The sequence below is a fragment of the Scomber japonicus genome, chromosome 17 (assembly GCF_027409825.1).
Source record: "Scomber japonicus isolate fScoJap1 chromosome 17, fScoJap1.pri, whole genome shotgun sequence".
Lineage (NCBI taxonomy): Eukaryota > Metazoa > Chordata > Actinopteri > Scombriformes > Scombridae > Scomber > Scomber japonicus.
The window spans coordinates 9,366,918-9,427,865 of NC_070594.1; the positions used below are offsets into that span (position 1 = coordinate 9,366,918).

The 60,948-nt window shown below is 37.7% G+C and overlaps 6 protein-coding genes and 1 non-coding gene across 7 annotated transcripts; 2 read left to right on the forward strand and 5 right to left on the reverse strand.

Moving 5' to 3' along the window:
- The first annotated feature begins 5,311 nt into the window (after window positions 1-5,311).
- Window positions 5,312-15,891, forward strand: adgrf3b (adhesion G protein-coupled receptor F3b). Its single transcript, XM_053336653.1, has 15 exons — window positions 5,312-5,365; window positions 6,004-6,028; window positions 6,436-6,594; window positions 6,788-6,940; window positions 7,965-8,020; window positions 8,170-8,234; window positions 8,729-8,838; window positions 9,578-9,808; window positions 11,394-11,636; window positions 12,140-12,339; window positions 12,502-12,696; window positions 13,600-14,898; window positions 15,383-15,424; window positions 15,708-15,737; window positions 15,823-15,891. The coding sequence occupies exons 1-15, from the start codon at window positions 5,312-5,314 to the stop codon at window positions 15,889-15,891; spliced, it is 2,931 nt and encodes a 976-aa protein (XP_053192628.1).
- A 1,906-nt stretch (window positions 15,892-17,797) lies between these two features.
- Window positions 17,798-25,018, reverse strand: mep1a.2 (meprin A, alpha (PABA peptide hydrolase), tandem duplicate 2). Its single transcript, XM_053336654.1, has 14 exons — window positions 24,956-25,018; window positions 24,838-24,862; window positions 24,682-24,735; window positions 24,548-24,585; window positions 24,387-24,462; window positions 24,172-24,289; window positions 23,857-24,032; window positions 22,341-22,562; window positions 21,984-22,130; window positions 21,075-21,290; window positions 20,517-20,963; window positions 20,089-20,262; window positions 19,197-19,386; window positions 17,798-17,948 (listed from the first exon to the last, which is right to left on the reverse strand). Exons 1-14 carry the CDS (start codon window positions 25,016-25,018, stop codon window positions 17,798-17,800), a joined length of 2,097 nt encoding a protein of 698 aa, XP_053192629.1.
- A 2,326-nt stretch (window positions 25,019-27,344) lies between these two features.
- Window positions 27,345-32,838, reverse strand: LOC128377529 (meprin A subunit alpha-like). The gene is made up of 14 exons (XM_053337482.1): window positions 32,779-32,838; window positions 32,669-32,693; window positions 32,532-32,576; window positions 32,351-32,394; window positions 32,036-32,111; window positions 31,450-31,567; window positions 30,831-31,006; window positions 30,433-30,654; window positions 30,108-30,254; window positions 29,775-29,990; window positions 28,480-28,944; window positions 27,713-27,886; window positions 27,538-27,622; window positions 27,345-27,441 (listed from the first exon to the last, which is right to left on the reverse strand). The coding sequence occupies exons 1-13, from the start codon at window positions 32,836-32,838 to the stop codon at window positions 27,573-27,575; spliced, it is 1,818 nt and encodes a 605-aa protein (XP_053193457.1). The 3' UTR covers window positions 27,345-27,441; window positions 27,538-27,572.
- Window positions 32,839-35,179: 2,341 nt separating this feature from the next.
- On the reverse strand, window positions 35,180-41,285 carry LOC128377530 (meprin A subunit alpha-like). The gene is made up of 13 exons (XM_053337483.1): window positions 41,226-41,285; window positions 41,115-41,139; window positions 40,479-40,523; window positions 40,298-40,341; window positions 39,945-40,020; window positions 39,372-39,489; window positions 38,738-38,913; window positions 38,340-38,561; window positions 38,008-38,154; window positions 37,675-37,890; window positions 36,386-36,850; window positions 35,354-35,527; window positions 35,180-35,263 (listed from the first exon to the last, which is right to left on the reverse strand). The coding sequence occupies exons 1-13, from the start codon at window positions 41,283-41,285 to the stop codon at window positions 35,214-35,216; spliced, it is 1,818 nt and encodes a 605-aa protein (XP_053193458.1). The 3' UTR covers window positions 35,180-35,213.
- Window positions 41,286-45,180: 3,895 nt separating this feature from the next.
- Window positions 45,181-45,262, forward strand: trnas-gcu (transfer RNA serine (anticodon GCU)). Its single transcript has one exon. It is a non-coding gene; the product is annotated as a tRNA-Ser (tRNA).
- Window positions 45,263-46,162: 900 nt separating this feature from the next.
- Window positions 46,163-47,853, reverse strand: LOC128377536 (protein FAM177B). The gene is made up of 5 exons (XM_053337488.1): window positions 47,570-47,853; window positions 47,180-47,344; window positions 47,017-47,080; window positions 46,819-46,913; window positions 46,163-46,639 (listed from the first exon to the last, which is right to left on the reverse strand). The coding sequence occupies exons 1-5, from the start codon at window positions 47,588-47,590 to the stop codon at window positions 46,439-46,441; spliced, it is 546 nt and encodes a 181-aa protein (XP_053193463.1). The 5' UTR covers window positions 47,591-47,853; the 3' UTR covers window positions 46,163-46,438.
- Window positions 47,854-50,420: 2,567 nt separating this feature from the next.
- Window positions 50,421-60,088, reverse strand: brox (BRO1 domain and CAAX motif containing). The gene is made up of 13 exons (XM_053337487.1): window positions 60,011-60,088; window positions 58,849-58,982; window positions 57,431-57,537; window positions 57,035-57,131; window positions 56,503-56,598; window positions 56,318-56,390; window positions 55,845-55,950; window positions 54,766-54,855; window positions 54,012-54,097; window positions 53,737-53,818; window positions 52,902-53,052; window positions 51,694-51,853; window positions 50,421-51,523 (listed from the first exon to the last, which is right to left on the reverse strand). The coding sequence occupies exons 2-13, from the start codon at window positions 58,947-58,949 to the stop codon at window positions 51,440-51,442; spliced, it is 1,233 nt and encodes a 410-aa protein (XP_053193462.1). The 5' UTR covers window positions 58,950-58,982; window positions 60,011-60,088; the 3' UTR covers window positions 50,421-51,439.
- Between the last annotated feature and the right edge of the window lie 860 nt (window positions 60,089-60,948).

The window sequence follows — 60,948 nt, forward strand, 5'->3', positions numbered from 1 at the left end:
GACTATGAAGACAATTATATTATTATAGACAATTAGGAGATCATTTTAATCAAAGACTATATGGATGTAAGATCACTTACTGCTTTTGCCTCATCGCTGTGTGTCTTGTGGAATGTGTTTTGTTATGTTAAGGAGGCTCATTGCTCTTCTTCTAACTTGACCTATGTCCAAATAAGGTAGAAGGAGTGGGTACCCTATTGCAAGGTGTCAAGAAGATATTTACATTTGGGATACTCTTGTTTTGGGGTTGCATGTTCAGTGTAGGATGTGCATATGTTCTGCTCTGTGGTTATCTTCTATTGGGTAGAATCATACAGGCTGATATAATAGTTTAGGCAAACTCTTTGCTCGTTGAGATGAGCTGATGTCATTCTGTATGTATGCTGTCTCCTTATTGTACAATAATAATTGTTTAATCTTTAACCCAGCAGTGTTTGTGTATTATTTCATATTTGTGGTAAGTGTTTTCAGACAATTTCCATGACAGTCTCGGTTTTTTTTTTTTTGGTTAATAATAATCGGGCATCAGCATTCTGGATCAGTTGTACCTTGTTTCAGAAAGAGCTCAGTTCTTAATTCTGAAGTATTTAATGTCTTTTGTGATTTCTACAGGGGTTTCTACAGCCTCCACAAAGCCAGTCATATCATAGTCACTCCTTCCAAGCTACCATAGGCTACAATAAATAAAGGAGGATAAAATATGAATAAAATAAATAAAGGAGAATGATGGCCAAGCTGTCATCTCTAATGAACGACTCCCACCCCATGAGGGACACTTTGACTGCACTGAAGAGCTCCTTTAGTGACAGACTCCTCCACCCAAAGTGTGTGAAGCAGCAATATTGCAGGTCCTTCCTCCCTGTAGCTGTCAGACTGTACAACCATAGCTCTTTACTGCCCACTTTATTTCTGCAATAATGTAAATTTCCCCATCATGGGATACCTTGAGAGATGCCATATGATAGAGTGAGTTACAGTGCTCCAGTTTGGATGATATTAATGCATTTATTACTCTGTCTAGGTCGGAGGGTGAGAGGAAATGCCTGATTTTTGGAGATGGTTCTGAGTTGGAAGAAGCTGGACTTAACAATGAAATGTATCTGTTTTATTGAAGTTTAGATCGCTGTCAAACATAACTCCCATATTTTAAGCATACGGTCTGATGTATAACAGTGGAATGATGTGGGGGATCAAACAGTATGATGTCTGTGTTTTCCTCATATAACTGAAGGAAGTTATGAGCCAGCCAGTCTTTGATATCATAGAGACAGTGTTGTAGTCGGGTCACATTGGCCTGGTGAATTAAGGAGGAGGTGGATTTGAGAATCATCTGCATAGCATTGAAAAGAGATGTTGTGACTTCCTCTGCCTGATCGTAACCTAATATGTGGCATGACTTGAGTAGATACAGATTTAAATGACCAAAGAAGTCATAGTTTTAACTTTAAAAATACTTTTACCTGCATTGCTTCAAAGATAACAGTCTATATACTTTTATTCATGTAGTTTAATCCTTTTTCTGCTGTCTAATTTCTGATTTATATGTCCCATTATCTATTACTCCCATTATCTGTTGAATCTTGTCCAGATTTGTCTATGTTCCTGGAGATAGGCGATGTGCTTAGTGATTACCTTCAGCGTTAGGTTGTATGAGGCCAGTTCAGCAAAAAAGTGAACTGGTTTCACGAGACAGACGGCTGTTCTGTGACCTCCTGAAGAACACTTGATTTGGTAGACAAATATCCATGGAAAGCTGAAAGGCTCGGTACGTATGTTGACTAATCCGACTGGCATGGAGCTGTGCCATAAATGCAAATTGTGTTTCATTGCGAAGACAGGACATCAGTGTGTCCTGAAACACCCACCCACACCCCCACCCCGCACCAACACAACCCTCACCACCCTTAATCCACACACGTACACACCCTGTTTAGCCTAGCCCAGTCTTTCTGACGGATGTGCTCACTTACTTGGACACTAATTCTGATGTGCACATCATAGACATGGAGAGCAAACGGATTTCTGTTTGCTAATTGCATCTTGGTCGACGGGTTAATTGTCTGCTTTCTCTGCAGTGCTGTGCGTGAAGCTAAGGTGAGAGCCTTTTATGTGTTTTTTTCTTGTTATTGGAAGAAATAGGATCTGAACAGGTGTTTTACTATAGACAGATTTATCCTCAATATTAAGGTATTAGTGTGAGTAGCACCTTTAAAAACATAGGGCTGATTATCTGATATCCTCTCTGATCATTATTACTATTATCTAATGTTAAAATGTACTATTCATGTTGTATTTAATGTAGTATTCAGTGCAATTGAGAACAGTGCAGTCAGTGTTTTGCTAAGGGGAACTATAGAACAGAGAGCTGATACACTGTTTTAGGGTTATGAATGATGGACTATACAGAGATTTGAAATTTACATGCTTGAGTGATGTTGAAAGCGAATGGGTGATTTACTCTTGCTTTAATTGGGAACATTTTCAAACTAAGGAGTGCATCAGGTTGTACAGGGGTGTGTGAAAAGTGAATAATAAATGGAAAAAGATTCACTGTATCTAATCCCAAATATGAATGATTTGCTTCATAATTAAACACCAGCAATACACTGATTCTGAGCCCAAAGGTTTACTTTTTGAGAGCAGCTTGCCTACTAGTTGTATTATTTGGTTGGTTTGTTGAAATGAGAAGTGTTAAATTAACTAACTGAGATCATTTTGCAAGTAACGACCATGGCTTCAAAAGCAGTCTGGCAATCTCAACATTGCTTATAAGAACATTATAAGCTAAAGAAGTTTGGTTCAAGGGTGTCTGCGTGAGTGTGGTTATTGTATGTAGATGTCAGCATGTGTATATTTGTGACTCATATGGCTCAATTCTGCACATTTTTGTAACATGCATGTATTTCAAGTGCTGGTAGTTTAAGAGTTTGGCTGCACCTTTGGTCCAGTATTATAAAAACACAGTGTAACAATGCCTGAAAAGTCCTGTACCTCAACAAGAAAACTAGTCGGTATACATTGTGTCATCTCAACAAGCCACTGACCACTCTGTGAATATGCTGCCCACAGATAAGAGTAGGAGTGAACACTGCACTGTTATGAGAAGCAGTGAAAACCACCAACTTGGTCCAAATGCAAAGTGATGCAAAAATGTTGGCCAAGCTAAAAGATGAGCTTCCTATTCTTTGGAAGGAAAACAGGTGGATGCTTGTATTTTGAAGTGTATTTTGAAATCGTTTGGACAAACAATATTATAATAGTAAGTGTATATGCACCACTGTCTAGGTAGCAAAAGGAACATTTCAAAGCCTGCTCAGATTAATATATTTTTTAATAAATATGTTGTTTGTAGTGATGAGCCGACAGATAATCATCACCACACCCTTCAGTTCTTCTCATACCTATGGAGCATTTCTCTTCCACGTCATTATTATTTTGGCTTTATGAGCTGCAGCGTTTCTGTTCTGGTTTTTTAAAACTCTCATTGCTCTCATGGACACCACCCTTTTTTTTTTTTTTTACAAAAAAATTCTGATGAGCTCATTAAATGCTACAACAGACAAAGTTACCGGCTAACAAATGAACATAGTGACCATTTAGCAACTAAAAAGTCTGATATCTGCCAGAAGGAGAGAGAATATTAACCCTCATTTTCACATTTGAGAGCTGTAAAAATACCCTATACACATTTCGTTTAACCAGACTTGTCCTAATATGACCCACAGTATACAAAAATTGAGACAAAATGCATAATCTTTTAAATTTTTGTGCAACTGATACACATTTTTATATATGCAAATGTACTCATTTGACCTGTGTTTATAAAATAAAATAAAAATCGGTTATATAATGTATAATCAAATTTTATTAATGGATAGCCCCTTGAGCCCCCATATACAATGTTCTATTGGACCATAAAATAGTGATTATGAATGTCTTTTTTCCCTATAAGATTAGGAGGACTTTATGAATGTGAATTGGTGTAGAGACTAAGTATGAGTCAGAATATGAACAGTATGAGAGGGTTAGGCAAATAATATGGTTATAAATACAATTCCAACTAAATGATGATAACATCAGTGTAGTGTTTGCAGATTGTTGCAGTGCCCCCTAGTGGCTTAGTGAGGTGAATCAATATAAGCAGGTCTAAATTCCTGCCATCTTTTTTCAGTTAGCCAGATAATTCATAATTAAGTAGTGGTGTGGGAGCTTGGGTGAAACTGACTGAATGATAACAAGAGATTCTGTTAGAACCATGAGGAGAAATGTTTTGTGGTGTTATTGGATCATTGTGCTAGTTTACTACCATTAAACCAACAAGCTAAAAGTCTATAGTTCTGGTAGAAGTCCCCAGAGGTTGCAGTGCTCACTAAACCCAACAATATGAAAAGGGTGAATGGAGCAAACAACGTACTGATTAAATAATAGATACTGATTAAAACATACTTATGAATATTACTTTCCATTTCTGTCAAGTCAGTCCCACGAGATGCCACTAAAATCTACACACTGCACCTTTAAATAAGTTCAAAAGTCTTTTAGGGTGTGCCGATTTAAGCTGATGCATCTTTCCAAAATAGAGCAAACTTTGAGAGTGAAGTCATCTGCATATTGGAGAACATGGACTGCAAGTACATTTACTTTATATGCATTTGTGAGTGAGCATGTTTTGCATATGAGTCAGTGACAAATAAGGGTCGGCAAGATGAGCAATTCAAAAATATCTTTAAAATTTGTCTTAAAAGCAGCATCATGTTTGTTAAAATGTACTGACTGAATGCTTTTTAAGATGTCAAATGGTGTAACCACAAAAGAATGATAAATATTAAATATTTTATCCATCTACAGTGTATTTAACTGTAGGTGGTTACTTATACAAATAATTACGTCATTTTTATTTTTAATGAAATGGTTCCTGATTGACATGATTCCCCAGTTTAAATGTATTTTGTTGACTTGTATTCCATTACCTTTATTTAATATAAAAACGTTATAATGTAAGATCATTTAAGATCATTTCAAACTAGTTCATGTGGTGTTTTATTGAGAATTTAGTGTTTTTAAGTTAAGTGTAAATGTAATTATTTTTTAAGTTTTTATGGTTACACCACTTAAACATTTTTGCCATAATCCTCTAATAGATTCTCTCAAAATGGATTAAAAGCAGAAATGTTATGCTTGGTTGACATTTTAAATTTGACTAAACCAACTGGACACAAAAGACCCATTTATCCTCTTATTTGTCAGTTGATGCTACTGTTGGTTAATCTGATTTTTTCTTTTCTTTTCTGATATTTCTTCTAGAAATACGATGGGTTCCCGGGTGTTTATGTGCCTGATTGGAATTGTGTACATCTACTATCAGGTAATGATGCTTCAGAGTAATCAGTTACATTTTGCTGGCCAGGGCTATAGCTAGGATTTTTTAAATCCCACACACCCAAAAATATTTTTATTGTTGATGTTTGAGCTTCACTGTACAGAATGACGAACAGTACCAGTAAGAAGATTGGACAAAAGGGAAGTAGGGTGTGTCCAAACTTCAAATTTAAGTTTAGTCTGATGTGGAAACTTGAAGCCTTCAGTGTAGAAGACATCTTGTCTTCAGCTGTTAAACTTTGGAAATTAACACGATTTGCATATTCATAGATTCAGGATTTTTAAATTATTTTTGCATGTGTGGAAACATAACATCACACACAAATGATTCATCTCTTAAAATATGCCTGAATTTATGCCTTTACACTCCTATAGTTCTAATTTAATGCTCTCTTCTTTTTCTTTTTCTCTCTCACTATCACTGTGTCGCTAAAATTATTATTATTTTTTAAATTATAGTTCACACACAATCTTAAGAACCAAAGTCAGCTTTTGTATGTATCTCACATGTTTTATTCAAAAGTGCTTTAGAGCAAGAGTGTTCTATTTTAATTTGACAAGAGATTGAAGTACACCTATGAGAGAAATATTAACTTTGTTGTCTGCTTGTTCTTGCTTTTGCAGGTCTTTGCAAATACTGCTAATGAAGGTAGGGTGCTTCCATAAAATACTTAAGGAAATTTCCACCGATCATCAGCTAAACCAGGATTATAATGGATTATACTGTACCATGCACTGAAATTTAGATGTGGTGCTTAACAAAAGAAAAAGACAAAAAGAAAAAGAAAAAAACTTCCATTTTATAGTTTACCAGAGTATCTATGCATGTGTATGTCATTTCCTTATTTCCTACTTAACATAAGCAATTTTAAACGTATTGTGGTACATCTGTTTATTTGCATGTATTTTACATCTGTGAACTGAATGTACAGTTCCATACAATAATCTGATCTCTCTAAAGTGATACACTGTAATAACATGTACTGTAGGTTTAGTGTCTATGTTAAAGTGAAAAATGACAAGTGTGTGTCACAGATGTCCAATGTGCATTTTCAGAAACGTCGGGCGATGTCTACTTTGGTGAGCTGATGGTGGAGAGTAATGTCACACTGAATGCTCATGATATCGAGTCAGCTTTGAAAGACCTTCCCCTCACAGTGGATGTCGAAGGGAAATCCCACAATGTGGCCGTCTTACTCAGTGAAGTGATTTCAGGTATATTTCCAGAGCGATGTTTTCTTTCTAGGTTTATTATTTATTTATTCATTTATATATATAACAGGTCTTTAATACAATGAGAAGGAGGGGGGTGGGGGGGGGGGGGTGGAAGTAGGGAACCTGCACAACACACTACATCTTTCGAATTTTGAAAAGGCAGAAATCAGAGCACCTGTGTTTCTCTTTATAGAGTGCGTGATCGTTGGAGACAAATCCACATGCAACTGCTCTGAGAATTACTTTTGGAGCAATGAAGTGTGCACCAGTGAAAACTGTTGTAATGGAACTTTTTGCACGGCTAATGTGTCACACATCACACCACTCTGCGTTGCCAGATACAAAGGTAACGGTCCTGATGCAGTGTTTGATTTTCCTTTGCTTTTGTAGAATTTGTACTGCTATGTTCTTGTTTATCATCATTTATTGCATTTTGTAAATAAGTATGATATAATGGAATAAGGATTGTCGTAACCTGGTAGTTATGTTACAAGTGTTGTTGGATTTTTGTATTTTTTAAAATTCTTGTGTTGTGGACAATAGCCCAGCAAATATTACAATGTAGTTCAAGTTCAAGAAATCTTTATTGCAGCAAAACAATAGAAATAACAATAATAATTTCAGTTACAATTTGAAAATAAACAATCCACAAAGTACAATACAGAATAACAATAAATAGTAAAAAAAAAAAAAGTTGACCACAGTGCAATCCACCTTAAAATGGCTTAAAAGGCTAAAAATCATCCATTGTTTAAAAGGCCAATGGCCACTGGAACCCAGGACTTTTTAAATCTACCTGTCCTACATCTGAGCATACAAAATCTGCGTCCAGATGGGAGCAGTTTAAATCCCGATGCCAGGGGATGACTGGGGTCAGACAAGATTTCTTCTGCTTTCCTCAGGGACTTAGCTTTGTGCAAAAATGAAATGTCTGTCAGTGGAGTACCAGCGACTTTACTACACACATTGACCACTGACTGATTATCACCCCAAGATGAACCAACATTACCTGGCTGTGACCTGGTTTTCTACCCGTCATTATCAATGGGCCCCTTTTTTAGCCATTCTGTAGTATGCAGTACAATTTCACGGTTTCCTACATTCTTTGTGGAGATGATGTAATTTTAAGAAACCTGCTCACAATTAATTAAAGGCAGATTTAAACATTTCTGTATAAAAAAAAAGAAAGAAAATAAATCAAACATGAATGTAAGGGTTTTAAAGTCAGATCCTGGTGCAACATAGTAAGGAAAAGGAGGAGTTGCATATTTGTATTCATATTTAAAAAATGTGCATACTTCAGTTATATAGCAATTTTACTTGATTTGCATGATGTCATATAATATATAATATTCTTTCAATCAACACAGTTCAAATCAATGGATCAGTTATAATGAGCGGCTGGGATAAAACCAAAGAAGCAAAGGTACATCTCACTCTCATCTCAAATGTATATATATATTCCTGATAATGTGTATCACTGAGTTTTTGTGATTAAGCCCTGTTTATATTGATATTTCTGCTATTAATACATACAGTCAAATGTAAAAGAGTTAATGCTCTTTATTTTTAAAGCTTACAAGTGAACTCCAAAAACTGAATGCCTTTGACGGTGTGAACATTTCCGAGAACGCTGAAGGGTATTGTACTTTGCAAACTTATTGTTTTATTACTTTGTGTAATAAAGTGTAATTTATTTTTAGCATATACAGATACTTCTATATATTTGTCTGTTTCTTTCAAAACATATTTGCTGTTGCACATTAGTAGTATATACATGTAATTCTTAGGCTCACTGGGTAATCAATAACTGGCATGCACCAACATTTGACAGACAGATAAGGGACTGGGGTGAAACCAGTGCTTGCAAATAATGTTTTTGCTATGATAAAAATACATTTATTAGACATTATTGAAACAACAGAATTTAAATAATTTAATCATGTCAATTTGAATATTGTTTTTGAAGGTGTAGCAGCAGTCAGCATGTCAAGTGCTTTATTAATTGAATGTATCATTATTATTATTATTATTATTATTATTATTATTGTTGTTTTGGTTGCATGTCATCTTTTATTACATTAATCTCACACACAGACACTTTCTATATCTTTAACATCTGTCATTGTTGTAGTGCTAAATTTGAGGCAGCTGTCAACGTCAAAGTTCTGACTTCTGAACTTCAAAAAATAGTGACTACTCTGGAAAAAGAATGGAACGCTGTAATTTGGGTTGACACTGTAGGTCAGTAAAAATGCATTACTATTCTTTTTACATCCATTTAGATCAGGCATGTCAAACATAAGGCCCTTGGCCCAAAACCGGCCCGCCAAGGGGTCCAATCCGGCCTACTGGATTACAAATGTTCTGCTCTTTCAAACGTTAAGAACATTGATATATTGGACATTGTGCAAAATGTTGTCAATCAGCAGCTTCTGCAAAGGCTAATTTACTCATAATCATAAAAATACATTTGTCTTAACACATCTCAGGCTGTTTGTAAATAGATGGTTTATTATAGTAAAGTTGGTATTTATAGGTTATTACTTTTACTTTTACTTTTTATTAGTTTTACTGGTCCGGCCCACTTGAGATCAAATTGACTTGTTCATGGCACTTGAACCAAAATGAGTTTGACACCCCTGATTTAGATCATGATGACTTTTTACTCTGTTATTATTTCTTAGCTGTTGTAATGCATGCTCTTTATAGACTACTACTGCTGCTTTTTGTTTTATACTTTGACTATATTATTTGTTTTCCTTTTGAATATTGAAAGTTTGGAGGAATAGTGGAATAGTTTGGGTGACAAGTGCATGTGGTGCATAATCTGAAGCTAACTTGTTTTCAGTAGAGCTATGCTTATATCAAAAAAAACTTGGTTGACTGTGAACTGCAGTGAACAGCATCTTCACTACATCATCCATAAGTGGTAGCAAGTAATAGGAACGAACAATAGACTGATGATTTATTTTTCACACAGGAATGGTCACCATGGAGTCCCCAGACAGTAAAGTTTGCTATATGACAAGGCAACAGCTGATATGCTTTTTAGAGGAGAAGACAGATAGCGCTGGCTGGAACTTGACCAGGCAGGACGAGCGCTTTGAGATCAACAGTGGCACTGTGGCGACAGTGAGTCAATCCTGTGCCACAGATGAATACAAGTCATGTGTGAACCTTACGATCGAGGAAGTTACAGGCTTGTGGGAAGGTAAGTACAGAGATTTTACATTGACATTCTTTCTACTGTTTTTGTGAAGACACATCATCCATATTTATACGTAGTCAATGATGTCCATAAAATGTCAGTTTGACTTTAGATGTGAGCGTGTCTATGTTCCCTCAGCCCTATGTTCCCACAGCCCTATTTTCCCTCAGCTTTATGTTCCCTCAGCCCTATGTTCCTACAGCCCTATGTTCCCTCAGCCCTATGTTCCCACAGCCCTATGTTCCTACAGCCCTATGTTACCACAGCCCTATGTTCCTACAGCCCTCAGCCCTATGTTCCTACAGCCCTATGTTCCCTCAGCCCTAAGTACCTACTGCCCTATGTTCCTACAGCCCTATGTTCCCACAGCCCTATGTTCCTACAGCCCTATGTACCTACAGCCCTATGTTCCTACAGCCCTATGTTACCACAGCCCTATGTTCCTACAGCCCTCAGCCCTATGTTCCTACAGCCCTAAGTACCTACAGCCCTATGTTCCCTCAGCCCTATGTTCCCACAGCCCTATGTTCCTATAGCCCTATGTTCCTACAGACCTATGTTCCTACAGACCTATGTTACCACAGCCCTATGTTCCTACAGCCCTCAGCCCTATGTTCCTACAGCCCTAAGTACCTACAGCCCTATGTTCCCACAGCCCTATGTTCCTACAGCCCTAAGTACATACAGCCCTATGTTCCCACAGCCCTATGTTCCTACAGCCCTATCTACCTACAGCCCTATGTTCCTACAGCCCTATGTTACCACAGCCCTATGTTCCCACAGCCCTATGTTCCCACAGCCCTATGTTCCTACAGCCCTCAGCCCTATGTTCCCTCGGCCCTATGTTCCCTCAGCCCTATGTTCCTATAGCCCTATGTTCCTATAGCCCTATGTTCCTACAGGCCTATGTTCCTACAGCCCTATGTTCCCACAGCCCTATGTTCCCACAGCCCTATGTTCCCACAGCCCTATTTTCCCTCAGCTTTATGTTCCCTCAGCCCTATATGTTCCCTCAGCCCTATATGTTCCCTCAGCCCTATTTTCCCACAGTCCTATAATCCCACAGCCCTACATTCCCTCAGCCTTATGTTTCCTCAGCCCTATGTTCCCACAGCATGTTTCCCCCAGTTAAATAATAAGATAAAGAATCTTTCAAGCATTTTCATAGATGAAAAACAACATGTTATGTGCATTAGGGAATGGCAATACCTGTGCTGTGGGAATGTAGGCCTGAGGAAACATAGGGCCTAATTTTGATGGGAGGAAGTTTTCGTAACATAGGGCTGTGAGAACATAGGGCTGACCCCCTTTAGATGCTACTTTGATTGATAACAAGTGCAAAGGGGTAATTCTTGGGTGCACAGAGTGTGGGCTTCTTAAATCACACCAGCTTGTAACACTTAATTTGTACAATGAAGACTGAATAGGCTTTTAAAGCCCATGATGCTTGCATCAATCAAACCCTATTTCAGTTTTAATTCTATTGTATCTCATTGCTCATCTGAGTCATATATGAGAGAGAGAGAAAATCCTATTGGGTCCAGATTTATTATTACCAGTGTGAATTTACCTACATGTTCCCCCGCAGGTACATACGAGTGTGGATTCACTAAAGGGTCAGTCAGGCACACAGCCAAGACACAGCTGTATGTGGCACTCCTTCCTGACGAGATCAACGTGGAGTTAAAACCTCTTGTAGTGGACTGTTCAAAAGAGGACGGCTCTCAAACCGTTGCTTTGTCTGTCGCTGTCAGCATCAGACAAAGCAACGAGACATATACTTTTTGGTGGAGCTACTTGAGTAAAGGGAAAGAAGAAGTAGAGGAAACACGTAAGACAAACATTCACCTTCTCTAAAATCTATGTCCTCCTTCCTTCCTTCTTTTTGCCAACTGCACCACAAAAACACAAATTGAAATTCACATTCCTGCAAAATGCATGTAAAATCCACATCCTATAATAATAACATTTAAACTAATATCTGTCTTTCTTTATAGCTGATGGGAAGGGGAACCTGTTCTACAATTTCCAAGTTCCTATCAGTTGCAAGGAAACCTCAGACACACTATACCTGGAGGTCACTTTTAGTAACTCATTGTCTCAAAAAAAAAATGCACGAGTGGATATTTCAATAATCTATAGTAAGTGACTGTAAATAATTAAAAATTCCACGTTTAGTAATACAGCTTCTAATTATTATAACATGCTTGGATTTCAAATGAGTCTATGGTGATTTCCCAGAGTCTCATTAATTCAAAATGTTGCTTTGTTTATATTTACATTTGCATTTTCTTGTCTTTCATAAACTAATTATTCCCTGCATTTTTCTCCAAGAGGGTACCTCAGTTTGCAAGGAAGAGGTCCTACATGGAGTGACTTGGCCAAATACTCCATTTGGGCACACAGTGTATAATCGAACATGTGAATTGGGCAAGGTTGGCTATAATTCCCGCACTTGTGATGGCCCATTATGGCAGGAGGTGTTCTACTACTGTATCAATGAAGAGTTGAACAAAATTTCAGATGCAGCATCTGTGAGTGTGGCATTGCAACTCATAGCATTGTATGACTTTAGGATTAAAAAGTTGAATCACACTTTTTCTGAAAATACATTTTTTGTGTGGGGGATGTACATTTGTGTTCTTCAGGACACCCTTACAAAGAAATACTGACTTTTGTTTGTTTTAACTTTCTAGAAATTCCAGATGGGAATAGGGGCTAGTCAAAAAGTGGCCATGGGTATATTTGAAGGACTTAAGAACCAATCTACATCTACATATGATTCTGATAATCCAGGTAGCAATATGGCTGAAATTGCTGCCTCCGTCAGCATTTTAGGTGTGATGGCTGATTCATCAAAACTTATTGACATAGACGACCGTGTCTTACCTGTAAGCCCTTGTCATTTTCTATTACATTTACTGTAATACATGTTCAGTTATGAGCCTGGAGGTTTAATTCTTGACTTTAGACAAGCAGTGTGGGAAAAAAGATATTAACATAAGGTCTAACTTTTTTGTTTTTTCCAAATCTTTTTCCCACATCTCATGACTTTCCTCTACAGACAGAATTGCTCAGTTGTTATGAAGATGGCTTAGATATTATCACATGAGAATAGAAAGTGAATAGAACAATACAGGCTCAGAGAGGAAAATTAATAATAATAATAATAATAATAAGGAGAAGAAGAAGAAGGAGAAGAAGAAGAAGAAGAAGAAGAAATAAGAATAATAATAATAGTACAGAGCTTAGAGCTAGTATTAACAACACTCTTGCACTGCTTTACAGAATCAAAGTCAATTAAAACAATAAAACCAAACGGTATGAATGAAAACACAATCAATAAAAGCAATACAGAGTAGAAGAAAAGAAAACACCAAAACAATCAAACATTAAAAGCGTGATCTGAATGAACACCAGGAACAAACGTCAGTGATGGAAATTCCACACTTAGATCGTATGACAACTAAACCATCTCCATGACAACTGAGCACTTTGAAATATGTGGAGATTTGGTTGAAAGCTTCAGTAAGGAGTTCAACATGGTTTTTGTCTAAATGTACAGGTTTGCTTTCACTGGTTATGTTTCAAAAGTGCACTCATAAATGAATACTGGTGCAGTTTTTTTTATAAAGCTCTAACCCTAAAATTGTACTTCACTGCCACATCTTGTTTTATCTTTAATTAATTAATTGCATCAGTAAGCTTCAGTCTCATTTAGCTTATTTTTACCTGAAATCTAACCACTGGAGGTCAGTTCCTACTGATATTTTTTCATCATTCTTCTATTTCAGGATTTTGTCAATGCCTCAAGCAACATGTTGAACAAGTCCTGGGAAGGAGTCAACAGCACTGTTCTTCAGAACTTGTCATCAAATTACCTTGTGTCTATGGAAAATCTGGTAAAGAATGTCAAGATTAACCAGAGCAACAGTCCAGAACATTTGAACAGTCCAAATGTAGAACTTAAATTCTGCTATAATGCCTGTCCAGAGCCCGTGTTTAATATTGGCGTGAATCTGACAAATGTCACCGGACGAATAAGAACTGTTGCTTTGAAAGGTCTAACGGACAAATTAAAAAACCCAAAAAACAAAAATGTTACCAGCCTTTTATTATCACTCACAAAAGAAGACAACAATGATACGGATTTACAAATTGGTCTAAACTTCCCCACTGGAGAGGGAATTGAACCTTCGTGCGTCTTCTGGAACACCACAACGAATGAGTGGTCGGATGAAGGGTGCACTGTCAAAAGTACTGATAAAAACTATACATTCTGCGAGTGTAACCACTTGACTGCATTCTCTATCCTCATGGCCAAGGAAGCCCCAGAAGACCCCGTCCTAAGTATGATTACAAATGTGGGCCTTGGTGTGTCCATCTGCTCCTTGCTGATTTTCCTCATCATTGAATCTCTGGTTTGGTCAGCTGTGGTCAAGACAAATCTTTCACATTTCCGACACACGGCCATGGTTAACATTGCTGTTTTCCTGTTGCTCGCTAACTGCAGTTTCTTGGCCACCAACTTTTTAAAGACTCTAGGTGACTCCTGGTGTCTTGTTATAACGGCATGCAAACACCTATTCTACTTGGCCATGTTCTGCTGGATGCTGTGTTTGAGTGTCATGCTCGTCCACCAGCTCATCTTTGTCTTCAGCCCATTGAGGAAGCGAGTCTTCATGTTCCTGTCCAGCATTGTAGGCTATGTTTGCCCACTCGTTATTGTGGGAGCCAGCTATGTGTATTACAAATACACCGGGGATCGCTACCATGATGAGAACTGTTGGCTAGTTTTTAACGGACTGTTGGATGGATCCTTGCATGCTTTCATCCTCCCTGTGGGAACTGTTATTTTGACAAACCTCTTTTCCATGGTGGTTGTCATTCTTACGCTGTTGAAGAGCTCGGTTCCTGATAACAGCAAGACAGATGACAAGGAGACAGCTAAAAGTATCCTTAAAGTGGTGATCTTTCTGACCCCTGTCTTTGGAGTAACATGGGTCATTGGCTTCTGCCTGCAGCTATTAGATTCAAAGAGTCCCCTGCATAAGATTGCTAGCTACACTTTCACCATCGTCAATTCCTTCCAGGTAATTTGAAAGCAACCCACACACCAAATAGAATTGACATTAGGGATGCACCAAGACAACTTTTTCTTTACCAATACTACTTCATTTTACTTACTTTTTTACCAAATTTAAAATCTGTAAACCTCACTGCCTGGATTTCTTTTGAAATATTTTTATGTATGGGAAAATGTGGCAGTGCGATAATGAATGTAATTTATATAACAAATTGCTCAATGAAACTTTATTTAATGTGAATTGGTCATGGTATGGTCAATAGCCAAAGGGCTAATTAAGGTAAGTATTGGCTCAGTGCCTATCTGATTGGTGCATTCCTGTTGGATATTGTACTGTCCACATCACTAATGGCTCGTCATCTAACACTTAAAGTAAAGGAAAGATCATGGTCTAATAGATAAGATGAAAAATGTATTGTCTGTATTGTATATTTTTTAACAAAAGCATTTGTTTAAACAGTTTGAAATCTGTTACCTTTGCTGTTTTGCAGGGCCTTTTCATTTTGGTAATGGGATGTATTGTAGAGAAGAAGGTAGGTTTGTCATTTTGTCAATGAGCAGATATTCAGTCTCACACTGTGGTGGCCAATACAGTGTTTTATTTGCCTTTCAATAAGTAGAATTATTATTTTGGTGAATTTTTGTACCTGAAATTGTATAAAAATGAAAAAATCCAGCAGAACCACAACACTGCACCAAGGCATGTGATGTCCGGTGGACTGTACTAAAGCCCCAAATTGTTGCCCAGTAATTATGTTGTTTAGTATTTTCCATCTGACTTATATATAAATGTAACATTCATGTTCTTATTAACAGGTTCGAGACGAAGTGTTAAAGCTCTTAACGGTAAATTTACAAATTATTTCTATATAGAATTAAATGATGAAATGAAGAAAACATATATTCTAACTCTGTTTGCTTCTATCCTCAGGAAAAATCTAAAGGACATATGCAGAGTATAAAGAAGTCCACTTCAACAACATTGACAAAAGACAAATGAAAACTGAGGTCAGTCTTATATTAGGTTATTAATAGTTTCCTGTTTACTTGTGTCCATGCATTTTCTATTGTTCAAGGTACATGCATTAAAGAAAGCAGAGTAACAATCTCAACACTCAAATCTTAGAAGATGACTGCTTCTAATCTGTAACGGGTGTCATTTTTATTCATCAGGTTGTTTTATATAAAGAATATCTCATGCCTAAATCTGTTTTGTTATCCTATTTTACATAGTTGGACTGTTAAAGGTGATACTAGAAACAATGTTCACACTTAAACATTAGTCTGCAGTGGTGTTAGCATCTCTGTGAGGCTACACAGCTGTGCTTTGCTAAATGCTAACGTCACCATCTAGGTAACATTTCCAAGTTAGCACTAAACACCAAGTACAGCTGAGGCTGATGGGAAGTATTTGGTCATAAACCAAAGTATTAGACAAATTTTGACCTGATGGTTGTGCTATAGTAAAAGTCAGAGGATCACTAAATGTATAGTTAAGGGATCACATGTTATCACAATTAATCAGTATGGTAAATATCTGCACTACATTTAATGGCAGTTCTTCCAATAGACATTTCATTGAAAACAACATACAGAAACAACCCAATTTAAGTTGGCTGAAGGACTAGAAAAAGCTCTATATAAGTACAGTCCATTTTCCATTTACCATAATGTTGGCACTAGATAAAAAGGCAGAGGACATTCAGAGTTATTAGGAACCATCATCTAAGACCCATGAATATCTATACTAGATTTTTAGATGTTTCACTTAATATGTAAAAACTTTCACGTGATAATGATGCAAGATGGTCACCAAAGTCTTTGTATTCACACTCTGGGGCCCACCAAAGTGGCTAAAAATCCATAGGTATATTTCAGTAGTTATCCACTGTGTTAACCCTTAAAAACCTATAAATATTTTTAGCATAATTTCATGATGAATGAATGATGGCACGTGTATTTTGAAAGATTAGAATCAGCAACATTCATGATTCAAATGTTCCCTTATTTTGTGTGAGAAATTTTTACACTTCCAACCGTAAAATAGTGAGTTAAAACTTGTATTGTTTGTTGTTTGTATTTGAATCCAGTCTGTCTATCATCTCTCCATTTCAGACAATGAAAATGGACCAAATATGAAGGAAACAACAACTCACACGTGCGATATATTGCTCCATTGACAGCCATATTTTAGAGTTTGCTTTGTATCACTCTGTAGTTCCTGGGTAATTCAAATAATGTAGAAAACTAGGTTATTCTTAACTGAAAGCTGTAAATAAAACACAGCACTGATGGTTTGATAACATTTATTGATTTGATTGAAAACCATTGTTAGTAGTATTGGCACTGACTGTGAAAACAGGGTTGAAAATCAATACTGAACTGTCACTGTATAGCTTTAAGGAACAGCTTTAACATATACCAGCTTATTTGGATTCTGGATTGTATTTGCTGATTGTATATAGAACAAAATAAGGTTGTTTTTTTTAATGTCTGGCTTGGTTTGATCTTTTCATTTTAATATAAAGTTTGTAAATTTGCACTGTTTGACATAAACCATAACCTGTACTATACTATGTGTGTATACTATGCTATATGTATCTCAAAATATGTAATCCAATTAAAAAAACAAGGAAAGTAATTAACTTTATTTCAATGCAAACATATATTTCATGAGAATGTATTGAGCAGACTACATATGATCACCTTTATCTTACAAATAAATTAAACTTAAGACACAAACGTAAGATGCTATCCTGCAGATTGACGCTAGTTCAGTCATTTCCCTCATTTAGGTTTTGATCCTAGTTTTCCTTCATTTGAAAAGTGACCCCTGTATTACTAACTTATATTTTGGGGTTGGAGGGGTAGATTTGAGAAGTCACGTTAGTCCTGTGGGAGGTGATTCACTGATTTCTCCTGATGATAGTGAAGATGGCCAGTGTCAGAACAACGGTACCTGCCGCACCGCCAATCAAAGCTCCCAGTATGCCTTGGTCTATTTTCATATTCTCACACGTCTTACCGGTGTAGTAGGTGCTCTGGCTTGATGCACACCTGAAAACCAGAGAAAGAAATATTAATTGCTCTGAATTTAAAAGCAATTGCATATACTCCCTCATGTATTTTCTGAGTCCTGTGTCACCTGAAGATAAACTTAAGCAAAAAGGGCCACTGTTTTTTTAAGATAGTAAAACCTACTCTATTGTAGTAACAGAGAAGAAGATGATGAAAGAATTGCTTCTCTGTTGTGGATTTTCTAAAACCAGAGAGCAAGACTAGAGCTTTGTCCGAAATTGAAATATTATGCACTACATACTCAATATGTGTACTATTGTGTGAATAAACATAAACAGAGACAGGTAACCATGGTAACCAGTGTCTTAACTAATTTTAAAAAATATATTACGCCAAGCAAAGTGAAACCTTCCTTAACCTTCGTGTCGTCCTCCCGGGTCAAATTGACCCTGTCTGTTTTGACTGTTCCTTCCTTCCTTCCTTCCTTCTGTCTGTTCTTCCTCCCTCCCTCCTTCTCTCTTTCCTCCATTCCTTCTTTCCTTCCTCCATCCCCCTTTCTTCCTTCCTTCCTTTCCTCCCCCCTACCTTCCTCCCTTCCTTCTTTCCTCTGTCCTTCTTTCCTCCCTTCCTGCCTTCCTCTTTTCCTTCCTTCTTTCCTCCTTCCCTCCTACCGTCCTTCTTTCCTCCATCCATTCTTCCTTCTTTCCTTCATCCTTCCTTCCTTCCTTTCCATCCTTAGTCATTTTTTCTGAACAGTGACTTCAACCAACTTCTGACTGAATCTGAGTGAGTTTATAACAATTGTGAGTAAGACGGAAACTTCTGAAGACATTTCAGTTGAGGCAGTGTTACAGAGTGAAATGCAATTAAAAATGTAATAATAAATATAAAATATAATATAAATATAATATTTTTTGTTTTCCTTTTGATCTTATTCCTTATTGTTATGTACTTATCTATTTCTATGTGCATTGTTTTTGGAAAATTGTTGATAAAATAAATCACTATTACGACCACTAATGTTTGTAGCAGTCATACAATGCAGTTAAGTTAAACTCCGCCCCTGGGAAAGTGTATAACCTTAATTGTCAAACTATTTCTTTAAACACATATAAGCACAAACTGGATATAAGTGCTTACTCTAAATGCAAATTCATATATTTTGGAAAAGACAGTTCGCTGAAACATCCCCAATTCTCAAAAAAGGAAATTCCCACATTTCAAAATATAAAAACACATTTGTTAATGCAAATACACATCTACTGTTCATCCACCACAAATAAATACCTGCATGATGGTTCCCCTTCACTCTCAACACATACGCCTCCATTCAAACAAGGGTTGGGATAACAGGGGTTAGCAGCACGCGGTTCTCTGTGTTTTATTTCCTCCTCCATGATTGGCTTCTCATCTGTGATGTCGTTACTTGGGGCGGCCGGTTTGACAGGCACCTCTGTCTTGATCAGGTGGGTCAAATCTAACGAAATTAAATCAATGGGTGAATAAAAATATCAGCTAATGCTACATGGAAAGAAACATATATGTAAGAGACAGTTCAGATAAGATTTGTGAGATGAATTATATGAAATTAATTGGTTGTTTGCAGAATTTATAAACAGTAAAATAATTGTCAAAAAGTTTAGCCTAAAAACGTCATTCCAGCTGTTTTTCTTTTCTTTTTTTTTAGCAGATTATATATCTTCCTGGAAACCAAGGAAAAGGTGTCTTCCAATTTCTGTCTTTTGTGATTTTCTACCTATGTAGGACTTAAAAAATATCTTATGAATTCATACTTTTTAATATATATTTTTATTTTTAATTTCAAAAAGACAACATTTAGAAGATAAACTAATAATCAGATTATGGCTGTGTAGTGATATTAATCCAAGAATACATTTAATTTGATTAAGAAATGTGATCATTCTGGATTGTTTCACTAGCTTGTTTTTTCCATTTTCTACTGAAACTGAACGCATTGCCAAATCTCAGAAAACTTTGTTGTCAATTTATAAAGAAAATTAATGAATTGGGCTCCAGTTTGTATGGTTATAGAGTAATTTTGACACCCAGGAAGCTCGGGTAGCTTAAAAATGTACTTCCAGCTGTTTTTTTGTAGATTATATATATCAACCAAATAATGTGATATAGTGCTCGCCACATAAGAGCTGATATTTCTCACCATTGAAGTCAGCAGTAATGATAAGGTCATCGTTCTTTAGGAAGCTCCTCCTGTGCAGATGCTTGTGAGAAATGAATGTGCCCCAGCCATAGTCTGGACTGCGGAAGCAGTTGCAGCTGGGATCCCACAAAGCTCCTGAAGCTGCTGTTGGTTTGTTCCAGCGGGCGTGAGAATCTGAGGGGCAATTGCGTTAAAAACAACACGTTATACATTTTTCATCATTCAGTGCAGCAGATACAATTGAAGCCTTGAAGGAGCTGTGATAGTGACAGTGATAGAAGTTGTGATATTGATACTTAATTCCATATATTTGTGGTGAAAACAGGATGTCAGGGTAGGGGATAAAGTAAAGATGGATTGTTTCAAATGAACAAGTGCATGGTTACACACCACTAGCTGTAGTTTAGGTGGCAGCAGCCGTGACCTACCTGTGGTGAAGCTTCTTGTAGAAGACATCCTCAGTTTCACATCGGGGTCTTGGTCCATGGCAACAATGGTAGTCTGCCTATTTTTGGCAGGCCACTCCATCACTGCATCATTTTCCCCACTGCAGAGGTGCATGGTCATACCAACATAGTCTGGGTAGTCATTGCTTCTCCCATTTGGGTAAATACTGATACCAAATGCGTAGCCGTCTGAGTTGTAGAAGCACTTGCTTCTAACCGGAGTGCCAATAGAGGTTTTGTCAAGGAGGCTACTAAAGTTGGAGATTTGCCAAACAGCACTGGGGCAAACAGTCTCGGTAAGAGCAATGTCATCGATTAAGATGGCGCCCGAGGAGCTGGATTGTCCCTTGATGCCTTGGAAGAAATAGCGGAACTTCTTTGTCTCCTTAAGTGACACATGGGCAATTTTCCAGGCATCATCTCCATCACCTGAGAGACAAAAAGCAAGTAATGACTATTGTTAAATTATTTATAGATTAAACTAAATGTATAGCACTCAAGTGTACACTCAATTGTTGCATGATTGACAAAATAATATACCTGTGAAGCTGTGGATCTTCTTGACACTGGTAATATTTCCTGTCCCATCATCAGCCCTGGTCCATATCACAAGCCTGTCCCCAGCTGCTCCAGTCATTTTGTAGAAAAACTGTAAGCATTGTTCGCCTCTCTTGGGGTAGAGGATACGTGACTCCAGCATGGCGCTGTTTCCAACATTGCCGGAAGAAGTGTCAAACTTCATGAAGTAGCCAGAATCTAAAAAGACAAGTGGTGACCGTACATATTTTGTTAATAGGTCTATTTTAGGTCTATAAAGGATATTTTGACATGTCAAACCAGAAAAAGCAAAAAAGTGTGATAAAAATTCAATTTGTTTCAGTGTAATATATTTTGCATGCTGACTCACTGTCATGGCTTACAGGGACACTAAAATTACCAAATGGCACATATGTTCTTACACAAGTCTAAATAAGGTTTTAGATATATATCTAATAAAAAAAAGTCATATCAGTCTGTCATGTATACAGTATGATTTCAACTTCATTTATATAGCACCTTTCAAAACAAAGTTACAGAGTGCTTTACAGTAAAAACAGATAATGCAAGTAAAATATCCAAAGTAAAAAAATAAAAGTGAGTCTTAAGAAGAAATTTAAAAAGATAACACTGAGAAATTATTTGTCAAATGAGGCTGAGACATATTCTTAATTCATAATTCTTGTTCCATTACATTGGTCACTGAGATAAATGAAAATAGGTCTTTTCTTTGCAAATTGTCATGAAATAAAAACCACTAAAATAAAAATACCAATAACCTTCATATGGAGCTAGACTGATACCCCTTAAAATAAAAATGCATTAGATTACAAGATATTTTCTTATAGGATTTAGCTGAGATCTATGTTTGATATACCATTGCATATGGTATTAAAAAAATGTTTTCTGTACCTCTGCAACGCCCTTCCAGGGTGTGATCTGTATCGACTGGACTGCTCAGTGTCTGGACCCAGTCTGCAGTGTCGTCCTCATTCTGGATCATTCCACAGATGTTGATCAGCTCAAAGGAGCATTGGTCCAGAAGAGTGTGAGTGTTGGCTGTGACAGAGGAGTTATCAACAGTGACCCGACAAAGTTTAAAAGCTTGAGTGTGTCCGAAATCACTGAAAAGCCCAATCTGAGTGTATGTGAGTCCCATCATCACACTGGGCTCCAACCTAATATAAATCATGCTTGTAGCTACGCCCCCAAAACTCAGATTTGAGGTGAGCACAGAGAAACAGAGTAGATGTTAGAAGAGACACTCACCACAGTCGTACATGCGGTTCAGTCTGGTGATGTCGACCTCGCTGAAGTCGAACCGCTGGCCAATGACCTCATTAAAATACGGTATGGAGGTGGTGATTGTGGGGATGCTTTCATTCTTGTTGAAGGACAGTGGTCTGTAGTGCATGATGGACTCATAATCGTACGCCGTGTTCAGATCAGTGATGAAGTTGTCCTCATACTTATTGAAATTGTGCTCCTTCCCTGTGAGGATAGATTAACATTGTCACTGATATGTGGATTTTCAAGTGAGAGTATATCTTTCAAACAGTACTACCACACAACCTTTGCTTTTACATGTAAATTTTGTATTGTCAGTTAATTAATTAATTAATATCTTTTTGGATGCATGATTAAAAGACACAGTCTGATACATTGCAAATAAAACCAAGGCTTTAACTAGCATGAGTGACATAGAGGTCTAAAGGTGATGAAGAAGTATTTACACTCTACATTTTCATGTTAGACGTTTTAAGATCTACCCCAGTGCGTGAACTCGTGAACATGGTGAATTTGCTATTCTCATTCTTCTATTCCTTCAGCGATCAGGTTGCTAAATACTGACTGTAGTCATTTTAAATAGGTGTCTTCAAAATTAAAATCTTAAACCACGGCCTTATTTTTTAATCTACTTATTTTTAACTAAAATGGTCGTTTGTATTGTGTTTCTACTTTCTTTTTAAAAGGCTGGTGTGGTCATTCATCGAAGTATGTGCAATGCATAATATTTTCATTTATTTATTTATGCTACGAATGTCTTACTTGCCTGTTTTACTTGCCTGACCCTTATGTGAGTCAGTATGCGTTGTCCTTATCTGTTGTCTCTGGCACAGCCCAATGTGTGTTTTTGTTGTGTGTTTTTCTGTTTTGTGTAAGGTCTGGTAGATTGTGGAAGTGAATTGCCCTCTGTGATAAATAAAGTGATCTGATTCTGAATACCTGATAACTTTTTCATCAGTGTTCACCAGCTAAGTTTTAACATCAGCATGTGAGCGCCACTGTGCCTAAATACAACTAAACTGAGATTTGAAGAAACTTGACCGTTTGACTAAATAAACACACAAATAAATCTCATTTATTTATGATGACTGAATCTGCTGATGATATCAACTGTGGATGCACTGTATAGATAAGGGTGAAAGCGCCACAACAGCAAATTGAGTGAACCTTGTAGTGAGATAATCTTTGTCAAATTGTTTCCAAAGTAAAGAATGAACTTTAAGTCTCAATCATAAGACATCATGTTCCTTAATCCTTAAAATACTCAGAAAACAAGGTAAAGGACTGAACACCTACCATGAAATTGTCAACTTTATTTAAGAGTTCAATCAATAAATAAAAAAATAAATCTGTAATTATTTCAAATACTCATAAAGGTTACAGGGTTTGGTTGTCAGCTGTCAAAATTCAGGGAATTTAGACTCATGTTGACGTCAGTGTTTCTAAAATTTCAGCTACAGCTCTGAATAAAAACATAATTGACATAATTGTGACCCACCTGCTTCAATCTGGTCCCACCAGATCTTGACATAGTCATCTCTATCAGAACGAGACTGTTCGTGGTAAAAGCCCAGAGCGTGCAGGAGCTCATGCTCCACAACGGCTTTGGTGTCACACCCGGCTCCGATGGACAAATTCTGGCCTACTCTATCATCTCCAACATATGACCAGCATCTAGATTAATTCAATGGAAAAATCAAAACACATCAGCATTTCCTAATCCTTGGTTTATAATGTCTCAAGTTAAAGGATATAACAGCATGACCCATAAAGTTGCGCAACAGTTAAGATGATTTCTGAGACTACAACTCACCCAGAAAACTTAGCGAAGGAGATGTAGCTGGCCTCTCCCTCATAGGGCTTGAAGTCCACACAGGATCTCAGACGGTACTCCTCAAAAGCCTGGAGGATCACACCTTTTGCATTCAGATCTAAAATAATAGAAATTCATTTTAAAATCAGCGCATGTTTTACATACTCATCAAATGTATTCATTGCTAGAAAGTACTTCCATTGTGCACGGCGTACCTAATGAATCTGTTAGGATGTATGCTATAGGAAACTTCCATCTTCTTGTTTCATTGAGGATTGCATTTCTGCTGGGCTACAAGACACATTGAAAGCATTGAGAGTGTGCTTTTATGTCTTTTAAAATACACAAACACTACACAGATTCTTAGTATACTTACATTACCGGCGATGTCTCCCTCAAACAGGTAGTCTAAATCTAAAATGTTAAAATTTCATGTTTAGTATATATATGAATATAACAGTCAACAAAGCTTATGATCACAGTACACAAGACTTGGCTTAACAAATGTACCTTTATTGATCTCAAGTATGTCCTCTCTCAGTTCCCCTTCATCCGCATCATCACCTGGAAGATATATTTATGGTTAAAGCCACAAAAAAGCAACATAATGAATTTAAGAGCTTGTATTATATGTGCATGTGATCAATAAAGTTAACAGGAACCAACCGGTACGTGTCGGCACAGCTTGCACCTATTAGCACACAAATAGAGAGTTCAGTTCACACACCCTCCACTGCAACATTATTTCAATTCACTTTAAAATACCTTAAAAAACACTCTTTACCTTCAAAATCAGTAAAACTCCAATCAGTGCAGCAATCTTCATCAAACCGTCTCTGGAGCCCATCGTGTTATCCAGACTGAAATGTGTTATTGATGTCAGTGTAAGCATGCCCATAAAGGCAGCAGCTGAAGGGGAACTTTGATCGCTGTTATAATGTTTAATGTGTAACAAGCATTTCACACGTGTCTTCACTGTTACTCTTAAGGCATTTGGTCAGGTGTACAGGCCAGTCATAAACTGTTGACCCTGGAGGATTTAACAACAGCTGATCTCAAATCTAATAAAACAGGCAATTATATATTGATTATAAGTTTGACTTCTGATCTCCCTGTTGCTGAGGATACCTTTTTTTTTTTTTTACTAAGTCATGTAAGGTACCTCTTCACAATGCAATCTAGCAGGCAGGACAACAAGACAAGGATCTGCTGATTAGTGTCGAAACTGTATCCTCTTTCTGTTAAATATATGTATTAGGACATACATACAAAAACAAAAATACTCTAACAATAATGTGTAATTACCACTTTAAAATCTTTAAAATGATATGCACGCCGTTTTCTTAATTTAAAACCCCAAAAGTTCAAAAGTAGAACTACCGGACTACTTCACTGTTATGTCCATTCTCAACGTTTCTCAACCTGAAGGATTCAAGTTTCTACATTACATTTGCACAAGTTGTGGAGATGGCATAAGTCCCACCCTTAAAAATCATATTGTCAACTAGCACAGAGAAACCTTCTGCACAGTGAAGCTGAGACAACCATAGGGACTCATTTTCAGTGGAGGTTGGACTTTAAGTGCTAGTTAAGCATAAACAACCAGCCTGTAAAAGGTAATCCAATCCTCCTGTAATTATGTTAGATTTATTGATACTGGCTTGAGTGGCTTCCAAGTGTGCTCTACACTGCTTAGCAAGAGATTTGAGCTGTAAACATAGAGCAGACCACAGGACGGGACAATTAATACGCTGCTGATAGACACCTTTAATACCTGATAAGGATCCAAATTATGTTGTCCTTATCTTATAATTACTGCGCTGTGAAAGCATTATATCAAATGCCAACGCAGCTGATTTAGTTAGTGATTTACCATTACACTTCCCTAAAGTTGAGGGACTCACAAGACACAGATTTTAAAGGCAATCGTCAAAATAGAAGCAGCAGAGGCTAAAATACCCTGACTTTAAGTCCTTAGTGTGGGTCAATCAATCAATCAATCAATCAATCAATCAAACTTTATTTATATAGCACCTTATATACAGGCTAGTGTAGTTCAAAGTCCTTCACAGTTGATTGACAAGCTGATAATAAGACAGAACAAGTGAAAACCTCTTGCATGATTCTTGTATGATTGACAGCTAAGTCAAGATTTTTATATTTTACTACTCTGAATTGATTTTTAGATTCTTCATTTTTATTTGTGTTGATGCAGAACTGTGCTGCACATTTATCTTCAAAGATGGTGAATCTACACTTTGGATTTAATAAGTTAATAATTTGCTTTACACAACAAAGCATTTAATTAACACACACTTCTGAAGAAACAGGGTGGAGGTTTCTGGCACGACTTCACCTATACTTACAAGGTGCATGGAGAAGGAAAGAAACAGTCTGAAGAAAGTATGTAAGTAAGTAAGTTTAGATTTTAGGCTGTAATTTTCTGGTTCATGGACCAAATACAGTGTCACCCATGTTATTTCCTTCCTTGCCTGTCTGGGACAATGATTGGCGTGAAGTCACATGACCCTGTACCCAACTCATCTTGGTAGATTACCCATTAGCTGATGCATATCTGGATGCACATTATTGGTTATTTTTTGCATGTATATATATTTACACTCTTTTTAACCTTAACCCTAAATACCCAATATAAATTCCGCTTATGTGTTATGTGTTTTATGATGACTCTGATAAAGGCCACAACCCGAAACACGTTGGTCTGTTAATAAAGTTCTCCTTTACTACAAGTTTACTTTAAGTCCACTTTACAAAACTTCTCACCAACTCTAATTGGGATAAGGGCGCTGCTGCAGAGTGTTTTCCCAATTTTACAATAAAAAAAACATTTAGACTTTCATTTCATTATTCTCATGAAGGTAAAAGCTCACATACTTTTCAAGGCTTTTCTCTGCTTTATTTTGTTGGGTCAAACCATAATCTTCATCAAGACCGGTTATCATAATTGCCAATTATGTTTCATATACTGCAATGATCACATTTTCATCACAAAACAAAAGACACATACCACAGGCTTATGCTTGAGCTTTAATTAAGAAATTTCAATGAAAAACAAGCGGAAAATTTGCTTCAAAACCTTGTCATGTATACATTTTGACTTTTACATATAGATTATATGACGTAGGTAACTTTACATGTATTGTTTTTTTTTTATATTGCAAGCATTAATTCTGATATTGTGTCAGAGCATTAATCTTCCACCCTATCTTCATTTTCACAGGTTGTTCATCCAAGCTGCATATGTTGCGTCTGATAAAAGAAAAAACACAAAGTAATTTCACATGATCATGATCACACACAAACTTATCTTCAAAGGTCAATCTGAATAAAATTATAAAGTCTTACCTCCAGTTCAACATGATATAAAAGCCGGTGTGTCCTTAAGCATGTGGCACAATGGGAACCTCCGTTTTGATCAGTGACGATATGTCTGTGGACCAAGAAATTATTTCTTATTACTGGGTAGATGTATTAGGATTATTTGGCCTTCACACACAATCTTTGAACACAGATCACTAACCCTCAAAATCGACAAAAATGATGAGGTCATCATTCTTGAGGTAATTACGACGATTGAGGTCAAAATGCTTCACAAAGTTCCTCCAGCCCCATGTTGGCCCTTTGTAGCAATTACAGCTAGCGTCCCACTGACCCACCTTGGCGGGATTGTCCCAATGGAACCGTCCATTGGTATCTAAAATGCACACAAAAAGACAGAACCACCATGTGAGGATATAGTAGACAAGAAACAAAAACCAATCAGGTACCTCCTAATGTTGAAATTCTGCATGTGAAATGTTGCGATGACTGGTTGGTTCAGTATAAAATATCTGAAAAAGCTACTGGATAGATTGCCAAAAAAGTTCGTAGAGACATTCACGCTCACTAGAGGATGAAGGTTTGGTGGCCCTCTGACTTTTCCTTCAGCTCCATGATCTGGTCTAAATTTCAATGTGTCCAACACTTTGGGATATGATGACCAAATACCTGAATAACTACTTTCCCACCAGCCTCAGCTAATGCTGTGTGTTTGTACCATATATCGATGTCATAGATGGCATCTATCACTTAAACATGGTGTAGGCATGAAATATACTTTCTATTGAAATACATTTGAAAGTCGTGCTGAATATCATTGAATGAGAAAGTGAGAAAATGTGTGTCCATGTAAATTAATCTATAGATTAAAGTTTGTTAATATTTCACAAACTTCCATTAAACCCTGCTGCTCCCAAACATCTTTTCTGGTCTTAATCATTTTGGAGATAATGGATAAAAAGAACATACCCTTCATCTCATTAGTAGTGAGGCTGCGTGCGGTGGACATCCTCAGTTTAATGTCTGGGTCTTGGTCCATCACCACCATGGTGGCCTGTCGGTTTAACGCTGGCCACTGCATCACGGCATCATTGTCCCCACTGGCCAGGAAGAAGTACAGCCCAGTGTAGCGCCCTGTGTAGTCACTGTATTCTGTGATAGGTATGACACGGACGCCATAAGCATAGCCCTCTGGACTGTAGAAAATAGGGCTGTCGATACCAGCTCCTTGGGTAGTTGTTTCCATAATCTTGGAGAAGTTCTGGATCCTCCACACTGCATTGGGGCAGCGCGTCTCTGTCAGGCTGATGTCATCAATGTAGATGCCACCGGTGGATGCAGTGGGGTCACCGCGAACAGCTTGGAAGGAATAACGGAATTTCACCCCTACCTCCATGGGGACGTGGGCGATCTTCCATGTGTGGTCATCATCCCCTGGGAGCAAAACGGGGAAGACAAGCAGACAAACTTTAATATCAGCAGTGAGCTTTTGCTAATCCCTTTAGCCTTCATGATAATCATCTTAAAGGAACATTGTGGGAAACATAATTATTTCCTTTCCTGCAGAGAGTTAAATGACAAGATTGATACCACTGCCATGTCTGTACACTAAATATAAATAAACATTCAGCAGTAGATTAGCTTAGTTTAGCATGAAGCAGGGGGAAACAGCTAGCCAGGCTCTGTTCAAAGATGGATAGATACGTTGCAGGGGAATCACTTGCCAAGCCAAGAAATTGTTACAGTACAACAAACAAGATGCATGTTAATAAATACAATTCAGAAGTGTGGGTAGGCATATTATTAACTCTGAGCAGAGCCAAAAGCAAAAACTGTTCCCCCTGCTTCTAGTCCTTATGCTAAGCTAAACGAATATCTGGCTGGATCAAGTATAGCATTTAGCATATAAACATATAAGTGACACTGACTTTCTCATCTTACTATCATGATGAAAGCAAATGCAAGTTTTTTTCCCCAAAAAATGTGGACTATTTACTTACTATACTACTAATACTAATATCACAGTTGCAAATTTCAACTTAACTGTTCCAACCTTTATCCACTGACAGTGTGTGAATTTTATGCTTTATGATGTCTGTAGTTTACTTGATTTAAATATCATTTTCAAACATGCAAGCGATACAGCAGCAAAACAAATGTTCAAATAAACATTTGCCTGGATGCAAAGGTGGGTGTTTAGGCATTAAGTAAATTTCCAGGTTGGAAATATGTGTCTGCCATAGAGACGTCAACTTGATAATTACCATAAAAGGTATGCATTTTCTTCATTTTACGAACATTGCCTGTGCCATCATCCATCTTGACCCAGATCACCAGCCTGTCCTTGGTGCTTCCAGTCATCTTGTAGAAGAACTGCAGACACTGAAGGTTCCTCTTGGGGTAGAGGGTTCGGGATTCCAGCAGAGCTGCCTGCTCAGCCGTCCCATTCCTGGTGTTGAAGTGCATGAAGTAACCAGCATCTAGAAAATCAGACAACATAAGACAATCAACTTCCTTTTTGCTCCTTTCCTTCAAGCTGCTTAAACTGAGAGTAAACAGTAATTGGCATTTCAAAAGAGACATTATTCCACTCTGACCTCTGCATCTTCCCAGGAGTGTGTGATCCTCTGAACCCACACTGCTCTCGGTATGAACCCAGTCGGCATCATCGGAGGAGGCCTGAATCATCCCACAGATGCTGGCATACTCAAAGGCACACTGGTCAAGCAGGGTGAGAGGACCAGCTGGGGGTAGAGAGAGGTAAGGAGTTGGAGAGCAGGAGGATATAATCATTAGACTTTTGTACCCACTTAGCCCTTCTTCACAAAGATCATTTTTATCAAACATTATTGCATCCCGTTCATTGTTAAACATTTCAAAAGTCTACAGAGGAAATTCACTGTCACACGATTTAGTACGTACAGCAGTTGTACATGCGGTTGAGCCTGAAGGTGTCCATCTTGCTGAAGTCGAGGTACTGGCCAATTATGTTATAGAACTCCGGGATTTTGGTTCTGATGGTGGGCCTGCTTGGATCCTTATTGAAGGAGAATGGCCTGTAATGCATGACGGACTCATAGTCGTACGCTGTGTTTTGGTCTGTGATGAAGTCATCGTTGTATTTGTTGAAGTTATGCTCCATTCCTGTGGGAGATAACAGTTTTTTTAGTCCATTCTGCCACAAAATGGCAGGAACAGGTACTCCACATTATCATTTCTGGGTCCAAATGGTGTATTGAATGAGACAATATTACATTTCATAGCGTTACTCACAATAAAGAAAGAGATAAAATGATGGACCATGACGTTCTCACACATACCTGGTGTAACCTCATCCAGCATGATGTCGACATAGTCATCCCTGTCTGTGCGGGACTGTTCGTGGTAAAAGCCCAAAGCGTGGAGTAGCTCGTGTTCAATCACTGCCTTGTGGTCACAGCCGTTCCCCAAAGACAGAATCTGACCGTCCTGCTGGTCACCGACGCTCGAGAAACACCTATGACAAACCCAGCAAAAACAGTCGATATAAACAAAGTATTTTTGTTACAGTATATGCTTCCTTCCTGGTAAATGTATCCCCAAACACAGGCTTCCTGTTATGAATTCTTTAAAGTTTTTAAACCCAAGGTAAAATAACCCTGATGACAAAAATAATTAGATTTCCTGGTATACAGCAAATACAAGAGTTAGACAGTTAGTTAATTAAAGATATAGCTTTAAGCAATGTTTTAAATTATATTAATACCAATAATTGATTAGATTTTTGCTCTGGGGGGGGGGGCACTAATTACATTATGCCACTTGAGATAGTACTCAGAAAGCATTAAGTTCATGCACAATAATGAGCACTGCATCTTTTGTGGTGTTGTGAATGCAGCGCTACAACATCTCTATACTCCAGCAGCTTTGTCAATATAATGTACAAACACAGAGTCATACCCTCCTCTCTTCTCAAACTTGATGTAGGTCTTCTCTCCTTCATAAGGCTTGAAGTCGATGCAAGACTTCAGCCGATACATTTCAAAGGCCTGGTGGACGCAGCCCTTGGCATTCAGATCTGAGTAGGGAAAGAAAAAGTCATAACATCATAAAATGTTCCCCTCCAAAACTGTTGTAATCTGATAAGTGAATGCATCAGTTAAAAGTTGAAAATGTACATGAGATGTCTGTGCTGTAACTCTGGATTGGCCCCAGTTTGTATGTATGTATGTATTATTGTTCTATTTGAGGCACCGAACTAAGCATCTGGGTTTTTCCAAAAAAATATCCAAGTGTCTTTGTGGGTTCTCAAAAAGATCCTCATTATAGTTTTAACTGTTAGTAAACCACTTTCTACTTTTGAAGTCATTATTTTTCAGAAAATCGTATGCTTTACTCTGTCACTATAATGGTAATGGTACTAATACATGAGGGCCACAAACTGGGCCTAACTCTTGGGCCAGACTTGTGTATTTACAGTAAATACACAGTGTCCAGAGTATAATAAATATTGTACGTGTTCATTATATTTTCATAAGAAACTTACCCAAATCATCACCCAGAATGTAGGGGATTGGAAATTTCCATCTGTATGTTTTGTCAACCAGGGCATTTCGTCCTTTCTGTATCACAAAGGACGTATTTAAAACGTACTCAAATTGTGACCATAAAGATAATCAAGGATAATAAAGACACTGATATAAATCTAATACATGGTCTATCAGAAACCCCTCTTATCTGTAATTGTTACTCAACATCAAAAGGAAATTCACTGCAAAACAATCAAGGAACAAATAGCAATCATTAATCATCAAACTGGAGGATTAAGTAACAGCATTTGCCCTGCAAAATTTCCACTTACGGGAATTAAAATGTCCCCCTCAAACAGGTCGTCCTGGTCTAAACCTGCAGACAACAGCAAATTAAATGTCAGCAATAACTAAAATTCAACATTTATCGTATTATTTCAGCGAATACAGCATCAATCTATTTAGTTTTATATTCTATTAATTTCTGAACAACACTAAAATGTTTTTTCTCACCTCGGTTCAGGATGGGGTTCTCATCTTCACCATTTTTATACACCTCTGTAACACAAATACAAACATGGCTTAAACACGGTTCGTTCACAACTCTAAGAACTTTGATTTACTTTAAAGAAAAATATGTTTTGACATACCATGCACCTCACGGGTCACAGGTATCTGCATAAAATGAAACCAGTGTAAGTCATCACACAGTAATTACTATATCACACCATGCTTTTTGTTATAAATAATAAATACTTACAGCATGTGAAGTGGCCAGAGCCACCAATCCAAACAACAACAGCAAGCTCTGCATAATCATGTTGAAAGACACACAGAAGACTCTGCTGCTTTGTTTTAAATGTGTACGTCGGACCTTTATACCTTTGATAGAGTTTATGTTGGCTGTAAAAAATAACAGCAGGACTTTGACTCAACAGTGTTACTGATTGGTGAACTGATTTATGAAGTTACATGTGCATTGGGGTATAGTGACATGCAGGGTTTTTTAAAATGTATTAACCACTTTCTTATCTGGCTATTATTTGATTTTGTAATACCATCTGATAACTCTCCTAAATCTATTAAACTTTCTACTAGCTCATTAATAATTTGATGAAATGCAACTGTTAAAATTAATAAATCATTTAAAACAAAAAGCGGGCTAGTGAAATGCTGGTCACACTAACTTAACACCAAAAGGCTGAAAGTTTGTTTCAGATATTTAAATTGTGTGTCAAATCCTGAAAAAGACATTTGAAATTGAAAAGACACAAGATCAAAGTGAGGTTGTTTCTAGGTCGACTTTGCAAATTCACAGCATGCACGCTTAGGTTTTCGTCAGGTGTCTCAATCTCTCCAACATTGCAGAAAAAATGCAGCTGATTTGAAAGTTATTGTTTAACTATAAAAGTCACTACTGGTGAACGTACACTGTATTTAAAGATATATGTAGTCTACGGTTCTCACCTGTCTTTTGTTGTGAGTCAAATAAAGGACAAGTAATGGAGTGTGTTTTTTCAGTAATCTCATTCAACCACAAGATGGCCACAAATTACACCATTTCTATGAACCTTTGTTATTCACTGAATAGCCACTGTGAGGATTTTAACACTTAAAGGTTGAATATGACAGCAGCTGACCAACTTGACACATGGGAATGCACTGGGGCCAATGTTGCATTGCCAGGTGGTGCCATCAGACGCATCCCTGGTAGGCTTGGGGGCTTTCCACGAAGGCAAGGACTTCCCAACTATCACCCAACTATCTCTCCAGCTACTATGTGCTCTGAAACGTGTTCCAATCAAGGTTAACCGGAGTGGCCACACAGTTGTGGTATAGCCACAGGTTGCCAATCAGTGTGTGGCCACCACAGGTGATATGTTTTAAAGAGTTATCCACAACAGCTGCCCCAGTGGGCTCAGTCTCCATACATATGGAATATGCAGAATGAAGAGATAGTCTCTCCACTCAGAGAACCTAGTTTACCATGTAACCATCCATTATGTTTAAAGACCCGACGAAGCTGCTCCAGACCCAAGAATGCAGTCCATTAACTATCTGATTTTGTAACATGTAAGCAGAACTAAATTGATCTTTAAGTCCCCATTAATATGCACGAGGAAAAGTTATTGTATGATTAGCAGCTAAGTATGTTTTGATGAGTATGTTTATAGATACAAATTTTCCATTTTGAACTGTGATGATAGAACAAAAAATGCAGAACTGTGCTGCAAGTTGCTCTTCAATGAAGGCAAGTCTACACTTAACTAATTAATAATTAGCTTTACACAAAAAGGCATTTAACTAACATACACCTGTAGAAATAGAGTGGAGGTTTCTAGAACAACATTACCTTCTTCCAAGGTGCATGGAGAAGGAAAAAAATCTGAAGAAAGTAAGTAAGTTTAGATTTTAGGCTGTATTCTTCTGGTTCATGGACCAAATATGGTGTCACCTAGTAGGGATTTTAGACCCTTTTTAGGGGTGCTCAAGTGCCCCTAAATTTGATCTCAGCCCTTAAGTTATTATTATTATTATTGTATACATGTACCCAACCCATTTTGGTGGATTAGCCATTGGCTGATGCATATCTGATTGCACATCATTATTTTTTGTTTTTATTTTATAAACGCTACTTGTAATGATAGCCCTGATAAAGGCCACAAAACACATTAGTCTGTTTATAAAGTTATCCTTTACTACAAGTATAGAAGCTGGATTCTTTTACACACTTTTCTCTTTTTTATTTTGTTGGGTCAAACTGTAATCTTCATCAAGACCGATCATGTTTCAGAAACTGCAATGGTCACATTTTCATCACAAAACAAAAGACACATACCACAGGCTTATGCTTGAGCTTTAATTAAGAAATTTCAATGAAAAACAAGCGAAAATTTGCTTCAAAACCTTGTCATGTATACATTTTGACTTTTACATATAGATTATATGACGTATGTAACTTTACATTTATTGTATGCATTAATTCTGATATTGTGTCAGAGCATTAATCTTCCATCCTATCTTCATTTTAACAGGTTGTCCATCCAAGCTGCATATGTTGTGTCTGATAAAAGAAAAAACACAAAGTAATTTCACATGATCATGATCACACACAAACTTATCTTCAAAGATCAATCAGAATAAAATTATAAAGTCTTACCTCCAGTTCAACATGATATAAAAGCTGGTGTGTCCTTAAGCATGTGGCACAATGGGAACCTCCGTTTTGATCAGTGACGATATGTCTGTGGACCAAGAAATTATTTCTTATTACTGGGTAGATGTATTAGGATTATTTGGCCTTCACACACAATCTTTGAACACAGATCACTAACCCTCAAAGTCGACGAAAATGATGAGGTCATCATTCTTGAGGTAATTACGACGCTTGAGGTCAAAATGCTTCACAAAGCTGCTCCAGCCCCATGTTGGCCCTTTGTAGCAGTTGCAGCTAGCGTCCCACTGACCCACCTTGGCGGGATTGTCCCAAAAGAACCGTCCATTGCCATCTAAAATGCACACAAAAAGACAGAACCACCATGTGAGGATACAGTAGAAAAGAAACAAAAAACAATCAGTTACCTCCTAATGTTGAAATTCTGCATGTGAAGTGTTGCGATGACTGGTTGGTTCAGTATAAAATACGTCAGAAAGCTACTGGATGAATTGCCATAAAAGTTTGTAGAGACATTCATGCTCACTAGAGGATGAAGTTTTGGTGGCCCTCTGACTTTTCCTTCAGCTCCATGATATGGTCTAAATTTCAATGTGTCCAACACTATGGGGTATGACGACCAAACACCTGAATAACTACTTTCCCATCAGCCTCAGCTAATGCTGTGTGTTTGTACCATATATCGACGTCATAGATGGCATCTGTCACTTAAACATGGTGTAGGCATGAAATATACTTTCTACTGAAATACATTTGAAAGTCGTGCTGAATATCATTGCAAAATGAGAAAATGTGTGTCCATGTAAATTAATCTATAGATTAAAGTTTGTGAAATATTAACAAACTAACAAACACATAAAATGTGATGGAAAGATTTGCTTCCCTTTCTAATTTGCACATTCCCTACATTTGTTTTCCTCTTCACTACCTTTAATAATGCCTTAAATTTTGCTATTAAAGTTACTGGTTTGTTCATAAATAAAAAACTTTGAGATCCGTAAATTTAGAGCCCTGTGCTATTTGTTTCTATAATCTGGAAAACGCCTTTTACACCATTTATAAATGTCAATAAATAAAGTTTCACCATCTAATTAAACATGGTTGCAGCCTATAAAAGTTCTGTGTATATTGTCATTTTAGTGCTCTACTCTGGTCTTAATAATTTTGGGGATAAGAGATAAAAAGAACATACCCTTCATCTCATTAGTAGTGAGGCTGCGTGCGGTGGACATCCTCAGTTTAATGTCTGGGTCTTGGTCCATCACCACCATGGTGGCCTGTCGGTTTAACGCTGGCCACTGCAGCACGGCATCATTGTCCCCACTTGCCAGGAAGAAGTACAGCCCAGTGTAGCCCCCTGTGTAGTCACTGTATGATGTGACAGGTACGACACTGACGCCATAACCATAGCCTTCTGGACTGTAAAAAATAGGGCTGTCGATACCAGCTCCTTGGGTAGTTGTTTCCATAATCTTGGAGAAGTTCTGGATCCTCCACACTGCATTGGGGCAGCGCGTTTCTGTCAGGCTGATGTCATCAATGTAGATGCCACCGGTGGATGCAGTGGGGTCACCGCGAACAGCTTGGAAGGAATAGCGGAATTTCACCCCTACCTCCATAGGGACGTGGGCGATCTTCCATGTGTGGTCATCATCCCCTGGGAACAAAAAGGGGAAGACAAGCAGACAAACTTTAATATCAGCAGTGAGCTTTTGCTTATCCGTTTAGCCTTCATGATAATCATCTTAAAGGAACATTGTGGGAAACACAATTATTTCCTTTCCTGCAGAGAGTTAAATGACAAGATTGATACCACTGTCATGTCTGTACACTAAATATAAATATACTTTCAGCAGTAGATTAGCTTAGTTTAGCATGAAGCAGGGGGGAACAGCTAGCCAGGCTCTGTTCAAAGATGGATAGATATGTTGCAGGAAAATCACTTGCCAAGCCAAGAAATTGTTACAGTACAACAAACAAGATGCATGTTAATAAATACAATTTAGAAGTGTGGGTAGGCATGTTATTAACTCTGAGCAGAGCCAAAGGCAAAAACTGTTCCCCCTGCTTCTAGTCCTTATGCTAAGCTAAACGAATCTCTGGCTGGATCGAGCATAGCATTTAGCATATAAACATATAAGTGACACTGACTTTCTCATCTTACTATCATGATGAAAGCAAATACAAGTTTTTTTTCCCCAAAAATGTGGAACATTTACTTATACTACTAATATTAATATCACAGTTGCAAACTTCAACTTAACTGTTCCAACCTTTATCCACTGACTGTGTGTGAATTTTATGCTTATGGTCTGTAGTTTACTTGATTTGAATATCATTTTTAAACATGCAAGCGATACAGCAGCAAAACAAATGTTCAAATAAACATTTGCCTGGATGCAAAGCTGGGTGTTTAGGCATTAAGTACATTTCCAGGTTGGAAATATGTGTCTGCCATAGAGACGTCAACTTGATAATTACCATAAAAGGTATGCATTTTCTTCATTTTACGAACATTGCCTGTGCCATCATCCATCTTGACCCAGATCACCAGCCTGTCCTTGGTGCTTCCAGTCATCTTGTAGAAGAACTGCAGACACTGAAGCTTCCTCTTGGGGTAGAGGGTTCGGGATTCCAGCAGAGCTGCCTCCTCAGCCCTCCCAGTCCTGGTGTTGAAGTGCATGAAGTAACCAGCATCTAGAAAATCAGACAACATAAGACAATCAACTTCCTTTTTGCTCCTTTCCTTCAAGCTGCTTAAACTGAGAGTAAAGAGTAATTGGCATTTCAAAAGAGACATTATTCCACTCTGACCTCTGCACCTTCCCAGGAGCGTGTGATCCTCTGAACCCACACTGCTCTCGGTATGAACCCAGTCGGCATCATCAGAGGAGGCCTGAATCATCCCACAGATGCTGGCATACTCAAAGGCACACTGGTCAAGCAGGGTGAGAGGACCAGCTGGGGGTAAAGAGAGGTAAGGAGTTAAAGAGCAGGAGGACATAATTATTGCTTAGCAGACTTTTGTACCCACTTAGCCCTTCTTCACAAAGATCATTTTTATCAAACATTATTGCATCCCGTTCATTGTTAAACATTTCAAAAGTCTACAGAGGAAATTCACTTTCACACGATTTAGTACGTACAACAGTTGTACATGCGGTTGAGCCTGAAGGTGTCCATCTTGCTGAAGTCGAGGTACTGGCCAATGATGTTATAGAACTCCGGGATTTTGGTTCTGATGGTGGGCCTGTTTGGATCCTTATTGAAGGAGAATGGCCTGTAATGCATGATGGACTCATAGTCGTACGCTGTGTTTTGGTCTGTGATGTAGTCATCGTTGTATTTGTTGAAGTTATGCTCCATTCCTGTGGGAGATAACAGTTTTTTTAGTCCCTTCTGCCACAAAATGGCAGGAACAGGTACTCCACTTTATCATTTCTGGGTCCAAATGGTGTATTGAATGAGACAATATTACATTTCATAGCGTTACTCACAATAAAGAAAGAGATAAAATGATGGACCATGACGTTCCCACACATACCTGGCATAACCTCATCCAGCAAGATGTCGACATAGTCATCCCTGTCTGTGCGGGACTGTTCGTGGTAAAAGCCCAAAGCGTGGAGTAGCTCGTGTTCAATCACTGCCTTGTGGTCACAGCCGTCCCCCAAAGACAGAATCTGACCGTCCTGCTGGTCACCGACGCTCGAGAAACACCTATGACAAACCCAGCAGAAACAGTCGATAAAAACAAAGTATTTTTGTTATATGCTTCCTTCCTGGTAAATGTATTGTAAACCTTTAATTTCCCAAATCTGCAACACAGGCTTTCTGTTATGAATTCTTCAAAGTTTTTAAACCCAAGGTAAAATAAACCTGATGACAAAAAGAGTTTGATTTCTTGGTATACAGCAAATACAAGAGTTAGAGAGTTAGTTAATTCCAATTAAAGATATAGCTTTAAGCAACGTTTTAAATTATATTTATACCTATAATTGATTCGATTTTTGCTCTGGAGGGGCACTAATTACATTATGCCACTTGACATAGTACTCATTAAGTTCATGCACAATAATGACCACTGCATCTTTTGTGGTGTTGTGAATGCAGCGCTACAACATCTCATCTATACTGCAGCAGCTTTGTCAATATAATGTACAAACACAGAGCCGTACCCTCCTCTCTTCACAAACTTGATGTAGGTCTTCTCTCCTTCATAAGGCTTGAAGTCGATGCAAGACTTCAGCCGATACATTTCAAAAGCCTGGTGGACGCAGCCCTTGGCATTCAGATCTGAGGAGGGGAAGAAAAAGTCATAACATCATAACATGAGTGAATGCATCAGTTAAAAGGTGAAAATGTACGTGAGATGTCTTTGCTGTAACTCTGGATTGGCCCCAGTTTGTGCTTATCATGTATTATTGTTCTATTTGAGGCACCGAACTAAGCAACTATTTTCCAAAAAATATCATATATAAGACATAAGTATATATACATATATAAGTGTCTTTGTGGGTTCTCAAAAAAATCCTCATTATAAAGATCACTGTTAGTAAACCACTTTCTACTTTTGAAGTCATTATTTTTCAGAAAATCGTATGCTTTACTCTGTCACTATAATGGTAATAAATGAGGGCCACAAACTGGGCCTAACTCTTGGGCCAGACTTGTGTATTTACAGTTAATACACAGTGTCCAGAATATAATGAATATTGCACGTGTTTATTATATTTTTATAAGAAACTTACCCAAATCATCACCCAGAATGTAGGGGATTGGAAATTTCCATCTGTATGTTTTGTCAACCAGGGCATTTCGTCCTTTCTGTATCACAAAGGACGTATTTAAAACGTACTCAAACTGTGACCATAAAGATAATCAAGGCTAATAAAGACACTGATATAAATCCTATACACGGTCTATCAAAAACCCCTCTTATCTGTAATTGTTACTCAACATCAAAAGGAAATTCACCAGCAGACTTGTGATTGCATATGTCAGCAATTAATGTCACTAAAACAATCAAGGAACAAATAGCACTCATTAATCATCAAACTGGAGGATTAAGTAACAGAGTCTGCCCTGCAAAATTTCCACTTACGGGAATTAAAATGTCCCCCTCGAACAGGTCGTCCTGGTCTAAACCTGCAGACAACAGCAAATTAAATGTCAGCAATAACTAAAACTCAACATTTATCATATCATTTCAGCAAATACAGCATCAATCTATTTAGTTTTATATTCTAATAATTTCTGAACAACACTAAAATGTTTTTTCTCACCTCGGTTCAGGATGGGGTTCTCATCTTCACCATTTTTATACACCTCTGTAACACAAATACAAACATGGCTCATTTAACAGGTCTAATAACTGAACCATCAAATAATTGCCAGAAAAATCTAATTCTTTGAAACCGGATTTTGGACTTCCTGACAAGTAATTTAAAAATTAATTAAATAACACTTTGCATATATGATTTTTATTTTCTATCATATTTGATACATCTGGAAATTTTTGCTGATTATTTTCCATAGCATTTTTTTTAAAGAAACAAAAACATATGAATACAATGTTGTTTAAAGCCCTAATTGGACCTGCGTAAAGCTCATATCATTGTATGATGATGTTACATAATGCGTGAAATGCAATAAAATGATAATTGATTGACCTCCTATACCTGCTGTATCTCATCTGATGCACATATTTTCAGGAATTAATATAATAAAATAAACTACAAAAATATTTAGTAATTCAACACTGCATTGGTTTATCTTTGCACAAAATGTATCTGATCTTATACATCAGGTTTCTCAGGGGAAAAAAAGATCACACTGATGATGTAGAGCTCTCTAAAACTCATCTATTAAATATGATTCACTAAGCATTTTAGGGTTAAGAAAAGTATGTTTTGACATACCATGCACCTCGCGGGTCACAGGTATCTGCATAAAATAAAACCAATGTAAGTCATCATACACTTAGTAGCCATATGACACCATGATCTTTGTTATAAATAATAAATACTTACAGCATGTGAAGTGGCCAGAGCCACCAATCCAAACAACAACAGCAAGCTTTGCATCATCATGTTGAATGAGACCGAAAAGACTTCGCTGCTTTGTTTTAAATGTGCATGTTGGACCTTTATACCCTTGATAGAGTTTATGTTGGCTGTAAATAATAACTTTGGAACTCAACAGTGTTACTGATTGGTGACCTGGTTTATTAAGTTAAGTGTGTATAGGGATCCTGTGACATGCAGTTGTTTTTTTTTTTTATTACCTACTGCTTCCTTATCTGGCTATTATTTGATTTTGTAATACCATCTGATAACTCTCCTAAATCTATTAAGTTTTCTGCTTGCTCATTACAAATGGGATTAAACGCAACTTAAAAAGAATAAATCCTTTTTTTTCAAAAGGGGCAAGCAGCACGCTGTTTACACTGACCTAACACCAAAAGGCTGCAAGTTTGCTACAGATGTTTAAATTGTGTGTCAAATCCTGGAAAAGAAATTTGAAAATGAATCGGCACAAGATCAAAGTGAGGCTGTTTCTAAGTGGACTTTGCAAGTTCTTGGCATGCAAGCTTGGGTTTCTTTCAGGTGTTCCAATTTCCTCAACATTGCAAAGGAAATGCAGCTATTTGAGACTCTCTTTTTTCCCATAATTATTTTTTATTGGGGTGATCAAGGATAAAAACATATAACTTTTCAGTATATGTGTCATTCCTTATAGAAACTAAATCACATAAATTTGATCCGCTTAATTTGCTTGACCACTAATTTCTATACGATCTCAATCATATGTCCAAGGAATTTTATTATCTTCACCCATCCAATTATATACACAGACAAAAATACAGTAAAATAAATAATAAAGAAATAAACAATAAAACAATAAAACAATAAAAAAAGACTCAAAAAACAAACAAAGAGAAACCACGAGGCTCCTTTAATTCACAAATGTTGATAATTCATGTTGATTCATGATTCTGTGACTCCTCTCACTCTACAAAGAATCACAGATTAAACTCCATACTCGTTTCTTTCTTCTTCTAAGTGAGTTATTAGAGACTCTCACTGATTTGAAAGTTATTGTTTCACTTTGATAAAAGTGACTATTTATGAATGTGTATATAGATTTGGTCTATGGTTCTTCTCACCTGTCTTTTGTTGTGAGTCAAATAAAGGACAAGGAGTGAATCGTGTGTTATTTAAGTACACTACTCTCATTCAACCACTAGATGGCGACAAATAGCATAGTTTCTGTGAACCTCTGTTATTCACTCAATAGCCACTGTCTGCATTTTAAAGTACGAGTCTTTGCCTCCAGTAGCTATTGCTGCTCCAGTGCAGATATAAATACCAACAACATGAAATAAACTGACTATAGGCTATGCTATTATACACAGATGTTAAGTACTGTTATTGTGACCATTGTCTCATTTCTCACAACAGAGCTTTTTAAAAAACATTGGCATCCTAAACTAAACACTAGTTTGATCATACTGGGCTTCTATCTTATTTATTTTCTGTGGTTTCAGCTGGGATAATTTGAGTGGGTATATTGGCATTAAAGATGTGTGCTTATATGAGATATACTGGTTTTGAACTGCCTGTATGAAGTAGTCAAGGAGTCTGTCTTGATTCTTGATTAAAAGCTGTGTTTTCGCTGTGTACCACTCGTTTTAGACCATGCGAATTTTTTTTTCTTTGACTTACTGTAGAGCACTCTGTAGAGCACTTTTTTGTTATTTGACTATTACACACGTCATGTAGTAATTTCCAGTTAGGCCTTATGCAATTTCCAAATCATCCCATTTTATCTTGAGTAAGAACAGTTGAAAATGGAAGATAAGATTTCTCTGGCAGTGTCTGTCTACCCTGAGCTTTAAATGTCAAACAGAAACTATCATGACCAGGACAGAAAAGTTCATTTGTGAGAGCAAATCTATCAGACGTTGAATGTTGCTGGTGAGTGTTCAACAAAAACAAAAACCACGCGTCTCACTGTACGAGTTAAAGTCTTAACGTGCCCCAAACCATAGACTGTATATCCAAACATGGTGAAATTATTTGTGCCACTAGTAGAGTAATTACGGTCTTCTGAGGAGCCAAGGTCCTGAAAGATACATATACGCATTTTCTTTTCTGTCCCCATGTTTGATCTGTTGTAGGTTTTATTTTTCCAACAGGTTATCAGATAAATGCTACATACTGTTCCTAATGTCCTCTCTACCTAAATAAATAAAATAAAGTTAAAATCTGAAGACCACTCAAAAGCACGTTTACACTAAAATTTCTAATCATTAACACACAGCAACAGCACAGCCTTTGGGAGCACTTTGGGGTTCAGTATCTGAATTGGCTTTGTAATCACAGTGTGATAAAATACCATCGATGAACCATGTAGTTTGCTGGAAGTGTTGGTGAAACAATGAAATGAAATGTTTTGTCAAAGCACAAAATAAAAGAAACAAACGTTCAACCCAAGCTGATGTTGGTTTGTGACAGATTTCTTTAAATGGTCATCTTCTTCATGCACAGTATACCAGTTCACTGCTCTGCTCTGCTAACTTTATGGCATTTTCTCATCATTTTGTGGGTAATCAGGCTGGGCCATGGCCTGAGTTGTGCTGGCATGCTGTGAGTGTTTTTCCATCACACAGCAGGGTAAAGTAAAATAAGTGGTTTACCTGTTGGATGTGTGTTGGCTGGTTGTGTGCAGCTCTTTATCAAACATATAACTTGTACTATATTCCTCCATGCATTATTTCTAACAGATCCCTGTACCAAGAGTCTAATGAAGCTTTGCTAATTTGGTCAGGAACATGTTTAATTTCCTGTAAATTCTTCACAATAAAAGTCTCCCATAATTCAGTCATTTAAAAGCTTTTAGTATGAAGCAGTACAACAGGAAATGTTGGGTTTGAATCAGTGGTAACTTCACACAACTCAACAGCGGCCCCTGCAGGCTTCCTGAAAGCTGGGAGGAGGGCGTTAAGAGACAGAAGACAGGAGCTAGGACAGCTGGTTGGAGCATTGACCGTGGAGAGGCCATCTTGGTACAGGGCTAGCAGAGGCAGTAGTGCATGTACATCTACGAAGGTAAGAGCTACTCCACAGTTTCAAAGTAGAATTATTTACTGAAGTCCCGACCGATTTCCAAACTGTTTGCTTTGTTAAAAACGTGTCTATGTATCTGTCTGTCATTTGTAACAAACAACCCGTGTGAATATATGTTGACAATTGAGCAATTTTATTTATTTATTTATTTATTTTTATTACAATTGAGCGATGTAAGATCACTTTTTAATAGTGCAAACACGTCATTCCTCTATAGACATAATGCGTTGCAGAGCGAGTGGCTCTGTACCAAGATGGCCGGCGTGTAGGCACGTCGCTCCACTCGGCCACAGCAGTCAATACGGCGTCTATGTTGGCCTATATATGTCTATGGGAGACACAGTCTTAAGTTTTTTGCATGGTGAATCATGAAAAGCTAGTTGAGTCCCAGAATAAAAATACAGAGAAATGTTTTATTATAGGTTCCCTTTTAATAATAAGTAGGACAACAGAAGCATACTTTAAAGATGTATTTGATAATCTATTGGTAAAATAAAATTTACAACAGATCAAACGTGTAAAAAGTACAATAATAATGCAACGCATATATCTACCTTTCAGGACCTGGCCTCACTATGAGACTGTTTACCGTATTTACACTACTTCAGGCGCAGCGAAATTCAGACGACGGCTCTTGTCTTTTAAACACGGTTTTCACACTCCACGGTTCACGTTAACGCACGGAAATGGACTCGTTAATTTCACTTAAAAGTGAATTTTTGTACCGACAACATCGTGAAACGTCGTCAGTGTCGGTAAGTGTAAAAATGTTGTTTGTAGCAGACTATAGTTAAGTGAGACTCACTTGGAGGGAGTTTTCATTTAAATTGGGTGTAATTCGTGTAGTAGCCACAAGGACGAGGTGGCCGAGTGGTTAAGGCGATGGACTGCTAATCCATTGTGCTCTGCACGCGTGGGTTCGAATCCCATCCTCGTCGACAAGTTTTCGTCTTTTTTTTCAGACATGAGGTATCTTTCTTGATCCACCTTGGGAGGAATTTCAAATTGACACAGCAGTACGGTGAAAAAATACTTTATACAGTAAACTGGATCTTTGTGTAAATAAATCTGCAATATAAATGTGCAATATGCAGAAGTAACTGAGATTATGCATGTGAATGTTCCTGAGAGTTACACACAGAATATACCCTCATACAAATAAAAAAATAAGCGTGTACAGTTCCCTAAAAGGCTATTTTTATGATCATTGGAGGGTCACTTAAGCCCTTATATTAGTTATATTAATTCATTTTTATTGTGATTCATATGAATTTACCTGAGAAAAGGTTAGTTGGTAGATACATCAGTATAACACTATGTTTTGTTTTTTTAAAAACTACCTTTTATGTCAATTTCTCATAATCACATGGTTCTATATATTTATATTTGGACTGTTAGAAGCATAACTATTTTTTTATGTTAAGTTGATGGCCTTCAGTCATTAAATTTACACGTCTAGACCTATATACATGTGCAATGTTCCTGGGATTTATATAGGAAGGTAAAGGTACAAATACACTGGTGCATACTGTTGTAAATGTGCAGCATCAGTCTTTTTTTAAATTGTGAGTGAGTGGTGTATGGTTTGAGCCTTAATCCTAGTCAGTATAGTGGGAGGTACTGGGAGCTGTGGTGTCGTGCAGTTTGAAAACCAAGTGTCTCCTAATAAAACAGCGTTATAGTAGTTTTTTTTAGTAGTGTAAGTCTTTATTTATGACTATATTTTATTGTCTTCTGTCAATGTTAACAGCAAACATTACACAAACCACATTGCAATATTGCACCATTAGCATTAGAAAAAGGCAATACTTTTAAAGCACTTGTGAGTGGCAGTGTGGACATACTGTATTTCACATCTGATGGTGAGCATAGTATATCTTCATTCCCCAGAATAGAACAAAGAAGAGTGAGTGGAAAAATACATTCAATTAAAAGCTAGTAACAGGACAGAGTGGGATCTTATTCAGGGGACAAGTAGGAAAATAGTGTTTTCTGCATAAGCGAGGAAAGGCAATGATGTCACTTGCCTCACATATCTCTGTTGTAACATTACAATACTATACAAACAGCCCCATCATTACATCTAATACATAACAGATCTTATGTGCCTTATTTCACTCCTCATCTCCTTCATAAGCTCTGTTGTGACGCCCTTCATTTCTGTCCATATCTTTCTCATCGCAGCTCTTTTGGGGGTCATCGGGACATCTCGAATCTCCCGTAGCTCCATAAAGACTCCCGTGCTGTCCAGAAGAGAGGTGGGTTCTCTCTGCCCGTCCTCCCATTTGACCATTTTTGGTTGGGCTGCTTGTTGTCTATGAATGATAAAGCAGGGGAATACAGAGAGTGAAAGAAAAGGAAGTAGTTACCAATAGGCCTGTGTGTGTTTTGCTATCTCATTTTCCACCCTGAGCAATCACACTATCATTGATCGAGAAGTCTCCAAGGTGAGACAGTATAGTCTACCTTTTGTCTCTCTTGAACGTAACCTTACCTTGTGGTCCCTCTGATACTGATCTACAGCGTACTGGTATTTGGCTGCATTCAGTCCAAGTGCACTTGCCGTTCTCTCTCCAAGGAAATCACAAACTGAAAGTGGCAACAAACACGATAGCAACTGGGTGAGACTTCCTTACATAAACTAGCTTTGTATTTATTATAATTTAATGGATCTGATTGTGGAGTTACGTACTTAACAGTGACACCCTCCCAACTAGAAAGGCCACATTCTTGAATGAGAACCGGGTCTTGGAGGACTGATAAAGAGACATGCAACAAAAACAAGATGACTTTGCTGATATTTATGACGTCTAACATGAAATTTCTTCTCTTCTTTCTCAAAACAAGATTCCCACCCTCTCCGCAGGTTCTGTGAAGGGATCTCTGTTTGATGACTGCTCCTCTTCTTCTTCCTCCTCGCTGTCCTCATCCTCCAGAGTTTCACCGTTGGCGAAGTGAATGATCCTCTTCTGTTTTGGCGGGGCAGCATCTCCAAACTCGGTTTCCTGGGTGTCTGTTACCTGAAAGATCGGACAGGTTTCAACTTAAATTTTGATCTAGTTTCTCTTTCATTTGCTACTTTACAGGCTGTCTTTATGACGCATTATGTTACTCCAGCATGTTGTCAGGTTATACTAACAGAGTCATTTTCCAGTCACATACACCTGTTGAAAATTAACTAACAGGAAAGTGTTAAAAGACAAGCTACTTCGTGTTTGCTTTGCTTCAGGTATTACAACACTTACTTCCTGGTGGCTGTCGTTCATTCTTCTGATACTTGAAGTCTCTTTCTTTACCGCTCCGATACAACACTGTAGACACACTTTGTCATGTCACAGCTGTGGTGGAGTGTAAGTCCATCAACGCTGACTGTGCTTTGTGGAGAAAAACAACAGGATACAGGAGAGATCAGTCCTGAAACCTGAGACACCAAATGGAGTAAGTGTAAACCTTATCAGGGGCAAGTAGTCAGAGCAGCAACTCGTTTCCTTCTTGGGATTAAGGGGCAGGACTTGTTATGGTGTGTTGAATGTCAAGGTTTATTATCAACTTTTTTATTTCCCACTCAGGAAGCCGCAAAGCCAGATAAAAAAATATTTGTTCCGCTTTATTTGATTGCACACCAAGCAACCACAATCCTTTAGATATCTATTTTCTGCATGTTTCCTGTTTTTTATTGTTGGAATTTCAAATGAATTCAATGTATGTAAAAATGTATTTTAGTGTTGGAATATAAGTTTTTGAATATATTTTAAATTAAACCACAAATGAGAGCAAAGGGACATTTCCCGGAGTTAAATAACTTTTAAAAGGATTTACACATTGCCCAGAAAAAGAAGTTAACCATTATATTTGTTTTTTTGAGGTTATAATGTAAAATTGTATTGAAATCGTACTGCACTGCCTTAATTAAAATAAAAGCTGAAACAAGAATCAATCGATTTTTTGTGAAAGATCTGAAAACACTGAAAGGATTTTTTTTAAATATCCATGTGAACACTGAAAGAGGTTTTCCTTAAAGCCTCAGCAGTCATATCAAATAGATATCTGTCACATTTACAATGTTTTTAGCATCAAATTCCCTCTTTATGTTTCCCTGTTGAGCTGTGGTGGAAGTATAATGAAGCTTCAGTTGTCCAGATGAGTCACATCAAGTGTATTTCAACATTACAGTATTTTTAGTGCCAAAGTCCCTCTTTTTGTTACAAGTCAAATCCACAGATAATGTATTAACACAGTTTCTAACAGTCTAAAGTAGCATCATCTACACCAGAGGTGTCAAACTCATTTTTGTTCAAGGGCCACATACAGCCACATTTGATCTCATGTGGGCCGGACCAATAAAAAGATGGAAAGAAGGAAAGTAAGGAGTGAAGGAAAGACAAAAGGAAGGAAAGGAAGAAAGGACAAGATGATGATGGAAGGATGGAAGGAAGGAAAAAATGAAAAGAAGATGAAGAAAAGATGGAGGGAAGGAAAGGAAGGAAACAGAAGGACAGAAGACAAGGAAAAGAAAATTAAGGAAAGATGGAGGGAAGGAAACAAAGAAGGAAAGAAGTAAGAAAGGGAGGAAGGACAGATAACAGGAGGGTAGGAAGGAAAAGAAGACAGGAAGGAAAGTGGGCCGGATTGGACGCCTTGGCGGGCCGGTTCTGGCCCACGGGCCGCATGTTTGACACCCCTGATCTACACTCACTGGCCTCTTTATTAGGTACACCTGCGTGCCAGAACCGGCCCGCCAAGGTGTCCAATCTGGCCCACTTTCTTTCCTGTCTTCTTTTCCTTCCTACCCTCCTGTCATCTGTCCTTCTTTCCTTCCTCCCTTCTTTGTTTTCTTCCTTCCTTCCATCTTTCCTTAATTTTCTTTTCCTTTCTTCCTTCCTTGTCTTTTTTCCTTCTGTTTCCTTCCCTCCATCGTTCCGTCCTTCCATCTTTTCTTCATCTTCCTTCCTTTCCTTCTTTTCATTTCTTCCTTCCTTCCTTCCTTCCTTCCTTTTGTCTTTCCTTCCCTCCTTTCTTTCCTTCCGATCACTTTTCCCTTCTTTCCATCTTTTTATTGGTCCGGCCCACATGAGATCAAATTTGGCTGTATGCGGCCCTTGAACAAAAATGAGTTTGACCCCCCTGCCTTAGACTAATAGCACTGTTTTAACTAACCATGAACTTTACTGTATGTTGTAAAATTGGTATTGAGTGCCCATTTATTAATAATTACGTTGACATAAACAAACAAGACATGGAAGAAATGAGTTTCATGGATGATTTAATCCATTTGAGATACATTTTACACATGAAGGACACCATTAGAGAAAAGCATAACGAGTCACAGGAGTGCGCTCGCTACAATGAGGATACATAGTGACGGCAATCAGACCCGCCCTATTGATAAACAGAGGCCTTGTAAAGAATAAGGGTACCTGGTGTAGGTCGGATATCTGCAACGTTTAATCTGCTGTTCCAAATATATAACGAACAACCCCGTTAACGGTAAGTGTGTGTTACAATGAGTTATAAAGAAATGAGTGAGTATTTCTTACTACTGATCAGTCTACCTCAGCTAAAGCAAATATACTTTATATGTATGTACGGACATAAATGAGCACGTGAGCAGTATATTACAGATTATACAAGTTTCTAAGCAATTGATGGTTATGTTGAGTTATGAGAGGAATTTATTTGGGAGAGTTTTGATAACATGAGCGGCTCTTCAGCAGCATATTGGATTTATATCAGACATGAAGACTCAAATACTGTCTCCCACCCCTTGGTTATTTTAATTAATGCACAATGTCCCAATCTGCAGTATGTCATTAAGGAAAGGGGGATAATACTCAATAGAGGTACAGTACATACATTGGTGTCAACTACTGTATTGACGACAGCACTCTCTCAGCAACTAGATGTTTACATGAGTAAGCTTTTTATGCATTAGTGACTATTCTGATGTATCCACTGAAACATAAAAATCAAAATCAATCATCACTGAGAATGAATGATTTGAGTAATATACTGTGTTTTTTTTAAGTAGTCAACTAAAAATATCATTACATACATAACAGAAATAAATAAAAATAACTACTATTATTATAAGGGACGCATCACAACATGTTAAAGAATATATATCAGCCTTCTCCAGTAAGAAAGTTCTCTTAAATCAATTATAGTAAAAAGTAGAAAAACAGCTACGTCATGTACAAAAAAAAAAAAAAAGAACTACAGTAGATACATCATGTGAGCTAGACTAGATAGTGATTGTAAACTGCTACAGCTAAAAAACAATGCAAATGCAAAGTGTGGATTTACATTTCTGTTGTGTTCATTGTCAGAAGTGTGTTTAATGAGGCGTTTCTTGAACAAATCTTTAGCTTAAAATGCATTCAAATGCTCATTAAAGTATTAGAATAATATACAGGATGATTGTGGGAATGCATTTTGGAGTTGTATCTCATTCTCTTGTAGTGGTAAATACTCTGGGTGGAATAACTGTCTTTTTTTTCTTTTTTCTTTTCCTTTTTTTGAATGCTGTTGCATCTTTTATTTGGATTTGGTTTAATATGCTGATTTTCAGGCCAGAGCTCCGTGCGATAAAGTCTAAACACTCATCTTTTGTTACAAGGGGCCACAGTGAATAGTTTACATTGCAGCCAAAGGCACCATTAATAGGGACTGCTTCACTCATAAGGCTTGTTTATCATCATTCAGCTTAAAACTGCCTGCATGTGAAGAGCTAATTTGAAAGTCATCCTTTTCAGCTGACCTGAAAAAAAACAAAAAAAAAAACGCTGTCCCATCTTTTTAAAAAATGTTTTTCTTCATGTCGAGCTGTTTCCATTAATTCTCATCAAATGTGAGCTGCTGTTCAGAGGACATGGTCGCATGCTAAGATGTTTAACTGGCTCTGGCATAGAAAAAAAAATAGGTGGCTGTCATAATGAAGTACACTACACATGTTCAGCATAAATGTAAAACACAGTGGATTAATATTACAACAAAAAAAAAACAACATTTCTTCCTATGGAGGTTTTTTTTACATGGAAAGAAAAATGGAATCCATCATTATAATTGATGGTACTGAAGCACTGAGGCTGAAAATAAGAATAGGGGGTGTGGGATGTTTAGGAGATTGTACAGCCTGTGTCCTTCTGAGGCTTCAAATCTGGCTCCTTCACTGGTTTCACTTCCTCCTCCTTGGGTTTGGCCTGCAGTTAAAACACCAATGACACAATGATTAAGAAATGTAACCATAGAAACGCTGAAGAAAAAAAACAAAAACATCACATTTTCATTGGCAAGAAGATTTCGTTCCATTTTTGTGTGTCATTCACGCTGAAATAAGATACCATTAATTTTGAAGTGAGCTGCCTTGTACCTTGTCATTTTTGGCTCCCTTGGTCAGGTCAAAGGTGGCGTAAACTTCAGCGCTGCACTGCTCACTGAGGGGCGGCATCTCAAAGGAGATCGGCTCTGCCAGGCCGTAACTCGCCTTCAACTCGAGCTGGGGCGCCTCAGCTGGGATCTTGTGGAAGTATCTGTGGAATATGTTTAGAGATGTGGAGAGTTTACAAATGAAAGTATTTACGAGCTTGGATGATCACGTTTCAGAGGCAGAACCTGGTTTATTTTAAGTATGCACATATTAGGAATTTGTCCTGTGATGTACCAAAACAAAGGAAAGTAACTGCCACTAAAGTCAGCTGTCTATACATTTTATTAGTAAGAGTTTACAATAATAAATTAATAAAAATATATTCTGAGTGAGTGAAAAGAGTTGTTTAAAAATACTGTGCAAAAGAGTGACCATTTAAATCAGAGGTGTCAAACTCATTTCATTCAAGGGTCACATACAGACCAATTTGATCTCATTTGGGCCGGATCATTAAAGAGATGGAAGGAAAGAAGGAAATAAGAAGGGAAGGAAGGAAGGACATAAGGAAGGAAGGAAGGAAGGAAGGAAGGACAGATGGAAGGAAGGAAAAGAGCACTGGATGGCAAGTGGGCCGGATTGCACCCCTTGGCGGGCCATATCTGGCCCGTGGGCCGCATGTTTGTCACCCCTGATTTAGATAATGTTGAGCAAAATCTAATATGATACAACTGTGAAAGCCAGTATGTTATATGCAGTGTTGGGGAGTAACTAGTTACATATCATAGTGTTACGTAATTTAATTACAAAATAATGGTCTCCTTTATAACTCATGTCGGTATCCATTAAAAACACCTGAACTTAGATTTTGGTGCTTAATGGGAACACTTACCCTAACAGCTGGAAACACTCATTAGAAAATTAGAAAAGTAATCAAATGTAATAAGTTAAGTAATTGAAATAGTTACATTACTTATTACATTTTAAATAGGGTAACTAGTAATTTCTAATCTATTACATTTCCAAAATATCCTTCCCAACCCTGGTTATATATATATTTACATGTACAGTATTTTTAATGTGTGTGTGTGTGTGTGTGTGTGTGTGTGTGTGTGTGTGTGTGTGTGTGTGTGTGTGTGTGTGTGTGTGTGTGTGTGTGTGTGTGTGTGTGTGTGCGTGCGTGTGTGTGTGTGCATGCATCCCAACTGACTCACATGAAGCCATTCTCTCTCTCGCATTTCTCCAGTGTGTTTTTAATGAGGCCGCCCAATTTGAGAAAGAACAGCTGCTCCGAAGGTTTGGCCGTGGTTCCCGGGCCTTTGGTCTGACGGTACTCTTTACACAGCGCCTCGGCACGGGAGTAACCTAAACACAGATATTTTCGTGTTAATAGAGAAGTAACCCAACGTGTGAAGAAGAAAGGGAAGCAAGTAAAACTATTCCAGTGCGAGAATGTGAGATAAAAATCTAAAAATACTGCAGCAAGTCAAGAAACAAACATACAGGAAACACCTGTGAGGCGGCTCATATGAGAGTAATTCAGACTTGGCAAAGAGAAAAAAAGCACTTTAAAAAAAATGCACTTCCTGCTGAAGGCTGAATTATACAGTGTAACTGAATTGATGAACTTAATCTCACAGCTCAAACACAACAATGTGTGTGAATGTTTAATAACGCTGAGGTCACACCACATGATTTTAGCCCTGATTTTCCAGATCAAGATAACAGTTTTTGGAGATCACTGACAAAATCCTCACAATTGGAGTCAAATCAGCGTTGGCTTGGCCCCCGCAATGTTCGATCAGTATCAAGCTCCATATCGGGTCGTTTCAGGGAGCTCTCTGAAAAACAGACAATCTTTGCAGCCTGCATATCCTGATTCTCTCACCCATATTCTTTTTTTCAATTCCTTGTTTTTCTCTGCAAATCAGCGTGTTTCTCATTCCCCCCCCAGTAGTTGTAGTGTGAATAGTAGAACGATCTGATGGCTTTGAAAGTGTGTATTCACCATGCAACTCTGAAGTGCAACAAATTTCAAGACATACATACACTTCTCTGCTTCCTGGAGAGATCTGATAGCTTCACCACACTTGTCACCTGCCAGCAGCGTCTGTCCATGATAGCAGTACGCCTACAAACAGAATGAATAGATAATATATATAATAATAATAAGACTTTGAACGCAAAAGAATCAAACTGTGAGTAAACCAGGCTCATCAATTTCCTTTCCTGTTTGCGTAAAAGGAGAGACAATAACATCCAAAGTACTGTACTGTATGCTTAAGGATGAATTTTGAACTGTCTTAAGTTATCCATGGACTTACATAAGCCATGTAGAAGTGCTGCTTCAGCTGGAAGTACTTCCTCCACTTGCTGCTGCACTCTGGCTCCAAGGTGTTCAGCGTGTGGTCTGCAGAGATAGAAACACTCACTCGTCATACACTGTTATGCTGCTTGTTTAAGTGGTGAAGGCTTCAGCACTGTCCTAATCATTGACTGACTATTGGCGCTTTTCCACTACACAGTTCCAGCACGACTCGACTCGACTCGTTTTTTTTGTTGTGTTTCCACCAGGGATAGTACCTGGTACCTGCTGCTTTTTTAGTACCTGCTCTGCTGAGGTTCCAAGCGAGCCGAGCCGATTCTAAATGTGACGTCAACAGACTGCCGGCCGCTGATTGGTCAGAAGAGTTGTCACTGGAAGAGTCATGAGTCATCCCAAACAAGAATCAAACCCGCCATTTTTAAATACCGTCAACAGCGTTACAGTCATACGTTTCTCTTCTCTTGCTTTGTGTGTGACAGAAAGCCACATACAGCAGCAAGTACACCACTGCCTCCATGCCCTCCATTGTTTATGTGTTTGTGTCGCGTAAAAAACAAAGTCACGGCAGTTTAGCAGAGCCGTGCTATGACGACCCCGCCCACGTTGAGTAGGTACCATAGTAATGGAAAAAGTCGTTCCTGGAACCGGGCCGAGTTGAGTCGAGCCGAGGCGAGTCGAGTCGTGCTGGAACTGTATAGTGGAAAAGCGCCATTACACTGTATGTTTAAAACTAAAGCAACAGAAGTACTGACCAGCTTTCTGATAGAAGTTTGCCGTCTCGAATGACAACGCTGCGACGATCGTGGCATTATGCTTCAGTTCGATCGCTCTGGCAATTGTCACTGTAAAAACGAGAAAGAGTTGATAGAAAAAAATGTATAAAAAAGATAAGTAGGCTATTAATCACACACAAGTATCTGCTTTCACGGACTCTTGGCTTGGAAACACCCGTCTTTAATATTTTAAACAGTTCTGACCATTTTAAGAAGCAAACTGGTTACAACATGAGTCCATCCAAGTTAAGATTTATTTTGTTAAAGAGAAAAGTTTATTGTTACTTTATACACGCATGAATTATATCTGTATTGTTTCTTGGTTATTATAAAATGGATCAGATAAACTTAAAGTGTTCAGTTCAGCCAGGTTTCCATATCAACAGTGAAAGAGGTTTTCCTCGCTGTAATCATTCCTCCTGTTCATACTGACGACTAAAAGATCTCCTTCAAATGTGCTTCAGCGGTCTCAGTTAGTCATATTAAGTGGATATCTGCCACATTTACAGTCTGTTTAGCATCATATTCCCTCTTTGTGTTTCTCTGTTGAGCTGTGGTGGAAGTATAGTAACAAAAAGAGGGACTCTGGTACTAAAAAGACTGTTACTGAGCGCCCTGGTGGCCGAGTGGTTGGAGTGCATGCCACATAATCGCAGCATCCCTGTTTCGAATCCGGCCAGGGACCTATGTTGCAGGTCATTCCCTCCCCTCTCTCTCTCTCCCTGTTTCCTGTCGGCCTCTCTGCCAGATACTATCTAATTAAATCTTAACCAAAAAAGAAACTAACATTGAAACATATCTACTTGATTTGACTCATTTGAACGGCTGAAGCTTCATATTAGCTTCAGATCAACTTTTAAATAAATTTTTGGACTGTGGATTTAGTCCTCCATCACTTACATTTTAAGTTCATTATGAAGGGATCTTCTAATGGTCAGTATGAACAGGAGGAATCATTACAGCTATTACATTATGTTCATTTGGGCTGCCCAACTCCCTGTGAGCTGAGGTTTATAATGCTTTTCTGGTGACAGCGTACAAGAATATAACCACTGTACCTTCCTGTGCTTCTGCTTGGGACTGGATGATATATGCATCAATCACTCTGGGCTCCAGGTCTTGGCCCTTTTCAGCGGGGGTGATGAGACGAGGGATGTGGACCTCCTGTAAGAAATAAAACAACAAAACACAGAAACTTATGTGTTAATAATTTATCATGAATCTGTTCGTACCTTTGATTTTGTCAAAATAAGACTGTTTTCATTTGAATGGGGGTTTTTGTGTGTGAGAGGGGCAAGTAAGGGGAACAATATATGATGTTCTTAGGGTCCTCTGACATTATTACCAAAAAAAAGGCATCTGACTGTCGTAATCACTTGATAGGTAATCAAATTAGAGGATCAAATGTTCAAACCAAAACCATCTAAGTATTCAAAACATCATTCAGTTGTCTTATTACTCACATGAAACAGATGTCAGGCAGTCACAGTGAAATAAATTTGTGTAATTTGAGAAACAGAACCGCTCCTACCTTGAGGTTTTTGAATATTCCAGCAGCAACCTTCAGGCTCCGGTGAACATCTTTCGCCTCGGTCTCCGAAATGCTGTAGAACAAGCAAACATGACCGTCAACATGCAGTTTAAACATATAAAAACAAATCCATTGACAGTCTTTATAAGTAACAATACAGACAGACAAAAAAAACAAACACATACTTTTCTTTCCCTGCTAGTCTCGAGGCAAACTTGGTATACCAGACGGCTACATTGAAGGCCATGGAGACCAGTTCAAAGATTGCATCTTGCTGGGCACTGAGACGAGAGAAAGAAGCGACGGTGGGTTAAACACACTGATATAAGCACAAAAGTCAACAATTTCAAGACTGATGATTAGCAGGTAAAAAAAAGTCATCTTTACTGTGGCCAAAACTTCTAATTTTGTTGAAGACTTGAGACTTTGTGATGAAAAATATAATGAGGTGCTTAGTAGTAGTAGCAGAGCAGCTCTACTGTCAAACACTGTCAAGGTAGATTAGACTCAATGAAAAGTCCAAACTATCAATTAGATGTGTGTGTGTGTTCACTTTTGCCAATTTAGTCATGTAAAAAATATAATTAATGTGTGTGTTTCAACATGTTTTACCAATTTTAAGAAATGATCAAACTGCAACATTAAATCATTCAAACATGAAATAACCTACATTGTATGTGGCTATTTAGTCTCTATAACAACTTTTTTTGTTTCTACCTTGGTGTGTTTCCTTGTAAGGTGTCAGTCCATTTGAAGTTCTGGATGAACCTCATCTTGTTCTCTTGTGTAGTCCCATCCAAGGATAAGATAAAGCCTATAGTGTCGGAAACCAAAATGTAACATAAAAACAAAAACACAAAGCAGCTAGTTAGTTGCAAATCAAAACGAGTAGAATAAAAGTTAATGTTAGAGGACAGAGAGGGAGAAAAAGTTACACTTAATTAATTAAACTTGATTAAAGAGGTCTGTTCGTCTAATAAATGCTCATAGCAAGAGAAGATGATTATATTTTTTACTTAACATTATATTTTATGTGTTCATATGTGGAAAATTAGCCTGATTACCCGACCTTTTAAAGAGTAAAATAATCTATTAGTTGCAATGGAAACCAACCTTGTAGGAGGCCAAAGTACGCATCTGTGGCATTTTTCATGATCTCAGGGTTGCAGGTGACATCGGTGAACATCTCCAGCAGCCTCGCCCTGGTTGTCCTCAAGTCACTGAAACAAATCGGTGTAATAAAATTATAATAATGACAATAATAATGATGCTTTTTTTAATATAGGTGCCTTTCAAAGCACTATACAAGCACACCTTACAAAACACACATAAAAACAAACAACAATGCATCAAACATTATAAAATCAGCAAACACCCTCCATTCATCCATTTTCGGTCGCCTATCTTAAAGGCAACAGAATGAGCAATGAAACCCGGACATCCCCCTCCCCAACCAAGCTCATAAGCTCCTCCTGGGGGATCACGAGGCATTCCCAGACCAGAAAAGATATATATATAATCCCTCCAGCATGTTCTGGGTCTGCCCCGGGGTTTCCTCCCAGTTGGACATTCCCACAAAACACCTCAGCTGGCTCCTTTCGATGTAAAGGAGCAGCGGTTCTACTCCTAGCCCCCCCCCCCCGGATGTCTGAACTCCTGACTCTATAAGGTGGAGACAAGAGTCAGAAGTGCAAATGTCTGGTGGGAGGGAGCTCCAAAGGCAGAGGGCAGATCAGCTGAAGGCTCTTGTCCCCATGGTGGCAGATGGAGCAGAGAGCTGGATGGCAGACGGGGATCGGAAAGTGTAGGAGGGTGTGTAGATGTGAAGTTCAGAAAGATATGATGGTGCAGAAGGCTGGGTATCGTTTTAAAAATGACGATACCAGTACCAATCCAAGTACCCTTAAAGTGATACTGATACCTGTGAATAGAGGCATTAAATTGTATAAAATGCCACCACTACCTCCACATCTCCACATTATTTGATTTTTTCACAAAGGCTCAAAAAAAATCAGCACGTGGGTCACAGCATACATGACACACACACTTATCATCAACCTTTATTTATATAGCGCCTTTAAATTTAAATTAAAGAGACCCAACACTCCCATATGAGCAAAAGCACAGTGGTGGTGATGATACGAGCACCTGTGTTCTTCTGGACCAGTCAGAGTTTATAAAGAGATTTTAAGAGGAAGACCAAATGAGAAGACAATTACAGTAGTCCAAACGGGATGTAACTATGGTGTGAATAATAATAATAGCGGGTTGGTGTAAGAGACGGACGAAGACACAGACCGAGTAACATTATTGATTTGGGCTTCAAATGATAATTATTACAATATTTGGAGTGTCTAACAAGGCATGTGAATCTTACTTCACACCATACATCACCATGAGAGGAGGGTAAAAAAGACAAAAATAACACACACACACACACACACACACACACTCTATTTATATCTATGATCACGGCCACAGCCCATTTCGATAACATTGTTCTCAGTGTGTTTAAAAGTGGAGACACATACTTGCATATCTTATTGGCAGAGGGGCTCCCTGCCACTCCGTAGAAATTAAAGGACACAGGTGCTGTTGCCTTCAGAGGATTTCTATGAAACCAATGAGCCATCCTGAGAGTGTGAAGAGGACACACCTAAAGAGGCTGAAAGATGGAGACTGACATGTGATTCATTGATGACGTTACATCTATTATAATAAGGAATTTTCTTAAGAGATAAAATCATGAGTTAGATATTTTAGGGTGGTGTTTATTTAGGGGAGTGAACAGCTGATGACACATACTGGCTATCGTCATGTTAACCCTGTAAAGCCTGAACCATCAAATAATTGCCAGAAAATTCTGTTTACTGGACACTAAAATTAATTAAATAACACTTTGCACATATGAGTAGTGTCATATTTGATACATCTGGACGTTTTTACAGTTTATTTTTCATGTTTTGTTTTTATAAACAAATCAAAAACATGAACACAATGTTGTCTAAAGGCCTTATAGGTCCTGCATAAAGCTCATATCATCACCTACTAAACCTTTTATGTATGATGATGATGATGATGATGATGATAGATAATGCATGAAATGTACAGATGCACAGATAAATGAGCTTCTATACCTGCTGTATCACATTTGATGCACATATGTTCAACAGGAATCAATATAATAAAATCAACTGTACTAATATATTTAGTAATTCAACACTGCATTGGTTTAACTGTGCACTGCATGTATCCGATCGTATACATCAGGTTTTTCAGGGGGGAAAAAGATCATCCTGATGAAAACTCATGTATCATCTATGATTCACTAAGCAATAAAGGGTTAACATATGGTTGCTAAACAAAAAATAGCCTTTTAGCTTCGTGAGCGCTACAAAACACACTGCTTTAACCTGATTAAAGTGTCACCTTACTCACAAGCTTATACGCAACCATAAGGTTAACTGTGAGCTTTAACATATTTATATGTTTACGGATCATTTGTGAATCTTCTTGTATACAAAAAAAGTCCCCTTACGTAACAGCTAATAACAGCTAGCAGGCTAACACTGGCTAAAAAAAGAGAGATAAAAACATGATTTACTGAAGAGATGTGACAACTAGCTTTATGACACGACTACATTAATATAACCTTAATAGTTCAGATGTATAATCATGTGTCATGTAGCTTACCTGTCGTTGCTGTGAGACGTACGTGAGGTTTTTTTAAGGGAAAAGCTTGACACTGACAACTTACTTCCGGAAATAAACACCGAGTAGAGGCTGACCAATGAGAGCGCACGGTTTTGGGTCACATGACATCACTGTGGAAAATACCTCAGAGACTTTAATCAGCCTCTTTTGTTCAGCATGAGTCTCAAAAAGAACTTAAACACTTTATGATATGTCTTTTTTTTAAAAAACACTGTCAGATTAAATAGATAATACTCTGCACTTTAAATTTTCACTTTAAATCTTTCATTTGCACAGTACGTCCTTTATCCCTATAATGTCAAGTTAATGTTAATAGATGAGTTTTAGAGAGGTCTACATCATCAGGATGATCTTTTTTTCCTGAGAAACCTGATGTATAAGATCAGATACATGCAGTGCACAGTTAAACCAATGCAATGTTGAATTACTAAATATTTTGTAGTTTATTTTATTATATTAATTCCTGTTGAAAATATGTACATCACATGAGATACAGCAGGTATAGAAGCTCATTTATCTGTGCATCTGTACATTTCATGCATTATCTATCATCATCATACATAAAAGGTTTAGTAGGTGGTGATATGAGCTTTATGCAGGACCTATAAGGCCTTTAAACAACATTGTATTCATATGTTTTTGTTTGTTTAAAAAAACAAATGTGAAAAATAAACTGTAAAAACTTCCATATGTTCAAATATGATACAAAATAAACTCATTTATGCAAAGTGTAATTTAATTATTGTTGTAATTACTTGTAAGAAGGTCCAATAAACACTCCAGTTTCGAAAGAATTAAAATTTTCTGGCAATTATTTGAATATTCAGGCTTTACAGGGTTAAAGCAAATCATTATTTTATGCTGCAATCTTATATTTAATGCTCTATCGTAGTTTATTTCATTGTTCTCTCTTTCTA

Bases quoted from the DNA above. Each gene is read 5' to 3' on its own strand.
- adgrf3b (XM_053336653.1), top strand. From the start codon at position 5,312: ATGGGTTCCCGGGTGTTTATGTGCCTGATTGGAATTGTGTACATCTAC. The intron at 8,021-8,169 runs GTACATCTCACT...TTATTTTTAAAG, and splicing joins ATAAAACCAAAGAAGCAAAG to CTTACAAGTGAACTCCAAAA. The intron at 12,697-13,599 runs GTAAGCCCTTGT...CTTCTATTTCAG, and splicing joins TAGACGACCGTGTCTTACCT to GATTTTGTCAATGCCTCAAG.
- mep1a.2 (XM_053336654.1), bottom strand. From the start codon at position 25,018: ATGGGCTCCAGAGACGGTTTGATGAAGATTGCTGCACTGATTGGAGTT. The intron at 20,964-21,074 runs GTATATTATTTT...TTTGTCTCTCAG, and splicing joins GAAGATCCACAGCTTCACAG to GTGATGGAGATGATGCCTGG. The intron at 17,949-19,196 runs GTATTTATTTGT...TCTGGTTTTCAG, and splicing joins GAAGGGGAACCATCATGCAG to GTGTGCATCAAGCCAGAGCA.
- LOC128377529 (XM_053337482.1), bottom strand. From the start codon at position 32,838: ATGATTATGCAGAGCTTGCTGTTGTTGTTTGGATTGGTGGCTCTGGCC. The intron at 32,694-32,778 runs GTAAGTATTTAT...CATTTTATGCAG, and splicing joins CTCTGGCCACTTCACATGCT to ATACCTGTGACCCGTGAGGT. The intron at 28,945-29,774 runs GTAATTATCAAG...TTTTGCTCCCAG, and splicing joins GAAAATGCATACCTTTTATG to GGGATGATGACCACACATGG.
- LOC128377530 (XM_053337483.1), bottom strand. From the start codon at position 41,285: ATGATGATGCAAAGCTTGCTGTTGTTGTTTGGATTGGTGGCTCTGGCC. The intron at 40,021-40,297 runs GTAAGTGGAAAT...TTTGTGATACAG, and splicing joins AGGGGGACATTTTAATTCCC to AAAGGACGAAATGCCCTGGT. The intron at 38,914-39,371 runs GTACGGCTCTGT...GGTTTGTCATAG, and splicing joins AAGTTTGTGAAGAGAGGAGG to GTGTTTCTCGAGCGTCGGTG.
- LOC128377536 (XM_053337488.1), bottom strand. From the start codon at position 47,590: ATGAACGACAGCCACCAGGAA. The intron at 47,345-47,569 runs GTAAGTGTTGTA...CCGATCTTTCAG, and splicing joins TGAACGACAGCCACCAGGAA to GTAACAGACACCCAGGAAAC. The intron at 46,640-46,818 runs GTAAGGTTACGT...TATCATTCATAG, and splicing joins AGTATCAGAGGGACCACAAG to ACAACAAGCAGCCCAACCAA.
- brox (XM_053337487.1), bottom strand. From the start codon at position 58,949: ATGGCTCATTGGTTTCATAGAAATCCTCTGAAGGCAACAGCACCTGTG. The intron at 56,391-56,502 runs GTATGTGTTTGT...CTTGTTCTACAG, and splicing joins AGACTAGCAGGGAAAGAAAA to CATTTCGGAGACCGAGGCGA. The intron at 51,854-52,901 runs GTGAGTCAGTTG...CATATTCCACAG, and splicing joins GAGAGAGAGAATGGCTTCAT to ATACTTCCACAAGATCCCAG.